The 61,772-nt window shown below is 43.6% G+C and overlaps 1 long non-coding RNA gene across 1 annotated transcript; it reads left to right on the top strand.

Annotated features, from left to right (window-relative positions):
* Positions 1-21,095: 21,095 nt before the first annotated feature.
* Positions 21,096-60,225, top strand: LOC126091872 (uncharacterized). Its single transcript, XR_007521274.1, has 3 exons — positions 21,096-21,303; positions 45,378-45,568; positions 60,119-60,225. It is a non-coding gene; the product is annotated as an uncharacterized LOC126091872 (long non-coding RNA).
* The last annotated feature ends 1,547 nt before the right edge of the window (positions 60,226-61,772 follow it).

The raw sequence follows: 61,772 nt of genomic DNA on the forward strand, positions 1-61,772 counted from the left end.
TAGTGCCATTTTATTTATTTCCTGTACGATTGTACAATTTCGGCCTTAGTCTATTTTCAAGAATCCAAAAAGGGAAGTTTCATACATTGGATACATTAGTGACACTTTTGATTTTGATGTAGTAACAAGTCATATCTGTAGATACACTAGGGGCATTAAAAGATCACCCGGACATTTAAAGGAACAAAAACACCTGCCAAATGCGAAATTTCCTAGACAACTTTCTTGCAGTTCTAAGGCGAAGCGTTACAGAAGCGTAAACGTAAAATTGACGCTACACTGATTAATAGATATGACTGTAATGCGAAACATCAAGCAACCATAAAGCAGTTTTTACTAGACTCTCATGGTTCCCAATACCACCTCATTAGAACAGTGTGATAAATGTGACGTATAAGATCTTTGTACCAACTATTCAAAAATGACGTGCTCCTACAATAACAGAACAAACATTTGCAAGTTGTTTTAAAGAAATTACATACAGTCATATTTACATGTATGATGAACGATAATTACATATACCTCAGAACAAAAGCATATGCAGGTTAAGTATCAAAATTTTGTAAAATAATTATAATCTTCCTAGTGTTAAATACGTTATATACTGTATAAGAGCTTTACAAGAACTGCTCGAAAGTAACGTGCTCCTAACATAGCGTCAACACCTCGAACTAATTTATGAGCATGATATGATGTCATAGGACGTATATGACATAATCTGTTACCAAAAAATCACCCTTAAAGTAAGTTATATTGCGCCTAGTATATCTACAGATATGACTTGTTCCTACATCAAAATCACAAGTGTCCCTAATGTATCCAATGTATCAAACTTCCGTTTTAGATACTTGAAAATGTCCTAAGGCCGAAATTGTACAATCGTGCAGGAAATAAAGAAAATGGCAGCTGAAGGCTTCAAGAAATCATTCAAAAAATTCATCGCAGCTGCGTACAATATCGCACTGAAAATTCCAATTGTTTGTTGTTACACGATTTGAATCGTCCAATACGAGAAAAAGAATTATTCAAATGAGTATCTTAAAATTCATTGAAAAGCATTGATCTCAATAAACGAATAAACAGGCTAAGCAACGAAGAGGTAAAAAAAAGGGGGGGCGGAATCGGCAGGAGAGAGCGGGAGGGGATGCGAGTGGGGTGCAACATGGAAGTTCTCCCCTGGGCGAAAGTTTTACTAGTTCGGCCACGGTCCGTGGCAGAAATTTTCCACTTACAAAATACCTAGGAGTTTGCATACGGAGCGACTTGAAATGGAACGACCAGATTAAAAATAATCGCGAATAATGCAGCTACCAGACAGATCCGTTGTAAGAATCCTTAGCAAATGTACTCCACCAGCAAAGGAAGTAGCTTACAAAATACTCGTTGGACCAATATTTGAATATTGCCCGTCAGTATGGGACTGATAGAGGAAATAGAGAGACGCAGAAAAAAACTTCCCAGCATCCGTTTCTGAGTGGCTAGGGACTCTAAGGAAAACATTAATAAATGAATAACCAGACGGACGTTTGAATCAAGGCCGTATCGAAGCAAGTACCGACGGAACATCATAGTAAAACCTTTGGACGTGATCTCATAGTGTTGTTTATGATTATGCTACCATTCGAAATTGAAAAGCGACGTAACGCTGGTTAATGTTAGCGTTGAAACTTTGCGCAAAGATCCCTGAAAACGAGTTAAAATTGATTGGCAATGCGGTCGGTGACGGTTATTAAGGTGTAGAGGCGGCCAAGTGCCAGTCTTCGTAACAAGTTTTTTCGACTTTTTACTCCTTTGCACTGCAAAACTAGCAGGGAATGTGCGTGGGTAGTTTATTTCGTCATCAATATTCCTTGCCTCGTCTCCTCCCCCCCCCCCCCCCCCCCCCTCCGGACATATATATCAATGAGAAGAAGCTAGACGTGATACTTGCATACGGTGACTGTCCAAAAAATGCTGTACAAAGAAATAAAGTACAACGGTATAGAGATCGATATTGTGATCATCGGTGTCTGATGGGTGAAGCACTAGCAGAAATTGCGAGACGAGCAACCTGAACGCCAGAGGGTGAGGAAGAAGATTGCACCTGATCACATTTTTCTGTTACGTTACTGGCCATGAGTAAGTCGAAACAACAGGAGTAGTAAAACACCTGTAAGTAACGTAACAGGGGACGACCACGTAAAATTAATTATACGAAGAGCACAAACTAGGCTGAAGTTTGCCGGGAAAAACCCAAGGAAATGTAACTCATCCACGGAAGAAGCCGCTTGCAAAATACTCGATTCATAAACACTGTTTGTCAAAAAATGGTTCAAATGGCTCTGAGCACTATGGGACTTAACTTCTGAGGTCATCAGTCCCCTAGAACTTAGAACTACTTAAACTTAACTAACCTAAGGACAACACACACATCCATGCCCGAGGCAGGATTCGAACCTGCGGCCGTAGCGGTCACCAGGTTCCACACTGTAGCGCCTAGAACCGCTCAGCCACTGCTGTGTGTCAGACTGCAACATTTATCAGGTAGTATTAGAGGAGGAGATACAGAAGATCCAAAGAGAAGTGACGCTCTTTCGTCACGTTTTCCTCAAGTAAGCGCAAGAAGGTTACGGAGTTGCTCAAATATGCTGTAAGTGAGGTGTTGTGCATCACAGAGAGATTTACTGCTAAAATTTCTAGAGAATGCAGCCCAAGAAGGGTCATATGTTATATGAGGGGAGCAGTCATAAAGTTTTTAAGTTTCACCTCGAAACAAAAGAGAAATTAGGTAATTAATTTTTTTATTTTATTTTATTTTATTTTATTTTTTACCGTTACGTATCTCCAGTCCTGCTACAGCTTGTCCGCAGTACGTTGACGATTTTACTTGTGCTGCCAGGAGCGGAGAAAATTCGCACTAGTTGCGAGATATTCTACATCTACATCCATACTCCGCAAGCCACCTGACGGTGTGTGGCGGAGGGTACTTTGAGTACCTCTATTCCAATCTCTTATTGTTCGTGGAAAGAAAGATTGTCGGTATGCCTCTGTGTGGGCTCTAATCTCTCTGATTTTATCCTCAGGGTCTCTTCGCGAGGTAGATGTATGAGGGAGCTATATACTGCTTGACTCCACGGTGAAGGTATGTTCTCGAAACTTCAACAAAGGCCTGTACCGAGTTACTGAGCGTCTCTCCTGCATAGTCTTCCACTGGAGTTTATCTATCATCTCCGTAACGCTTTCGCGATTACTAAATGATCCTGTAACGAAGCGCGCTGCTCACTGTTGGATCTTCTCTATCTCTTCTATCAACCCTATCTGGTACGGATCCCACACTGGTGAGCAATATTCAAGCAGTGGGCGAACAAGTGTACTGTAACCTACTTCCTTTGTTTTTGGATTGCATTTCCAACGAATCTCAGTCTGGCATCTGCTTTACCGACGATCAACTTTATGTGATCATTCCATTTTAAATCACTCCTAATGCGTACTCCCAGATAATTTATGGAATTAACTGCTTCCAGTTGCTGACCTGCTATACTGTAGCTCAATGATAAAGGATATTCATTTGTCTCAGAGCGCTGCCAACGTAAAGTTGCCCGAAGACTCGAAGTATTACTGTATACATTTTAGGGGTAATGGTGCCAGCACTGCGGGAAGCAGCCGACGCTGCCTTCCCCTCACCGCTGCTCTGCCATTGACAGTCATTTAAGGGGGCAAGGCACTCCTCCTGCTATTCCCAACAGCCACTGCGCACATTACCGTGGAGAAGCTGTACGCATTGGAAATCTTGTGACACAGTATCGAACCACGCCGCTAGAAGAGACAAAAGGAAGTGGTACATCCCTGTCGTCAAATCATCAATGGTACGATACTGTGGGGCAAGGATTTCGGTATTTGGACTTGCAGAGAAGCACCTGCAAACAAACGGAAAATTAATTACGTAACTTCATTTTTAGGTGACAATTAAAACTTTATGTGACTACCTCTCGTATTACTTGCTCCTACATGTACTGAAGTGATATCAGGTGTTCCCCAGGGAAGTGTCCTGGGACCTCTGCTGTTCCTGATCTATATAAATGACCTGGGTGACAATCTGAGCAGTTCTCTTAGATTGTTCGCAGATGATGCTGTAATTTACCGTCTAGTAAGGTCATCCGAAGACCAGTATCAGTTGCAAAGCGATTTAGAAAAGATTGCTGTATGGTGTGGCATGTGGCAGTTGACGCTAAATAACGAAAAGTGTGAGGTGATCCACATGAGTTCCAAAAGAAATCCGTTGGAATTCGATTACTCGATAAATAGTACAACTCTCAAGGCTGTCAATTCAACTAAGTACCTGGGTGTAAAATTTACGAACAACTTCAGCTGGAAAGACCACATAGATAATATTGTGGGGAAGACGAGCCAAAGGTTTCGTTTCATTGGCAGGACACTTAGAAGATGCAACAAGTCCACTAAAGAGACAGCTTACACTACACTCGTTCGTCCTCTGTTAGAATATTGCTGCGCGGTGTGGGATCCTTACCAGGTGGGATTGACGGAGGACATCGAAAGAGTGCAAAAAAGGGCATCTCGTTTTGTATTATCACGTAATAGGGGAGAGAGTGTGGCAGATACGATACGCCAGTTGGGATGGAAGTAATTAAAGCAAAGACGTTTTTCGTCGCGGCGAGATCTATTTACGAAATTTCAGTCACCAACTTTCTCTCCCGAATGCGAAAATATTTTGTTGAGCCCAACCTACATAGGTAGGAATGACCATCAAAATAAAATAAGAGAAACCAGAGCTCTAACAGAAAGGTTTAGGTGTTCGTTTTTCCCGCGCTCTGTTCGGGAGTGGAATGGTAGAGAGATAATATGATTGTGGTTCAATGAACCCTCTGCCAAGCACTTAAATGTGAATTGCAGAGTAATCATGTAGATGTAGATGTAACTGAGGCGGAACATGGGGACCAGCCCGGTATTCACCTAGCGGGGTGTGGAAAACCGCCTAAAAACCACATCCATGGTGGTAAAATCAGAGAATTTTGTGCTCATAATGGAGCTTACATACAGTTTTTGTGGGAAGAAAGTGGGGCCAGTGGGGGGACAGAGGGGTGGAATAAATAGTGGTACCATGAGTTCCCACTACTTGCTTGCGGAGTAGAGGTGTAGATTTAGGTAGGAACTTCTCCGACCACACGCGCCCCCTTCGCATCTGCTGTTACGTAGTGGAGACTCTTAGCAATTTCTAGGGAAAACTGTGTTTTACACATGTCAGGAAGTGGCGCGTACAGAGTTTTCCCTGGCCGTGCCTGGGACTGCGCTGTCGAGGCGGTCGTGTGGCGCGCAGGTGGAGCCGTCGCCATGGCGACCGGGCGGCGGCTGCAGCGCCCCAGCGCGAATCAATAATCGGCTCCAGAGGGAGGGCGTTAGAGGGGAGGGCGGGGGCGGGGGAGGCAGAGGCAGGTGACCGCGGTCGGGCCGGCGTGCATTAAACATTACCTGCAGGCTGCGGACTAATGGAGTGGCCGGCACGTGGGGAAGGGGAGATAGCGCCATGATTCACGCCGCTCAGCCGACACACCATACCGCCCCTCGCGAGCGCACGGCGCGAACAGGCGCAGGGCACCGCGAACGAACGGTCTGATGTCTTCCTACCCCGTTCGGCGCTGTACCATATAGCCGATGACAAACCAAGGTAGAGCATACGGAGTATCTACGCAAATACACTACTGGCCATTAAAATTGCTACACCACGAAGATGTGCTACAGACGCGAAACTTAACCGACAGGAAGAAGATGCTGTGATATGCAAATGATTAGCTTTTCAGAGCATTCACACAAGGTTGGCGCCGGTGGCGACACCTACAACGTCCTGACACGAGGAAAGTTTCCAACCGATTTCTCACACACAAACAGCAGTTGACCGGCGTTGCCTCGTCAAACGTTGTTGTGATGCCTCGTGTAAGGAGGAGAAATGCGTACCATCACGTTTCCGATTTTGATAAAGGTCGGATTGTAGCCTATAGCGATTGCGGTCAATCGTATCGCGACATTGCTGCTCGCATCGGTCGAGATCTAATTACTGTTAGCAGAATATGGAATCGGTGGGTTCAGGAGGGTAATACGGAACGCCGTGCTGGATCCCAACGGCCTCGTATCACTAGCAGTCGAGATGACAGGCATCTTATTCGCATGGCTGTAACGGATCGTGCAACCACGTCTCGACCACTGAGTCAGCAGATGGGGACGTTTGCAAGACAACAACCATCTGCACGAACAATTCGACGAAGTTTGAAGCAGCATGGACTACCAGCTCGGAGACCATGGCTGTCGGTTACCCTTGACGCTGCACCACAGACAGGAGCGCCTGGGACGGTGTACTCAACGACGAACCTGGGTGCGCGAATGGCAAAACGTCATTTTTTCGGATGAATCCAGGATCTGTTTACAGCGTCATGATGGTCGCATCCGTGTTTGGCGACATCGCGGTGAACGCACATTGGAAGCGTGTATTCGTCATCGTCATACTGGCGTATCACCCGACGTGATGGTATGGGTTGCCATTCGTTACACGTCTCGCTCACCCCTTGTTCGCATTGACGGCACTTTGAACAGTGGACACTCCTGAATGCACAGCCAAAGAAGGGAAGCGTTTCCTCACAACTGATGGGAACATGGTGTTTGGGAACACTGAACGGAGATTACGAGGGGTGTTTGAAAAGTCCGAGAGATGGCACCACCGGCGCGTATCGAGGTCACGTTCAGTTAGTAACATCTCTGGAAAAAACGCACATGAAGTTTCAGCCACATTGGTCTATTTCTTTGTGTTTGGCATTCGTGTGAATCAAGGAAGTCGAGTGATTGTGACGAAAAAGAATTTCGTGTGGTGATTAAACATTACTTTATGAAAGGCAAAACGCCCCATGAGACTAAAGAGCAGCTTGATAAACATTACAGTGAGTCTGCACCTTCGATTAGAACAGTTTATAAGTGGTTTCAAAATTTTCGGTGTGATGCTGAAAGTTCTGGACGCCTTGTGGAGGTTACGACTCCAGAAATCATTGACAAAATCCATGATATGGTGATGGATGACAGAAGAGTTAAGGTGCGTGAGGTTGCTAGTGCTGTGGGCATCTCGAATGAACGGGTACATAATATTTTGTGTAAACATTTGGACATGTGAAAGCTGTCCGCAAGATGGGTTCTGCGATTGCTCACGCTTAACCAAAAACGGAATCGTGTGAAATGTTGCAAGGATTGTTTGCAGCTGTTCAGGAAGAATCCGCAGTACTTTAAGCGTCGTTTCGTCATGAAACATGAATACATTACTATACTCCTGAGACCAAATAACAATCTAAACAATGAGTTAGCAAGGGAGAATCTGCACCAAAAAAGGCGAAGACTAATTCTTCGGCCGGAAAGATTATGGCAACTGTTATTTGGGATTCGCAAGGGATAATCCTCATCGACTATCTGGAAAAGGGTAAAACTATTGCAGGTGCATATTATTCGTCGTTATTGGATCGTTTGAAAACCGAGCTGCAAGAAAAAAACCGGCGATTGGACCGCAAAAAAGTCCTTTTCCATTACGACAATGCACCAGCACATACCTCAGCAGTCTTGGTCGCAAAATTAATGGAAATAGGATTCCAACTCGTTTCACATCCCCCCCCCCCCCCTATTATCCAGACTTGGCTCCCTCGGGCCACTACTTGTTCCCCCAATTTGAAGAAATGGCTAGCGGGACAAAGAGTGTATTCAAACGAGGAGGTGATTGCAGCAACTAATAGCTATTTTGCAGATTTGGACAATTCCTATTATTCGGAAGGGATCAACAAATTAGAAGAGCGTTGGACGAAGTGTATAAGTCTAAAAGGACTCTATGTCGAAATATAAAAAAGGTTTACCCCAAACACGTAAGTAGTTTTTATTTTTGCAAGGACTTTTCAAACGCCCCTCGTACGTTGAAAAATTGAGTTTTGTCGTCGGAAGAGTGGAGAATAATATGGTGCACTGGATTCCTGAATAAAGCCAACCTGCTTTCAGAAAAAAAAGTGTTACATTACTTATTGAATGCCCCACGTACGTTATCGCCACGTGATATTAAGGGGGGTAGGACCTCAAACGGGCGGACTTGGAGCAGGAGAGGCATCACAGGACGTTTTAATTTCCACTGTCTATACTTTTACAAACAAAATTCATAAAACTTTATCAACATCACCAGGAAGGATTCAGGATTCAAACCCATTGCAGTGGACGTTCGAAAACATAACAAAATAATTTTTTTTTTACATGCGAGATTTCACCATTTTTTCGCTTATTAATGGCTGCATTTCTTCATAAGTTAGAGAGATTCTTCGATGAATTTTGCACAGCATACATACCATATTCACAGGTGTATGAAACTCTAGAATTTAATTTATTTATGGAAAAACGAATGAACTGCTATATTTTAAACTTCATGTTTAGAAAAAACACAAATTTTTTAGTTAATTACCTCAATTTTTACCACAGTTTTTAATAGATTTGGAAAATTCTAGGGTTTCATACACCTTTAAGTATGGTTTGTATACTGTGTAAAATTCATCGAAGAAGCTCTCTTACTTATGAAGAAAAGTGTACCTATAGCAACAAATGCTGCCATTAGTAAGTGAAAAAAATGATGAAATTTCACACGTAAAAAAAAATTACTTTGTCATGTTTTAGAACTTCCACTGCTATGAGTGTGAATTCTGAATCCTGCCTGGTGATGCTGACAAAGTTTTATGAATTTATTTGTAAAAGTATAGACACTAGAAATTGAAATGTCTTGTGGTGCCTCTGCTGCTCCAAGTCGGCCCGTTTGACGTCCTACCCCCCTTAATCTTTGTTTTGGCGGTGTGGCTTGCGGATTATGGGATGTGTCCTTTTCTGCGGTAACTACAGCGTAGCCTATTTTAGATTAAAGATGTGACAACGGAAGGTCCCTGTGGCTTCAGGGGGACCCACTTCGTTACACGCTGCTTGGCACACAGCGCGTGCGTTTCCCGCCGGACCGCCCTCCCCAGCTGTGGGGGTGGGGTGGTACGGCCCACGCACGCGCTCCCGCAACCCCCGCCGCTTCCGGCAGCCCCAATCTCATCACGCGCCAATTTGCTGCTCTGCACAGCCCGGCGCAGCGCAGCACGCGTGCGGCGCCCCCCCCCCCCCCAGGCTGTGTGCTTATTGACTGCGGGGTGGCCCTCTCTCCCGGCCCTGCCTCACGCCGACCCCAACGGTCTGCCGCGATGATGATTATTTTATCGGCCCCTCACCTGGCCCCCGCCAGCATCGGAAAACCGCTGGCGTCCCTCTCTCTCTCTCTCTCTCTCTCTCTCTCTGCCTTAGCCAGTATGCTCGCCAGGCCCTAGATTTGCTCTCGGAAAGTTGCGAGGATAGGGTAGGCCTACGGCCTACTACCTATGGGAACACCGTGTCCATCTTATAACGAAATTCATTTATTGCATCTCTCAGCCTCGGGACACACAAACAGTACGACCTGTTTCGACTTCTTAGTAAATCATCTTCAGATGCTCGTTCATTAATATACAGGGCGATCAAAAAGTCAGTATAAATTTAAAAACTTGAATAAATCACGGAATAATGTAGATAGAGAGGTACAAATTGACACACGTGCTTGGAATGACACGGGGTTTTATTAGAACAAAAAAAAAAAAAAAAAAATACAAAAGTTCGAAAAATGTCCGACAGATGGCGCTTCATCTGATCAGAATAGCAATAATTAGCATAACAAAGTAAGACAAAGCAAAGATGATGTCCTTTACAGGAAATGCTCAATATGTCCACCATCATTCCTCAACAATAGGTGTAGTCGAGGAATAATGTTGTGAACAGCACTGTAAAGCATGTGCGGAGTTATGGTGAGACATTGGCGTCGGATGTTGTCTTTCAGCATCCCTAGAGATGCCGGTCGATCACGATACACTTGCGACTTCAGGTAACCCCGAAGCCAATAACTGCACGGACCGAGGTCTGGGGACCTGGGAGGCCAAGCATGGCGAAAGTGGCAGCTGGGCACACGACCATCACCAAACGACGCGTGCAAGAGATCTTTCACGCGTCTAACAATATGGGGTGGAGCGCCATCCTGCATAAACATCGTACGTTCCAGCAGGTGTTTATCAGCCAGGCTGGGGATGATGCGATTCTGTAACATATCGGCGTACCTCTCACCCTTCACGGCAACAGTTACAAAACCAGAATCATGCATTTCCTCGAAGAAAAAAGGCCCGATAGCGGTAGATGTGGTAAATCCAACCCATACCGTGACTTTCTCGTCGTGCAATGGAAGTTCCACGACAGTTCTAGGATTTTCGGTAGGCCAAATTCTGCAGTTGTGGGCGTTGGCAGACCCTCGGAGCGTGAAATGAGCTTCGTCGGTCCACAACACGTTACTCAACCAATCGTCATCTTCCGCCATCTTTTGAAACGCCCACACTGCAAATGCCCTCCGCTTCACTAAATCGCCAGGTAACAGTTCATGATGCCGATGGATTTTGTACGGATAGCATCGGAGGGTACGCCTCAGTGCCAACCAAACAGTAGTGTATGGAATGCCGGTGCGACGTGCGACTACACGAGTGCTAACTTCCCCGTGCATAGACGAATCCGCTTCAGTCTCAATTTCTTCCTGAACTGTCTCAGCAGCATTACGCCTTGTGCTCGGTCGGCCACTACAGGGTCTATCGTCTAAACAACCCGTGGCTTCGAACTTCGAAATCATTCTCGCCGAAGCTGCATTTGTCATCGGACCTTTACCTGTTTGAATCCCGTTCCTATGGCGATAGGATCGTAACACTGAACTGGCACATTCCCCATTCTGATAATACAGCTTCACTAAAAGCGCCTTTTCAGGTAACGTCAACATGCTGCGACTGCTGGCGCATCTGATTCTCTCTCTCATTACAGCTCCTTTTATACACTATTGTCATGAGTAGTCACTGACGTTTTGCTGTCCAGCGTCATCTGTCGGACATTTTGTGAACATTGTTTTCAAATTTATACTGACTTTTTGATCACTCGGTACTTTGCAACTAGACACTTTTTTGAAATACTCCTGTGTTACAGCTTTCTAACCTTTTCAGGCTCATCGTCAGATGGTGCACATCTAGGTCACGTGTTTATTTCCGTAGCGTAATGGTGGATACTAGTTTCGTGACATGAAGATAGATAAAAAGACTTTAATACATCGCCATGAGTAATTTACACGGTGAGTTGTATCGAAAAATGAATTATGTCGCATACTGCGACAGTATGAGCGGCTTTGTAAAAACCAACTAAAAGCTTCTGCTGTGGACGCCGATACTGTTTGTGTGACTCGAGGCCAATTTCGATATATGACAACCATTACATTGCGCTTAGGTAGAAATCCCACTTGGTATGTGTATGTTTGTGCATAGAGCGACCTAGGATCTGTGCACAATTTCCTGAAGCTAACACTCGTACTGATGAGAACTGTCTGATGATGATTAATTAACAAACAGAAACCGCTCTTAATACTATCTCAATTGCCTGTGGCTGAGAGATACAAGAAAGGATTTCTCTGGAGCGTATTCATGCAAAACCCGCAGTATTTGAGGAAGTGAAAACGCGTGGAATTCTAAGCGAAAATGTCGCTGCTCTTCATGAGCAGGCTCACCGTCAAATGAAAAAAAAGCTACAACAAGCCAATTTTTTGGATAGCTTTTGTTGCAGCCTAATGTTGAATTTTTTTTACCCTGATTATCGGTTTCTATCGACTATTGATACCTGATTGGCTGCAAGTGATCACTCGTTTGCAAGTGCCGTGCTCAACACGGGCTTATGTTGTCCTATCATATCTGGATAAAACTTGGAACCGCCTTTGTTGGTATCGTCGATGGCAGGGAACCGACTGTCTACAAGTTATTGTCTTGTGATGAACTTGTTACTGACTATCTTTCCATTGTGACGCAGTACTCACGAAGCCCATAAAGGACGGAAATGCGGTAGCTAAAAGCCAGGTTTCATATTCAAGAGATACAGCATTCAAATTATAATGACAAAACACTATAGAAAATTTCCGCTCGGCCCTCTTGATTTACTTTTTCGTCAGTTTCCCCTCAGTCTCTTGATGCGAACGCCAGTATAATTTCTCCAATAAGCCCCACCTGATTCCTTCTCTCATTCTTATGTAACTCAACCAGTATTCTGATGACCTCAATACCGGCGAGACGTTGAAGTCCAAAGATCGATTCACACCGGACGCCACGTCACGAAATGCAAAGCCTTCTCCCACGTAATATAAAAGTCGGCATTCTCACCGACTGTCTCCGTAACGAACTATTGCAGTAAGCGTAGATGCTTTAACGAGTATATAAGAAGGTGAAAACAGTGCGTCTCACGTAAATACCGATCGGAAAAATTGTATGTGAGCACTGGAAGACAGTGTCACAGATTGCTGAGAAAAATAGTGTGATTTAAATCAATCCATCTGCTAATGAAGATAAAATTCTTTGGAATTAGTATTTTAAATTATATTTGGCCTAACGTCTAATGTTCGCATCTAGAGTTGTAAACAAATTTTATTTGTCACCACTCTTCAGACTTGTTAAGTGTTGCCCCAAAAGATTTCCTCTCCTCTTTACGCCTCTGTAGCACTTGTACCACAGAAGTTCTTTCCTGATGTCTTAACACATGCTCTGTCATGCTATTCCTCGCTTTTAGCCATTGTTTCTCACATATTATTCCCCCCGTCGATTCCGCAGGGAACCTCGTACTTTCGTATATTATCAGTTCACACTATTTTCATCATCATTCTATAAAATAACATCACATCTAAGACGCTTCGATTCTTTTCGTTTCCAGTTTCCCCTGAGGTCATGATTCACCACATCCATAGAGTATTGTGCTCCAGGTGTAGGTCCTCAGAAATATTTTTTTTCGAATTAATGATTTCACTTGATATCAATGGAATTCTTTTGGCCGGCCGCGGTGGTCGAGCGGTTCTAGGCGCTTCAGTCCGGAACCGCGCGACTGCTACGGTCGCAGGTTCGAATCCTGCCTCGGGCATGGATGTGTGGGATGTCCTTAGGTTAGTTAGGTTTAAGTAGTTCTAAGTTCTAGGGGACTGATGACCTCAGATGTTAAGTCCCATAGTGCTCTGAACCATTTGAATTCTTTTGGCGAAGAGTGCAGTCTCTGCGTGTGCTTCTCTGTTTTCTTTTATGTCAGCCTTAGTCCGTTTCGCATTATGTTGCTTCCAATAGGTGCGGATTCAAGAAAAGAAAAACCACTGTAGCAAGCACCGACGTAAGCAAATTATTATGATTATATTAAAATGTTTTATATATTTTATTGTGATTATTATTAACATCGTAGGCATCTGCAATACGTTAGTTGTGCGGGTGACGGCAAATTAAATTGCGTGGGTGGGGCGTAGGGTGGGGGTGGGGGGGAGGACAGTGAGAATATCTGACTCCATCTAGAACTGAACCCGGGATGCACACTTGGGTTCCCCGGTAGCAGATAAAATTATTTCATCTGCTACATGGTTTGCAATCTTTATATTAAGTTTGTCGCTACTTTTATTTCTGCTGTACCTTTAATACTTTTGCCTCCCGTCGATTCATTCTCGGTCCATATTATTACCACACATAATTTTTGCTTATTAGGCCTTTTTATTAGTGTATCACGATCAGCTGATTTCGACCTCATACGATCTATAAGTACCGACTTAAAAATTCAGTATTACATCAGTATCTGTACACAAATGTATCAGATACTTCCGTATGTTATGAAATTTACATGTAAACAGTGCATTTCTGCAATCAGTAACTTGACAGACACACACACACACACACACACACACACACATTATATATATATATATATGTCCGCAGCTCGTGGTCTCGCGGTAGCGTTCTCGCTTCCCGAGCACGGGGTCCCGGGTTCGATTCCCGGCGGGGTCAGGGATTTTTCCTGCCTCGAGATGACTGGGTGTTGTTGTGTCGTCTTCATCATCATTATTCATCCCCATTACGGTCGGAGGAAGGCAATGGCAAACCATCTCCACTAGGACCTTGCCTAGTAAGGCGGCGCGGGTCTCCTGCATCGCTCCCCTACGCTCTGTAAAGGAGTATGGGACTCTTCATCATCATCATCATCATATATATATATATCTCGACGAGTCACAATTCAGATCAGGCAACTGACCGTGATAGACTAATTAAGGAAACATAACGTCATTTAATAATTTGATACAGGCGGCGTGTCTCAGTTCTAATTCATAATCAGTCGATATTCTTTGCTCATCTTATTTCATCTACATCCATACACATACTGCGCAAGCCATAGGGGAGGGTACTATGTACCACTGCTATTATAGTCGTTTCCTGCCCTGTTCCACTCGCAAATATAACGTCTCTCACCTTATCTTCGTGCCTCTTACTCGAAATGTACTACGTGCGGCAGTAGAGTCGATCTGCAGTCGGCCACAAATGCCGGTTCTCTAAATTTTCTCGGTAGTGTGTCGCAAAAAAGAGACTCGTCTTCCCTCCACGGATTCCCATTTGAGTTCCCGAAGCATCTCCGTAATAACTGCGTTCTGACAGTCCCGAACGGTAACAAATTGTGGTAGGACACCTCTAAAGTGCTTCGATGTCGTTCTTTAATCCGACCTGCTGGGTACCCCAAACACTGGAGCTGTATTCAAGAATGGGTCGTATTAGCGTTCTACACGCCGTCTCCTTTACAATATTTTCATCTAGGAACTCTTCCATTTGGTCCGTGTTTGCGTAGAAAAACAGTAATATCAGAGACTGAGTACACCTTGTTATTCGTTTATTTCTTTATTCTCCCAAACTAGTTTCGGCGACAAATATCACCATCATCAGTGGGTTTTATACGATAAATAAGATTAAAAAAAAAACACTGATGATGGTGATATTTGTCGCCGAAACTAGTTTCGGAGAATAAAGAAATAAATGAATAACAAGGTGTTTTGCATCAAGGCGGAATCAATTTCTGATATTACTGTCTCCTTTGCAGATGAGCTACACTTTCCCAAAATTCTTCCAATAAAACCTAGTCGAGCTTTCGCCTCCCTCACTACCAAACTGTCGTGCTCATTCCATTTCATATCTTAATGCAACACAACACCTAGATATTTAGTGTGACTGTGTCGAGCAGCACACCTCTAATGCTGTATTCGAACATTACAGCGTTGCTTTTCGTATTCTTCTGCATTAACTTACATTTTTCTGGATTCAGAGTAATCTGCCATTCATCAAACCAACTAGAAATTCTGTGTGAGCCGCCTTTTATCCTTATTTTTAAGTTATAACTACGGCCTTCTCGATTTATACGTGAACATTCTGAGCAGTGATACACTGGTCGTCGAGGGCCGTAAGTGTCAACACGCAACCCGTAAGCGGCGACGTTGGGAGATGGGACGGACTGAGGAATTCCTAACGAGCCTGGTGTGGGACTTAACCAGAAATCTCAGAGGAAGTGCGAGGTACCACCTCATCTGCGTTGTTACCTGCTCAGCGGCTCGACCTGGTATTCCCAGGGATGGCCCGCAGGCTTACGCGACCGCGTCTAGGCACCGCTTCCTGCTTTACTGCCTGGACCTCCGAAGTGTGTCTGCCCAGTCGCCGACACTTCGCCGGTGCTTCTGGGTACTTTGGCGGCCGCCTTCTCTCTGAAGCCTTCCGGCCGCATTCTTGAGCCGCGATATGACTATTAGCTGTCCTGGAAGTGTTACACGTACCACCCGCCGCTCGAGTGAGCACTGCGGCACGAGGATAAGAACTCGAAACTGTGTCCAGTTCTCACGCTCCTGAACTTTGATGAAATGCCAGCTTCTCCTTCGCTCAAAGCCCTTACACTGGCTCCGATCTTCCGACGCCATCCACGTCCTCTTGTAGCGACTTCAGACTTCGACGATACTTCATTCCTCCATCATTCCCGTAATACATTGGCTTGTGTATTAAGTGAGTGATAGTACTACTCACTAAACCTTTCTTAAAAATTTTATACAGTCTCGATCATCATCATTCATTTTGCAGGATTACCGTTTTTGGCTAGTTTTAGTCACCACCAGAACTATTCAGTTCCGCACCCTGTGCATCCAGATACTTAGTACAGTAACAATACGGAACTTCAAATGCGTACATTTTAGGTTGGGCTTTACTATGGCTTATTAATTTTAATCGAAACTATAACTTTACCTTTAGCAGACACAATTTATTTTATTTGCATTACACCTTTTTAGAAATTTAAACCTTCATCATCAGGTAAATTTATGATAGTTAATAAGACATGTATGGGTTGTGTGTTCGACCTTGGAGTAACCTGTGGCGCTGTCTCGTAGTTAAAGACGAAAACAAAACTCTGCTTCAGTACAAGTCTCAAAGTTCTGTAGAGATCTTCTGTTGTAAAGATGAACAGAAATATAAATGTAAATATTTACAGTGAGCGTAGTCGCAAAACTTGAGACTTGTACTAAGTAAGATACTGTACTGTTTTGGTCTTATGCTACTAGACTGCACTACAGGTTACCTCCAGAGTCGTACGCACAACCTATACACGTCTTATTAATTGATACAAACTCACCTGTTGATGGTTTAAACCTCTGAAACGCGCAGTGGGAATAAATTGTAACTGGTGACAGTAAACGCGTAGTTTCAGCTGATAGAACGAGGAATGTGCGCAAAGTATCTTCATACACTCATACACATTGACCTGCCGAACTGACCACATCTGATGTTGGCTGTACCAAGCCAGATTTGATAATTCTGCAAACTTGCCAACCTTCTAGAGCCTGTGTAACAATTAAAAGGTATAGAACAGGTATAAGTTGCTTAATAAAGCACTGACTATTTCCAGAGCGGCAGTACTATTAAAGTATGGATCTCCTTTCTTCCGATCTTCTCAGCACTGCCGCGGTTCTTACTCGTATCACTCACGTTAGCTTAGAAAATTTACAACTTTTCCAAGTCTGCCCCCCGATTTCTGACGCGTAAGTACCCGTGCTCCAAATAAAGCTCTTGTGGAAATGTTCTCTGGTAGGCTCATTCGGATGTCCTGATTTAGTTTAAAAAAAAAAAAAAAAAAAAAAAAAAAAGGCAGAGACTGAGTGAGTGGAATCAGTGATGCATCGTATTAATAGGTTATAAATGCATTTATCCGAACCCCACATCGTTCTTTAATTAAAAAAGGAATCTTAGTTTGGTTAATTAAACCATATGATACTGCCGTAGTTTCCGCCAACATCGTAATGAGCACAAAGCTTTTCGAGTTTCAGATGACTGAACTTGTTCGAAAATTCACTGGGGTACTCATCACGATGATCCTGTTGTTTTGTTCATGCGAAAGTGGTTGAGTTTTCACTTTCCCAATGGCCAGACTTCTTCCGCAACTGCTGACTGCAGGATGCTTGTAATGAAACATTTCAGTCGCCAACGAAGTTGTAATTTTACTCACGCAACCTGCTTCTTTTCAGCTATGAAATATTCTCAAGCGCGTTAACTGTTTACGCCAATAACACAACGATCACTCTACTGACTTCTTGACATGTACATTCTCGGAACCACATTGTGATGCGAAAATCCTCTCTTTTTAGAATGCAGGACCCGCTCCGCATTTGTGTACTGTCGACGGCGCGTACTTTGCGAATCGACGCTGTAGCTCAGACAGCGGGTTTCGTATTCTGGACAGTCGGTGTTCAAATACGCGAGCGGAAATCCTGATTTAGTGGTTTTCGTAAACCACTAAGTTGGTTCCTGCAATTAGGCAACGACGAAAGTCCTACAGCTTTGCCAGTTCAGTTTGTGCTGCATTCACAATGACCTCCATATCGACGGGATGTTATCCCCACCCCAGAACTATGCATATATGAACGAGGTTGATCCGGTGTTCGTAAGACTTTCAAACAGCTTTTGATCCAGCACCGCATCGCCACCGTATAAGGAAAATACGTAGGAATATCTAAAAAGGCTTGCGTATCCATTGGATACAATATTAATGAGTTACGACTAGAGTTCGTCTTCAAAAGAGGTTTGATACAAAAGACTTCCACTATCTTTCCACGAATACAGCTCAAGATTACAAGGCCCCTGGAGCACGAGACATCTGGCGTGTACAAAGAAGGGCAATGTGATTAATTACAGTATAACTGGAGAGAGAATGCAACAGCCTTGTTGAAAAATCTTAACTGGCAGACGCTTGAAAAGAACAAAAAAAAAAAAAAAAGACGGGTCACCTCGCTTAAAAATTAAAGATCTTCTTGCAAAGACAGACAGTACGAATAATATTCAAGCCCCTATGTATGTGTCGAGTTGGCACATGAGCATAGATAGACATTCTTCCCACGCGCCGTCAGCAAACAAAACAGGAAGATGGTTTAACACACGGTACAATAAAAATTATCACTCTGGCTTGAAAGCCTTAACTTTAAAATGCAGTCGTGGGGCCAACAGTATATTTCATGTCGATATCGTACATTGCTTAATTATTGTTCCTTGAATTTCGGAAAGCGTTGGATGCAGTTCCACGCTGCCGTCTAATAAATAAAAGACGAGCGTCCAGAAGATCGGACTAGCTTTGTGACTGAAGAGTTTCTAATAAATAAACTACAGCAACAGATTAGCAACGGGAAGAAATCTTCAGATGTAAGAGTAGTTTCAGGCGTGTGCCAAAAGGGTCTTAGAGAGCCATTACCGTTCACAGTAAATACCCAGTGGGAAACGCCAGAGGCTCCATGATGCAGTTCGTGGGTGTTGTATATAAAGGCATCAGAACGCTAGGAAATTTCAGCGAATTGGAGGAAAACCTAGAGAAAATCGACGCTTGGTTCAAGTGTTGGCAATTGATTCTCAACATAAAGAGATGTAACGTATTGAGCTTAAATAGGCAGAAATGACAGTTATTGTAAGATTACACAATTGCAGCACAATTCTTGGAAACCTACATATCCATTAAATATGTGGAGCGATGTAGAGTGTAACGTCTACACAAATAACAGGTGCAGGAAAGGCAGGTGCCACACTGAGATTTATTGGAAGAATCCTCAGCAAGTGTAATCTGCCAGCGAAATAAGTAGCTTATAAAACCCTCATTCGACCGTCGGTGCAGTACTGCTCCGTAGTTCGGAATTCTTACGACATAGGATTGATAGAGGAAACAAAGACGACCCAATGATCTGCGCATTTCGTCATATGTTCGTTTACTAAGCGCGTAACCGCCAAGGAGATGCTCATCCAGTTCCAATGGCAGACGCTAAGAGAGAGGCTTTATACGTGATTGTGTGGTTTACTGCTGAAATTCTGAGAGCGCACTTTCCCAGAAGTCAACAGATCTCGCGAACAGACTGTTGTTGTGGTCTTCAGTCCTGAGACTGGTTTGATGCAGCTCTCCATGTTACTCTATCCTGTGCAAGCTTCTTCATCTCCCAGTACCTACCGCTACCTACATCCTTCTGAATCTGCTTAGTGTATTCATCTCTTGGTCTCCCTCTACGATTTTTACCCTCCACGCTGCCCTCCAATACTAAATTGGTCATCCCTTGACACCTCAGAACATGTCCTACCCACCGATCCCTTCTTCTAGTCAAGTTGTGCCACAAATTCCTCCCCAATTCTGTTCTATACCTCCTCATTAGTTATGTGATCTACCCATCTAATCTTCAGCATTCTTCTGTAGCACCACATTTCGAAAGCTTCTATTCTCTTCCTGTCCAAACTATTTATTGTCCATGTTTCACTTCCATACATGGCTACACTCCACACAGATACTTTCAGAAACGACTTCCTGACACCTAAATCAATACTCGATGTTAACAAATTTCTCTTCTTCAGAAACGCTTTCCTTGACATTTTATATCCTCCCTACTTCGACCATCATCAGTTATTTTGCTCCCCAAATAGCAAAACTCCTTTACTACTTTAAGTGTCTCATTTCCTGATCTAATTCCCTCAGCATCACCCGATTTAATTCGACTACATTCCGTTATCCTCGTTTTCCTTTTGTTGATGTCCATCTTATATCCTCCTTTCGAGACACTATCCATTCCGTTCAACTGCTCTTCCAAGTCCTTTGCTGTCTCTGACAGAATTACAATGTCATCGGCGGACCTCAAAGTTTTTATTTCTTTTCCATGGATTTTAATACCTACTCCGAATATTTCTTTTGTTTCCTTTACTGCTTGCTCAATATACAGATTGAATAACATCGGGGAGAGGCTACAACCCTGTCTCACTCCCTTCCCAACCACTGCTTCCCTTCCGTGTCCCTCGACTCTTATAAACTGCCATCTGGTTTTGTACAAATTGTAAATAGCCTTTCGCTCCGTGTATCTGACCGCTCGTAAAATTAGAGGGATCCGAGCTCACACGGAGAATCGCAAATATTCATTCTTCCGCTCACCATTTACTGGTGGCAGGAAAGGGGGCTAGTCACAGGGCAACAAAAACCACACACGTTAAGGTGGCTTGTGGGAGTAAAGATCCATCTGGTTTTGTACAAATTGTAAATAGCCTTTCGCTCCCTGTATTTGACCGCTCGTAAAATTAGAGGGATCCGAGCTCACACGGAGAATTGCAAATATTCATTCTTCCGCTCACCATTTACTAGTGGCAGGAAAGGGGGCTAGTCACAGGGCGACAAAAACCACACACGTTACGGTGGCTTGTGGGAGTAAAGATTTACGAGATCGTCGTGCTGCTGCCTAGTTTCTTACGTGCTTTATTGGGATTAGGTGAGTAATACGCGCGCTCTTAAGCGTACGGCAGGGAAGCGGCCGTTGCTGTTGTCTTCGCCGCCATCGGGAAAGGCAGTTCCCCATTCCGCTCCGCGCTCCGCCGGGAAGCGAATTCGCTGCACCAGTTGTCCGAGGTGGGGCGAGCGCGTGAGGGAGGAGGGGGCGTTGATCCACCGGGAGGGGGGGAGCCGGGCGGCGTGGTGGGGCGGCAGCAGCAGCAGCAGCCGCTGGCGGAGGGGAGGACGGGGTCCTAACCGGGAGAGCCACTCAGAAGCGCGCCGCCAGTCGACTGGGAAGGAAGCGTGCGTGTGCTGGGCGTCAGATGGAGTCAGCTCCGGAGAGGCGAAGGGCAAGCTCCAGCCAGCGGTCCGCGAGCGCGACAGCCGGTCGGCGAGTGCCGCGCACACAGTGATCTGCGGTTCTTCCTCCCGCAGCTTCGCAGAGTGTGTGTTCGCCGTTCCTCACATTTGTGTACAGTGACACGGGGTGTTGTACTTCGTTCTGTGAACTCTCGGTTGTGGACAGTGGTCATCTGCGTCGCGGGCGAGAGAGCTGCGTGCGTTCAGTGCACTGATGATGTAAGTAAATGTTTTCCTTGCTTACACTTAGCAACTTTTGCAATCGATTTTCGCGACGTGGCGTTACGGAATCGGTCGGTTCTTGCAACACCGCCTGCTGAGCATTATTGTTACCAAAGCAAGAATAGTTGTACTGATGATGTCAGATTCAATATTCTCCGTTTCAGCACAGAGAAGTAAAGGTGTCTATATGTCTATAAGAGGCTTTTTTTCATTTGATCTGTCGCCCGAGACAGGGCCTAACCAGCGTCTCGATCATTGCTAAGAAAGTGCTATATTTTCATATTTCACTGTCAACCGTCTTCGTTCCACAATCAACTCTTTCTCAATTTGTTTCTTAATTTCTCGTTGACTTCAAAAGTATTAGCGTGATCACATCACATGACCCGTGCTGTTGCGTGCGTCGTGGGGATTTCGAAAGTTTAGGACAGCACGGATGCGGTGACAACTTGTCCGAACGGCGCTTTTGTCTATAGTTCGTTTGGTTGACGGATTTATTTTTTGTTTCCTAGTATTTGTTACTTTATCGTTTTGTGCCCCCACATGTGACTTTTAAAACTGGTGTAGGTAGGGCACATGGTAACAGCTACACTATTGAACGTATTCATGACGGACGATAGTTATTTCCGTTTGTAACTGACCGACTTTTTAAGGGTAACGTCTCACAAAAGGTCATGCGTCTTGAAGTGCGTAAGGTGGTGAACCCGCCAGAATGTTTGTAGCTTTGTGCCGGGCCAGGGTTTATACTCAATCCGCATCTGACATACCAGTAGGCTTATGTCAATCTGTCAGCAAAGCGATGTGTTCTCAGAGATGACCGCGGCAGCGTGCTTGGGTAAAAAGTCTTCAGGATTTCAAGCTGAATGCCGGGAACAAAGAGGAAAGTAAGAGCTACAGCGCAGACTGAAACATTCATTTAGGGGATGCTGTGATGTTAAAATCTTATTTTGAATCGATGTTCCCTTATAGAGTCGCTGATCCCAGCGGCCGTACGAATGTATAGATTCACTTGTCGTCGTTGCCATCCCTAGGAACATCTTGTTAGCTGTCTAGTTACAGGTTGCGAAATCAATTCTCATTCTGTAACCGAGTGAGCACTGGTTCGAAACTTCCTCGCGGATTAAAAATACGAGTCGCACCGGGACTCGAAACCTGGGAGCTTGGAAGTTAGGAGACAGGTACTGGCGGGAGTAAAATTATGAGGAAGAGTCGTGAGTAGTACGTGGATACCTCAGCCGCCAAAACAGTTGTCCTAGAAGAACAAAGAATCTAGGTTTGAGTCCCGGTCCGGCACTCAGTTTTAATCTGCTGGGAAGTTTCTAATGACAGTTCGATTCTTCAGTACAAATCTGCTGCCTTGTTTGTATTTTTGTACTATTTTAGCACTGGCGGATTACATGTAGCCAGTGGTTGCGCAGAAAGGAATTTGTGATTATAACGTCGCTGTCATTTGCGTCATTTAAGCAGTGTTTATTCGAGATAACCGAACTTTTGTTTTGAAAGAGCAGGGTGCATACTTGTAAAAATGTCTTAGGGGAAAACATAAACGTGCAACGTTTAATGTAGCTTGTCTTGATCCCAACCTACTTATGCTCCAATATCTAATAACTCAGGCATTAGAAAGTGGCGTAGTGTGGCTACTTTTAGCTCTTGACCAGATGATACGGTGAGTTCCGTTTGCACGCAGAACCAGCCAGTACCAGCGGAATGTTGTCCGCTGCGCCGTATTCTTGTCTGGGACCAATGAGCAGCTCTGCCCACTGTCTCTAGTTACGTTGTCTTGCGTAGCGTAGCCGTCGCCCAGGCGTTTTGCGCCTTTTAAATAGACGCTGCGCGGTCGTCGCGCGCCGTTGTGCTCTTATAAAACTCCCACTGATGGGACAGAAACGTGTTTATTTTATCCATTTTGGTTGGAGAACACCGCAGCTGTTTTCGTAAATTGCACTGTGGGAAATACTGCTATGTAAAGCAGGGCTTTTCAGAAATCGCAAATGTAAAACTTTCAAGAAGTCAACGCTACTAGCATCTGACGATGGGCTCAGGCCCGAAACTAGCCATAGTATAATAAAATCATTTCAAGAAAACTTGCGGCTCGTTGCAATATTTCCTACAGTGTAAAAAACGTGACTACTTCCGAACAAGTATTGTTTTCCGCTACATCTTTTCTCCAAAAATAATCGTTCATCTTGATCTATATGATTTTGCAGGTTTCTACAACATTAGTATCACTGTCGGGCTTTTCCTTTCCCTCTTTCCTTCTTCATGTTCTGCGATATTTATACGTAAAAACACCGATCACACTAGTAATTTTATCTGTGCCAAAAGTACAGTATTTTTTTTAACAAAAAAGTTGCTCAGTCTTTCTTTTAAGCGGCGATTGCAAAAACCTGAAGCTGCAATTTCATTTGCTGTTAATTTTATGTTTTTACATTTTGTATAGCACAATGTAAATGAAGATCGGCTGCATCTTTGCAGCTGATTGAAAACGTGTCGGTTAGAACCACGTACCAGTACTTTCCTTAACTTTTTTCTCATCTTCGTTACTTGTAAGATACGGACGCCGGGGTATAGAAAGAGTTTCGTAACATGACATTTGAGGCATTCACGACATATTATCTGCTTACGTTGTTTTACGGTTTTACTGTCAGATGTTCTGTATAGTAACTGCGCAGTGTTTCTGCAAGGAAGTCGATCGTCGTCTTCAGATGCCGCTTCGACTGTAGAGCTGGGTCGCCGGTACAGCTTACGTGATATCCACCGTAGAAATTTTTTTTATAATCTCAGATTTGTGACGGTTAGAAGATTTGAGATAGGAATTGTTACAGTTTAGATCTTGCCTCTCGTATAGCCAATAGTTGTCGCTTGTAATCCCTAACTCATTAGTCGTTTGATAGGATGCAGGAGGTGATACTAGTATGATCCAAATCAGTGTGATGCATTTCGCCAGAACTTCAGTATAATAGCGAATTAATAGATCGGTCTGCTGCAAGCACCAAACAATGGCGTTTAGGTTTCTTCTACATCGGGCTTGTTGGGTTGGTTCGACTGGACGACGTGAAATCGCCAGTGGTCTTACTGAAAAAGCGATACGCCAGAGATGACACACCAAACCTGTGTAGCATGTAGTGTTGTATGTAAACCAGACGATCGAATGTCCTTTCATTTGACAACACGTAATCTCTCCTGCTACGAAATGTTAATGTGCGACGTCGTTCTTTTATATTCACTTCTTAGCGGGTCAATACAAATAGAATGGTGTCGAAGCAAAAGCTGAACTTGATACAATGGCCAGGCAAACTAGTATTAAAACAGAATGTGGTAATTTACGACAGGTAGATATTCTGAGGTTCTCTTAAATATGACGTGGATTTCATATGCCATTTAATTCCCAGTGTAAGAATACTGTACGCCCATTCAGAATGCTTCATGCCTTTGCCCTAAGAACGAGGCCATGTACAACGAATGCAGATAATTTTTGGACCTTTGAAATTACCCACATGTGGGGCCTCTTGGCTCAGTTTTGAGTTTCCAAAGTACCTGTCATCGGTGCGATTGGCGTCTTTGCGTAATTCTGGGAATACGTTGTTTCTCTCCTGGATAGTATATGACTGATTCAGAAACGTTCTTTAAGAGTACTCATCTTCAGATTTTGACTTCGTCATCCGCACATGGTTCGTGCATCGCAACTGACTACTTTACATATTGGGTTTGGCTATCGACGTCTTGAGCCGCGTAGCTCTTAGCTTTCGCTTGCCTCCGTGGAGGGACGGAAAGTGGTGAACCCGAAGCCTCTCTGTCAATATTTTCGTTGCCTCCATTCACTCCTGACAGCGTATCCACTCGTTTAAAGGACTCTTCTCCCCCATACGAAACGATTCGCCCGTGCACCGCGTAACTCTGCTGGCATTTGACGGCATGTTTCACGCAGCTCTATCCAGGTTCAGTGTTTTCTATATTGTTTCCTTTGTAAAATCGGAATATACACTTCTGATGTGGTGTTGACAAAGTAATATTATGGATTTGTGTACAGGCGTGTAAATGTGTTGAACAGAACGTTACAGCGGGATCTATTGATTTTAAGTATTCCCGTAAGCGACTGGAAGAATGTACGAACAGTAAAATTGTGGCAAACGCACGTCGATGTGTGACCAGGAACGCATGTTGAAATGTAACCGGCTCCCGCTGCATTACCCGTGGAAGGCAAACATGATCGCTCTCCTCGTCAGAAAATTACCGCGCCAATTTATGCAGGCGTTGAGAAGCAAGGAAATGAGCAGCACTCAAAATTTCTATCCGGTCAACCTGTTTAATGGCTTCCACAGCGTTCACAAGCACCGTGAGGTCCGACGTGCGCAGGCGGTTTCTTTGCACCTTGTGCTGCAATTGTTAAAGACACAGGGCTCGCGTTTGGGAAGACGGCAGTTCATATCCCCAGTCCGCCCATCCTCATTCAAGGCTTTCGCCCATTAAGGCAAATTCCGGGATAAAACCTTCGAAAAGGATTAGGTCGATTCCCTTTCCCCACCTCTGTCCAATTCGATCTTGTGCTCCTTGTCGCCATCGGGGCATTTATCTCTACCCTTCCTTCCTTCGTTGATTTCCTTTCATAGCCTTGGGTCCCTCATCTCTAACGATACTCAAGTCTACAGAACTCACACTACGATTTAACGTGATTTGTGTTACATACACGATTCAAAGTATGAGAAGGCGTAATGACAGGGTCCACCACAGGATAGAGATAGTGTGAAGGTTAAACGTCTGAGATGCAGAGGATTGGAAGATGTGAAACCTCATGAAAGTGTAATAAATCAGGTTCTTGTTTTGCAGCCCGAAATATTCGATTGGCGAACGTCAGAGCTCGTCCAGTTAGCACGGAGGCGCTCCTGTTCACTACACTTAAAAAATGGTTCAAATGGCTCTGAGCACTATGCGACTCAACTTCTTAGGTCATCAGTCCCCTAGAACTTAGAACTACTTAAACCTAACTAACCTAAGGACATCACACACATCCATGCCCGAGGCAGTATTCAAACCTGCGACCGTAGCGGTGGCTCGGCTCCAGACTGTAGCGCCTAGAACCTCTCGGCCATCCCGGCCGGCTCAATACACTTAACAATGGTATAGTAAATCCTTCACCAAAGTATTTTTCAGTTTCCAAACACACGAAACAATGGCTTCCGTTTAAGATTGGATTACTAAAATACTATAGTAACCGATCAGTTATTCACTTTCTTTCTCTGATTTATTTGTAGCAGCTATTGATTTTTCGCTTCGTAGTAATTGGAGTCGTTCGTCCGGTTGATCGTACTAGATGTAATGCCAATGCGCACATGGACCGTGCTTGCGGTCCCGCTATGGTTACAGGTGGAGTTAGATCTACATGATGTGCGCTCCTTTTTTGCGCCGTAACCTCGAATGAATGGGAACTGTATTTGATTCAGTACATTCCGTCAGTGGAAAATACTTGAAAGCATATGCAGAAGACATCACTGATTTCGATTTCTAGCCATACACTGCCCCCCTCCTTCCCCCCAAATGCCACACCAGCAGCTACAGTAAAAAACAATGGACAGAGTGTTCTAGATTAATCTAGTTTAAGACTGTTTATTTTTAAGTAACATTTCTCTATATGTATGTATGTATGTATGTATGTATGTATGTATGTATGTATGTATAAACGCCTGAAGATGAACAGAACATGTTCGAAACGCGTTGCATTATATTACATTAAGCATAAAATAAAAGGTGACTGGTAGCAGAAACTTGAAATAATAATAAATATGCAGTTCTATTTATTTTAGAGCGTGAAATAACAAAGTATGATCACATAATAGCATGTAGACATTACTTCATTATGAAGTCATACACCAGAAATCGGCAAAATTTACGAACACGTTTTTTTGGCATATTAACATTGCGATGAAGGTCCGTAGTTGACAGCTCAGTGCTTCATGATGAAGCTTAGAAATGCACACTGGCGAAGCAAAGACGCTAATGAAAAGCCAAGCAGACGGTATTCGAAAACCCCGGCATGAATATATCGGTGAGCTGAAATAAAACACCTTTGAGTTGACCCAGAGGGACTACGCATCCTACGAAACTGCAATAATTTGACGAACGAAACTTCGTCATGTCCTCTTCCGGCGGGGAATTTCAATCTGACATTCTTCTGAGGAACACAGAGCGTTTGCGTAATGTCGAATGTTGTCATACGGAAAGTTTGATGCCATTCCCGAGTGGAGTATCAGGAAGCAGCGTGAGTTATCCTTTTTATAACCACCTGTTGTACGTTGGAATTACATCTGCATTGGACGTTCTACGCCCCAAGGGAACTGGAAAGCCGAAGAAGCATTACTAGCCACAAATCTAACTTTTCAATAGTCACAGTGGGAAGGAGGGGTTCTCATGCAGGAAAGAGGACTAGAGGAATCTGTTTAAAATTTTGAGGAATTTAGCACTGATACCGTACGCTTCGATTAAAACAGTAGCATCTCCTTACTCTATCCAAAGCGTTGTGGGGAGCGTTACGGTCTACCGGAATACCATTAAGCACTGAGAGGAATGAAGAGAATCTATACACACACACACACACACACACACACACACACACACACACACACACACACACACACACACAAAGTCGCCAGAATCTAGGTAATAATTCATTTCGTGTCACATGTCAGAAGTTGGAAGATTTCTGCGTTCGTGACAGATAAGCCTAGGCTCGGTCTTGCTGCGATACCAGTCTATAGCGCTGCCAAATAGTTTTTCATCGCCATTAAATACCGACAAAATCTAGAATTTTTGCAACGATCCGTTACTCCTCGACTCGAGTGATCCGATCGTACGTAGACCGACGCACCACCTTAATGGCCCCTCTGTTCCATGCGCCAGTTACTGCATCACTACACAACTAAAATAGATCGTACTTCGACGTGTAAATGCCCTCCATAACTGATACACTACATTTTCCCAGAGTTTTGGTAAGAAATCAGTCTTCTTTTTGAATTACTTTGTACGATTACAGTCTTATAAATAGTTTATGAATATTGAGAATGTTACTCTTGAGTAGGTTTCCTTTTGATTGTATATTATGAAGTATAGCTACGTAACAGCCCCGTGTTCATGCGGACAACAAGCGTATTCAAATAACACATGTAAGTGGTCAGGGGGCCACTCGGATTTCAGCATGATCCGTATGATATCCAGTGCTGTTATGTCCCGTCTTCTTTTTTATTCAAATCCAACAAAGGACGTTCTGATCCATCTACTATCCATCAGCTTACAGTCGCAATTACACCTTTCACTCCAGGATGTTCCCTGTCCCATCTGGGGCCGGCCGCTGTGGCCGAGCGGTTCTAGGCGCTTCAGTCTGGAACTGCGCGACCGCTACGGTCGCAGGTTCGAATCCGGCCTCGGACATGGATGTGTGTTATGTCCTTAGGTTAGTTAGGTTTAAGTAGTTTCTAGGGGACTGATGACCTCAGATGTTAAGTCCCATAGTGCTCAGAGCCATTTGAACCATTTTGTATTCTTTCCTTCTTAGTGTGTTGGCGATACATTCACGTTGATTTCCCTGCTTTCAAACTAGCTGTGCTACGCCATTACATTCGCCGTTGGATCTGCTCCAGAGACTAATTTTACTAGGAATTCCTTTTTCGTTTTCCCGCCTTATGATCGGAGACCTCCTCCTACGACAGCAGCGAGTAGTAGCAGAATTTCCTTGAGTCACTCCTCTTTTCCTTTCCTTCTTTAGAATCGCACTCATGAGGACGGCGGTTAGAAAGTCCGGCCATCCAAATTGTTTGAGGGTGGTTACTTTTAAAAGAAGCGGCCAATTCCTTTCCCCAGCCCTTCACGTCTCTTAGGGCAGTATTACCCTGTAAAGTATTGGATTAGTGCATAAGTTCATAGCGTTTTTTCGTAATTTTAATAAGCGCAACAGATATGCATAACAGAGACTTTAATCATTAATAATATATTCTCCTTCATTACGTACAACAGACTACCAACGGTGGGGTAACTTTTCCATTTCGCGACTGTAGAAATCATGTGGTTTAGAGGCGAAGAACTCGTAGAGCCATGTTCGGAGCGCACTTTCGACCGGAAAGGAATTTACTTGAAGTCTTTTTAATAGAGAGCGGAAAACGTGAAAATCGGAGGGTGCAAATCAGGTAGTTAATATGGTGCTTTCCTCAAACTAGCAGAATGCGGGCAGGTGTTATCGTGGAGTTGTATCACTTGAAGCATCCTTCTTGGTCGTTTTTCTTGTATTGCGTCTTCAGGACGTCACAGCTGTTGACAATAAATGTCAACAGCGATGGTTACACCTTGGGGAAGCAGTTCGTAGTAGACCACACCGTCGCTATTCCACCAGACGCATAGTCGTATCTTTAGTCAATGCACGCAGGTCGCGAGTTCGAGTCTCGGTCCGGCACACAGTTTTAATCTGCCATGAAGTTTCATATCAGCGCACACTCCGCTGCAGAGTGAAAATCTCATTCTGGGTTATTAAAGAAGACTTGAAGCTCTATTCTTACAAATGTGCTTTTGTGCATGAGTTAATCCTGGAGACGCTTGGTTCAGCATGTCAGCGTAAATGAACTCACAGGAAATGCGCCCCTATGCATCAGAATATTTCCCGGGTCAGCTTTATTTTACACAACCTATACAAGGTGTTTCTCCTATGGGTCGTCAGGCGCATTTTCTCTCATGTTTCGACAGATATTTACAATTTCGTTTCTGTAATGTGTAGCTGAAGTCAGCACATACAAATACTGATCGTGGCGTCTTTCATACGGCTCCCAGCGTCGATGCAAGGCGTCTGTTTGTTCCCCGTCAGAAACCAAAATATTTTTCAATCGGAATTTTACGTGCCGACTGAACAGAGCGATCCCGTATTAGTTTAGTGCGTTATTAATTTTATCAGTATGTATTTACAAGAAGAGTAAAAGACCAAGAGTAAGCAGTACTCCAGCAGCTACTGAGCAGCGCTTCTGCCTGGCGGTAGCATTCAGTGCGGGCTGCCGCTGCTGCAGTAGAGGTTATTCTTTGTCTTCCGTTGTCCCTGTTAATAGATATCTGTAAAGCGAATGTCGCACTAGACTAATTTAGGATTGTTCTGTCGAATGGACACGTAAAATTTCCACTTTAAAAATACTTTTGTTTGTAACGGGAAACAGACCAACGCTTTCTGTCGGCGCTCGGCTTGCTTGAAAGACGTGTGGAACAAGATTTGTTTGGGGTGACTCCAGCTAAGCGTTGGACAAACGAAATTGTAATTAGCGGTCGAAAATCCAGAGAAAATGCACCCGTCGACTCGTAGGCTAGACATTCTGTATTAAGCTAATGTGATCGTCGTGCGGAACGGTTTCGGCGTACGAGACAGATCTGTGAGGGGCTCTCGGATTGAAGGCGTCGGCGCGCCGGGATGTGGGCAGCGGAGACGCCGGCGTCCCCGCAGCCGTTGCGCGGAGGAAGTCCTCCCCAGGAGGCCACGCTTCGCTGGCCGCCCGCCCTCGCAGGGCCCACCTGCGTCTCCCCAGGAACTGCTCCCACGCCGCGCTGCCCTTCGCGTCTTGTCCAGGCCGGTATTCTGTCCTTTACTAAATAAGATCGCCCGCCCGGCAGAATCTACAGGGTGATTCAAAAAGGAAGAAGAGATTTCAATTATTTACACTACTGGCCATTAAAATTGCTACCCCAAGAAGAAATGCAGATGATAAACGGGTATTCATTGGACAAATATATTGTACTAGAACTGACATATGATTACATTTTCACGCAATTTGGATGCATAGACCCAGAACAATCACCTCTGGCCGTCTTGATACGCCTGGGCATTGATTCAAACAGAGCTTGGATGGCGTGTACAGGTACAGCTGCTCATGCAGCTTCAACACGATACCACAGTTCATCAAGAGAAGTGACTGGCGTATTGTGACGATCCAGTTGCTCGGCTACCATCTGACCAGACGTTTTCAATTGGTGAGAGATCTGGAGAATGTGCTGGCCAGGGCAGCAGTCGAACATTTTCTGTATGCAGAAAGGCCCGTACAGGACCTGCAACATGCGGTCGTGCATTATCCTGCTGAAATGTAGGGTTTCGCAGACATCGAATGAGGGGTAGAGCCACGGGTCGTAACACATCTGATATGTAACGTCCACTGTTCAAGGTGCCGTCAATGCGAACAAGAGGTGACCGAGACGTGTAACCAATGGCACCCCATACCATCACGTCGGGTGATACGCCAGTATGGCGATGACGAATACACGCTTCCAATGTGCGTTCACCGCGATGTCGCCAAACACGGATGCGACCATCATGATGATGTAAACAGAACCTGGATTCATCCGTAAAAATGACGTTTTCCCATTCGTGCACCCAGGTTCGTCGTTGAGTACACCATCGCAGGCACTCCTGTCTGTGATGCAGCGCCAAGGGTAACCGCAGCCATGGTCTCCGACCTGATAGTCCATGCTGGTGCAGACGTCGTCGAACTGTTGGTGCAGATGGTTGTTGTCGTGCAAACGTCCCCATCTGTTGACTCAGGGATCGAGACGTGGCTGCACTATCCGTTACAGCCATGCGGATAAGATGCCTGTCATCTCGACTGCTAGTGATACGAGGCCGTTGCGGTCCAGCACGGCGTTCCGTATTAGAACCCACCGATTCCATATTCTGCTAACAGTCATTGGATCTCGACCAACGCGAGCAGCAATGTCGCGATACGATAAACTACAATCGCGATAGGGTACAATCCGATCTTTATCAAAATCGGAAACGTTTCTCCTCCTTACACGAGGCATCACAACAACGTTTGACTAGGCAACGCCGGTCAACTGCTGTTTGTGTATGAGAAATCGGTTGGAAACTTTCCTCATGTCAGCACGTTGTAGGTGTCGCCACCGGCACCAGCCTTGTGTGAATACTCTGAAAAGCTAATCATTTGCATATCACATCATCATCTTCTTCCTGTCGGTTAAATTTCGCATCTGTAGCACGTCATCTTCGTGGTGTAGCAATTTTAATGGCCAGTAGTGTAATTACGGACCGCACTCGATCTCTGTGTGTAGCTGCACTTTAATTGTAACCACCTGGTAGCAGGAAAGAAGAATGGAAGACGAAGATTTTTGGTAACGGTTCCGGGAGAGCACAGTGCATTTATAAAGGGAATCGCATACAACACGCAAATGCGATCGGTTGTTCCAGCGTTTGCAGTCATCAAATGGGCTTGATACCAGGAATGGAATGCATTCAGAGAAGCCCTGCGGGAGTCTTAGAAGATCGGTATAGCTCACACCAAAGTGTAATAGAAACGATCGTGGGTCCTAAATTCGAATATTTAGTCGAAAGGCGGAAGATGAAAGATATAGACATATGCATAGAGACAGTGGTAGTATGTCGTAGAATACAATGGAACAGGACAAAAATATAGTCTACACTGATCAAAAGTGTTCTCCGTCTACGCTTAAAGAGGCCCCTTAGGACTATCACTGCCAAGGTGGGAAAGAAATCTGGTGTGTACACTGCATGCATACCGGGAGGAGTGCTTCCGGATGTCATGAAGAGCACATACCTCATGTTGGTACTAACGATCTGCGACCTGCAGGTTGCAGATTTCTCGAGATGGGCCATTCGGTGGTGGGGTTTCGGGTTCCGCTTGATAGGTCAGGGGTGCCCACTACACGGAGCAGGCCGTCTACACGCGTAGCGGGTGCTGTGTGAAAAGGACTGGACGGTTTCTTAGGTTAGCCTCGGGAAAATGCAGAAACGGCTTCACCCTCAAAGAACACGGGAAGAGAATCATACGGATCATCGGTATTATAGTTGTAAATTTTCGTAGTTGTGTTGGCAAAGAACCAGAGCTCCAAGCACCAATAGAAAGCACTGAAGCCGAAGGGTGGCGAAAGCCAGAGATACGATCAGCCGAAATTTTTATTAGAGAGCGGAACGGTGTTCAAAGGATAGATTAATTAAATACATTTGATGGCGGCGTATTTGTTGCGGGTAGAAGTAGTTTATCTGGTAGCGAAGTTTACGTATATAGTTCCTGTGAGTTAGAATGGGTAGAGGTTACATCTGACAACCGGAATAAATTAATAATTGGTTTCTTTTACCCATCTCCCGACTAAGATGATTCAGTTGCTGAATAGTTCAAAGAAATCTTGAATAACATGCCAAATAGGTAGTCTACCCCTCCCATAGAATTATAGTTGGTGATGACTTCTATCTAACCTCGACATGTTAGCGAAAATAACGTATTCAGAGCCGGTGTCAGATATAATAGAAACTGTGCTAAATGCTTTCTCCAAAAATTATTTAGAGCAGCTAGTTCAGGAGCCCAATCAAAATATAAAAGGTTCCGAAACATGCCTGCCCTCTTCGTTACAAATAATCATGAGGAATACAGGGATTAGTGACCACAAGGTCGTTGTAGCGAGACTAACTACGGCAACATCCAAATGGACAAAAGTAAACGGAAAATATATCTATTAAAAAAAAACAAAAAAAAACACATTTCGCTTGACGCCTTCCTAAGAGACAGTCTCAGCTCCATTCCGACTATGTAAATGTAGACTAGATGTGGCTTAAATTCAAAGAAATAGTATCTGAGACAATTGAGAGATTTATAACGTAAAAATTAAAACATCTCAGAACCTCGCTGCAGGAGCATGCTAAATTTAGAAGAACACAAAATCTCCAAGATTGCTGCGGTTTTACTGAAGCTCAAAACTTCAGTGCGAGATGATTTTAGTCGTTTCCACAACGAAACTCTGTCTCGGAATCTGACATAAAATCCAAAGAGATTGATGTCGTTTATAAAGCACGACAGTGGCGAGACATAATCAATACCGTCACTGCGCGACACCAATGGTAATATTACCGATGACAGTGCCACTAAAGTGGAGTTATTAAACACAGTTTTCTGAAATCTTTACCAAAGAAGACGAAGTAAATATTCAGGAATTCGAATGAACAACAACTGCCAACGTATCATAGAAGCACAAATCCTCGATGTAGCGAAGCAGCTTAAAGCACTTAAAAGTCAAGTCTTCCGGTCAGATAGCATACCAACTACTTTCCTTTCAGTTTATGCTGCCACAATAGCCCATACTTAGCGATCATATATAACCTCACGCTCGACGAAAGATCCGTACCGAAAGACTGGAAAGTTGCGCAGGTCTCACAGTTGCTCAAGAAAGGAATCATGAGTAACAAGCAAAATTACAGACCCATATCACTGACGTCAATTTGTGCAGCAGGATTTTGGAACATGTGCTTTGTTCGAACATTATGAACTACCTCTATTTACACGTAACACGGGCTCAGAAAAATCGTCCTCGTGAAACACAACTAGCTCTTTATTCGCACGAAGTGATGATTGCTGAGTGCTATCGACGGGGGATCTCAAATTGATTCGATATTTCTAGACTTCTAAAATACTTCTAACGCAGTTGCGTGCCTATGTAATATCGCCTCAGTCTGCGACTGGATTTGTTATCTCCTGTCAGAAACGTAACACTATGTAGTAATCGACGGAAAATCATCGACCAAGACAGAAGTGGTATTCGGCGTTCCCCAAGGAAGTGTTATAAACTCTCTGCTGTTTCTAATGTACATAAACGATTTAGGAGCACTCCTCTAACATTGTCTGCAGATGATGCTGTCATTTACCGTGTAGGAAAGTCGTCAGATTATCGAAACCAATTGCAAAATGACTTTTACACGGTATCTGTATGGTGCGAAAAGTGGCAGTTGTTTCTCAGTAACGAAAATTGTGAAGTCATCCACCTGAGTACGAAAATAAACGCGTTAAGTTTCGATTACACCATAAATCACGAAAATTTAAAGGCTGTCAGTTCAAGTAAATACTGAGGAATCACAATTAGAACCACTTAAATTGGAGCGATCACATAGATGATGTTGCGGGGAAAGCAAACTAAAGACTGCGTTTCATTTGTAGAACTCACAGAAGATGCAACAGGCCGACTAAAGAGTGTCCACACAGCGCTTGTTCGTCCTTTTCTAGAGTGCTGCTATGGGGTATGGGACCCTCACGAGACAGGATTGACGAAGGACGTCTAAAATGTCCAAAGATGGGCAGCTCGCTTTTTATTATCGCGAAATAGGGGAAAGACACGGGTATGATAAGCAAGATGCGGTAGTAATCATTAAAGTAATGGGGTTTTTCGTTGCGGCGAGAACTTTTCACGAAACTTCAATCACTAACTTTCTCTTCTTAATTTGAAAATATTTTACTGTCACTAACTTACATAAAGAGAAGTTATCGTCGTAATAAAATAAGATGAATCAGAGTTCGCACAAGAATATTTAAGTGTTCACTTTGCCTACACATTCTTACAGATTGGAACGGTAGAAAAGTAGTCTGAAGGTGGTTCGAAGAACCCTCCGCCAGGCACTTAAGTGGAACTGCAAGAGTAGTCATCTAGATGTAGATGCAGAATGTAATATATAGTTGTAGTTCTGCTGTACTAACACCATTTGAGGAAGCAAACGCTTCCAGTAGTGACCTGCCTGTCGAAGTTACTGGAAACTTTTAAGTCCCTCCGCTAAAAACTGACATGCTCAGCTGTCTTAGTCGTTTTTTGGAGAGTTAGGTTGCAAATTTGTACCAGTACCGCTATGGCATTCGTGGATGCCCGCCTCGCGAGCTGACGCCACAATTTTTGATTTTACGGTTTAGACATGTCTTAATAAGCTCAGAGACAAATTATTTAATATGCAGAAGTCAAGTGGTGTTTTGAGGATAGGAAGGCTATTCGTATGAACCATTCAGGGCTCCAATTGCGTATCCCAAAACTTAAAAAAAAAAAAAACAGGTTGTGCATTTGTAAAAAATTTGGAAATGTTTTCCAATTTCTTAAAATGTTGTTATATGTACAAGCAGCAAGCACAATCATGCTTACAAAAACAAGACACGAGTGCATAGGGTGCAATATTTCAAAGAGAATGACATCGAAAGGGAGAGCATGAATCCAAAACAATTATGTAAGCAATGCTTCCGCGAATGTAAGCATCTTAAAGCGCACTCTGACAGCTCTTGCAGAAATTGACGAACCTGAACGAAGTGTGGATGTGATTTTCATTGCTGGGTAACTAATGGAGAAGGATCCCCATCGGGTACACTTGGCATGTCCAGCATGACGCAAGGGAGCGTGGTTGTCAAAACAGGACTCGCATCAATTTCTTTATATAATTTCTGTACAGCCTGCTACATACGATGGAAGTATTCATGAAAAATGGCAGCAGTGCAACCAGTGTGTGATTTTTCCGTTAATCTTTTTTTCCTGATGGAAACATCAATCGAATGGACATACCATAAAGAAGTATATAAAATTATTATTTCAGTCACAGGAGCTGGGTAAGTCTGATGAACATCGGCAGTTTCAACCTCTAGGAGCATCTTCAAATCTTTGCGAGTCTGATACAACGCAAATGAGTCACATACACGCTACTCCGCCGTGTCCTGTTCCAGTAGAGGCTGGCGTACTCGCTGTGGAATCTTTGCGACGACTTGGTTGTAACCAACTCTCAAAGGCCGGCCGCGGTGGTCTAGCGGTTCTGGCGCTGCAGTCCGGAACCGCGGGACTCCTACGGTCGCAGGTTCGAATCCTGCCTCGGGCATGGGTGTGTGTGATGTCCTTAGGTTAGTTAGGTTTAAGTAGTTCTAAGTTCTAGGGGACTTATGACCTAAGATGTTGAGTCCCATAGTGCTCAGAGCCATTTGAACCATTTGAGCCAACTCTCAAAGATTAGATAGTGTCCCCTAGAAAATAAAACCTGTAATGTTGATAATTTTATTTCAGCTGAAATAATCAACTTATTACCAGTTTCTGCGTCGTTATCTCTTCAACAATATCTGCCTTTATGAAAGAAACAGAAGGTACATCCGGTTGTGATTCTTCCGTTCTTTTAAAATATAACAGTTTCCTTATTTAACGGTACTAGTTAGCTCAGGAAAAGACTAGTACAAATAGGCAGCAAGAGCAATCATGTTTATAAATATCTGATACGAATGCATAGGATTCAGTATTTCGAACTGAATGATGCCGGAAGGGCGAGCCTGAATCCAAAACCATGATCCGCAATTTTGCAAAAATAGGGAAATAAAGTTTTATTGAGGCAGAAATTCGATGCCGCATCGTAGTTCTCCCGTTGTTCGATTTTTTCATCGGCATCAGCACTCTGCATTAAGGCACTGGACCCACATTCAGGAGGACGCCGGTTCAAATCCCGATCCAACCAGTTTTTTTTCTCCAAGTTCGTCTGGTTTCACTGCATCGTTTAGGATAGTGTTCCTGAAGAGGACATGGAGGATTTGCTTTCCCAATCGGAGCGTGTGATCCGTTTACAATGACTTCGTCTCGACCTATACACGCTAATATCCTTATCTTAGAGCCCTCTCCGGATTATTTTTCCATTTACGCCATGTCCAGCATTTTCATGTGAAACATTGTTGTAGTCCTTCACAAGAGATCTCGAATGCTGTGAAAGCTGAATACCTCAATAAAACGAGACCAGCTGTTTCTGCAACTCCGGTATCTAAAAAGCGAGACGTACACAACAGTTTAACGCCCCTCTCTCTGCGCCTTTTTTGTGACGTACTATGCCTTGCCTTGCCTAAACGCTATTTAGATGTCTTGGCCTGTTCGTGAGGTACTAGGGTTCACTTTACCGCAACAATGCAATGAAGATTGTATTACTTTGTGGCACAACTGCTAACGTTATGGATAAATTTTTTCCGGTTTTCTGGCCGCGTCAGGTCCTTTGTCCCTGGTAGGATTTGACAAAAATCAAGATTTGCTAAACTTGGTGCAACAAATAAATATGTATATCATTATACTTGAGGTTAGACACCGTGTTTGTCCCATACTTAGACTTAATGCGATTCTGTCATCAACGAAGCAGTCGAGATCAGAATATGCAATAACTTTCTATCTCTAACGTATGAATTTGAAAGTCGCCCCTTACTGCTGTTGTGACGTCGTTTCTTTTGGAGGAGTTAACGACGTGCTGTCTGCGCGCACGAGATATGAGGGATGTCATCAGTTTTTCGTTTCTCTTACTCAACTAAAGCACCAACTTCCGATGCTGGTTGCAAATAATATCCAGATATGTGATTTCCTAATGAGAATATCGTTTCCCTCACGTAAAGAATTGTCAGCAACGCTTTTCTCTTGCATGGTATTTATTATCTTCAATGTTTCACTAGCCAGTATGTGTTTTACTTGCACCACAGGTTGTAATGAGTATGCCAGCTCAAAATGTAATTTTTAACGTACTTTAATCCTTTTGTGAATTAAGTAATACCGTTAAAGTTCTGTATTTTACAAATATGTTAGATATTTTATATTGAAATTTTCCTGGGGCTGAACGCAAAATTCGACAAAGAGTCTAACAAAAATACTTAAACAAGACTTTTATCGGGACCGCTTTTGGGCGTTTATTGTCTCTTAAAAGAAATTATAAAATATTTTTTCCTAAAACACATTTTACAAAATCTTTGAGGGTGCAGTGATGTACTTTTACGACATCTTTAATAAAAGTTTGAGTGCTTTTATAAAAGATTTGTCAGATGAAATGTGACGTAATGACAGTGAAAGACATACCGACCCGTTGTATAAATGTAAAATACAAAAGATTCGTTGATCGGGATTAAAGGCTTACATTCTATAGGATTTGTGAACACCTCTTAACAATGTAATAAGGCGTTAGTGCTGTACGTAATAGGGTGCTTTATGCTGAGAGGCTGTTGGGATAGATGTTGAGATATTTACTTTTCACCGCATTCGATGTCATTAGCACCTCTCTATTGTAACAATTTGAAGAGTCCTTAACTTGTGAATGACGTCACTGTGACGTAACACGGTTGTCTGTTTGATATGTGAGAAGTAAGCGGAGAAAGAAAATTGATATCTACATTTCACATAAACATTTACTTTTCTTTCAACCATATACGGTTCAGCACATTATTTACCATCTGTAAAGGTTCATTAACTTATTTTACTGTCTTACATAAAACAAGCTGTGAAGCGCTTACGAAATATTCACTTTTATGGTTTACCATAGTTTTTGTCACTGTTTGTAAATTTACATGTCGCGTTAATGTATCAGGGAGCACATTAACCATTTTGTGGTGTTTTATTATAAATATTATGAACTTCAAGAAGAATATAATAATTCCAATCCCAAAGAAAGCAGGTGTTGACAGATGTGAAAATTACCGAACTATCAGTTTAATAAGTCACAGCTGCAAAATACTAACGCGAATGTTGATTGGAATACTCTTTCAAATTCTGAAGGTGTCAGGGGTAAAATACCGAGAGCGAAAGGCTATTTACAATTTGTACAGAAACCAGATGGCAGTTATAAGAGTCGAGGGACATGAAAGGGAAGCAGTGGTTGGGAAGGGAGTGAGACAGGGTTGTAGCCTCTCCCCGATGTTATTCAATCTGTATATTGAGCAAGCAGTAAAGGAAACAAAAGAAAAATTCGGAGTAGGTATTAAAATCCATGGAGAAGAAATAAAAACTTTACGGTTAGCCGATGACATTGTAATTCTGTCAGAGACAGGAAAGGACTTGGAAGAGCATTTGAACTGAATGGACAGTGTCTTGAAGGGAGGATATAAGATGAACATCAACAAAAGCAAAACGAGGATAATGGAATGCAGTCGAATTATGTCGGGTGATGCTGAGGGAATTAGATCAGGAAATGAGACACTTAAAGTAGTAAAGGAATTTTGCTATTTGGGGAGCAAAATAACTTATGATTGTCGAAGTAGAGAGGATATAAAGTGTAGACTGGCAATGGCAAGGAAAGCGTTTCTGAAGAAGCAAAATTTGTTAACATCAAGTATAGATTTAAATGTCAGGATTAGACAAGAAGAGAATAGAAGCTTTCGAAATGTGGTGCTACAGAAGAATGCTGAAGATTAGATGGGTAGATCACATAACTATTGAGGAGGTGTTGAATAGAATTGGGGAGAAGAGGAACTTGTGGCACAACTTGACTAGAAGAAGGGATCGGTTGGTAGGACATGTTATGAGACATCGAGGGATCACCAATTTAATATTGGAGGGCAGCGTGGAGGGTAAAAATCGTGGAGGCAGACAGATACGAAAAAAGCCGCCTATACTGTCGCAGTAAGTAAAAACTAAATTTACATCCATATGGACAGATAAACTATAGTCATGGCGATACATTAAAGTGTGACCCATCTTTCTGCCCTAGAACCAGCACCCAGCATTATGCTACTACCAATAATGATGAAACTTCCCGGGTCCTCCCGAAATCATCTGAAGATGAACCTGAAAGGGTTCGAAAACCGGTTCATGTAATAAAGCATTATTATTGGAAAAAAGTGACTGGTTGCAGTTGTGTATAACTTATTTACATTCAAATGCAAAATTATATCGCGAAACACTGGAACAAAGTAGCGTATGTATGTAACAGATCTCCTGCTTCCACAATATCTCTGCATATGCATATAGCCACTGTGGAAGCACGCAGTGAATTTTTCCTTCACTGCATAAGCAGATAGAACAGGATGTTGTGGTGATCTCCAGTCTGAAGACTGTTTTGATGCAGTTCCGAACACTAATCTCTTTTTTAAGATAATTCTTAGCTTTCATGTTAACGATTAACTTACTGCTGCGGGGTGGGTTAGGGTGGGGTGGGTGGCGGGGTTGCCTTCCGCCACAAGTTTCTATCGCAGTAAGTAACCACCACAGCATTACCCTAATCTTATGTGAGGGCACAGAAAACATCAAGTAGGAAGACAATGAATGTTGTCCGGTCCAGCCTTCAGCAGCGAAGGCAACATTTGCAGTGTCATTTCGTAGCGCAGTGTGGATGATTCAGTTTCGGGAAAAAGGAAATAACTCCGGATCCGAGTCGCAGTGTCTTCCTGTCCGTTCTGACGCAGTGTGCGGTTGCACGTCACACTCAAGCCAGGCTTCAGCTGAACCTGTGTGGGAGGAGATGAAGCCTTTGACTTGGGCTGAATTTCTTGAGAGAGGTAGTCGCATTTCAGGCAGGGTTTCCTATTTCCCATAAACAGCATTTCGATTATGATTGCTGTGTATTATACTCTGCTGATGCAGTTTGATCATACGTTCATGTAGACTTAACAGCGGGGAGATGCTCTGTGGGGCAGAGATGCTACGAATGGGACCGATTCCCTAAATCTCCTTTTCTCTTGCTGGTAGTGACTCCTGTCAATACTTGAACTATAAGGCTCATCTCTTAAAGTTTTTTGGCGTTTGGCTCCTTCTTAATAACCAAGATGCATTTGTGAACAAACAGGAACGGTAAACGGTACTGAAAATTCTAGTTAATAGCATCATTCCGTCCTTGCCAGTAGTTAATCTAGAGTGATTTTCGCTGGACATGACAGGGGACGGCAGCAGTAGTTTTATTGTGCAGACCGCTCCTTCCTTCCGCTGCAGCGAGCCTTGCGCCTGCACTGTCTTCGCTATAGTTCGCGACCACTGTCGAAATGAGACGACTGTTAATTTGCTCGCCTGTACCTGTCGAGTTGGTGCAGTGGTCTACCTACTGTGACCACTGTCTGTGGAGTATTTAAGGCTTAAGCATCCACACATCAAAGATTTTATAGGGCAGTCAGTTCCGCGCGTATGTAACTGTATCGCAGTGCCGTTATTCCTGTTGAACGTACAGTGTCTTACGAAGACGCCAGACCACTGTGCGCTTCCTACACACGGTCTATATATTATTTTAAAAAATCTGATCGTCAAATTCATTTTTAGTTAACGAAATAACAGATGTTTTTGTTCTTCTTAAGTTACAGTCATGCAGGACTGTCTAGCCGTGCGGTCTGAGGCGCCTTGCCACGGTTCGCGCGGCTCTCCCCGTCGGAGGTTCGAGTCCTCCCTCGGGCATGGGTGTGTGTGTGTGTGTTGTCCGTAGCGTTAGTTAATTTCAGTTAGATTAAGTAGTGTGTAAGCCTAGGGACCGATGACCGATCACCTCACCGGCCTCGGTGGCCGTGCGGTTCTAGACGCTGCAGTCCGGAACCGCGAGACTGCTACGGTCGCAGGTTCGAATCCTGCCTCGGGCATGGTTGTGTGTGATGTCCTTAGGTTAGTTAGGTTTAAGTAGTTCTAAGTTCTAGGGGACTGATGACCTAAGATGTTAAGGCCCATAGTGCTCAGAGCTATGTGAACCGATCACCTCAGCAGTTTGGTCCCAGAAGCTCTTACCACAAATATCCTACAACAGTCTAAATGCTATTGCCGCCTTCACCATTTATTTTATTTCCTTCTGGATACACTACTGCAATTTCGGCTCTTTCACCACTTTCAAGTGAGTCATTATTGCCTTTTGTAATTACTTATATTGCATTCCGCAGTCAGTGTTACGAACGTCATATTCATTGGGTCATACTGGGATCACCATGTTAATGCCATTCACATGGTACGAAAAACAATTCTTAGGCCGTTTCGTAAGTCCTCTCTTTGTAAAAGTAATGTCGAGATCTTATATCTGATCAGAGAAGTAGGACCTGCTAGTGCAGTAAGCTGTTCAATTTGCTTTCGTTGTTTCCCTGTGTTGCCAAAGTTATCATTACGCAATCCCAAGCGTGGTGCCGTGTCTGTGTATGACGAAGAAAATGGACGAAGTACTTTGGAAATCCTGTCGAAACTGTTTTCCTTTGTTCTCCTCGGACGTCTCTCCTTATCACTTTGCGGCGGCGTAACTCACAGCAGGTACGGTCTCTCATTAGACTAGATAAGCGTAGAGTTTACAGGCTGGAAATTGGTCTCCGTGTTTAAGCATTCATTTCTTCCCAGAACTGCTTTACTAGCGGACGTCCAAGTTATGTTCACCAACTTCGCTTGGTGTAAACTTCCAGGTATCCACCGCTTGCTTTTGCAAATCATCTTTCGGCGCTTCAAAATAATTGTCCCGCCCTGTTCAGTTCGTTAACTACGGTATCTAAAGTAAAGTAGAACCCATCTCAACTGATTTGTAAGTACGAGATGCATTTGTTGTTTTCAACAGTATCTGTGCTCCATAGATCGAGAACATTCTGCAATTCAGAGAAACACCTTGGTTTCATAGCCAACGTCCTCTGAAAAGGTGGTTTTGTAGGCGTTACTCGTAGTAGTCAAATTGGCGTACTTTATCGGGCGACCAAGCGGGATTGTATACACGATGTACCTGTGATTGGCGTATATACAGGATGCAACGACGACTAGTACAGAAGGAATACGGTGCCTCGGCACAGGTCCAGAAACTTTATTTCCTTGTCAAAATTCATTTTCCGCATCTTTTCACAGTACATTTATTATGGGAAACAGAGAGCAACAGAACGCACCAAGATGCCACATGAGGCTTCCTTAAATGCAGTTTTCAAAATTCCCACCGCTAGTATTGATACCGCCATCGCATTGAACAGCGAATCACTGTCGTATCTCTGGAGTATTGCGTCTGATTACACAGCCTTCCACAATACGAACACGAAGAGTCTGTAATGATCTTATAAACATTTGATGCTAAGCGTAAGGAAGGCAAAGCAGTGAATTACTTGTCAACATAACCTACGGTCAAATGGAACACAAAACACTGGCGGTGAATCCAGCAACTAAAACGTAACAAGACGTAACCATGAGGTTATTTGAACATTTTACATAAGAAAGAGTTTAATGACCACCTATGTTCTAACTGACGGGTACTTAGAATATTCTGTTGCTGAAAGACACCAAAAACACCTTGTTGACCGAGCGTAAAGGCAACGACTTCGTACATATCCCAAACAACTCTCAGTCCCTCTTATGAACAAGTTCAAATGGTTCAAATGGCTCTGAGCACTATGGGACTCAACTGCTGTGGTCATCAGTCCCCTAGAACTTAGAACTACTTAAACCTACCTAACCTAAGGACATCACACACATCCATGCCCGAGGCAGGATTCGAACCTGCGACCGTAGCAGCAGCGCGGCTCCGGACTGGAGCGCCTAGAACCGCACGGCCACCGTGGCCAGCGTTATGAACAAGTGTTCATACTTTCAGAAAGAGTGCATTTTTCTTATTTCGATGAGTACTATCTCCTCTCGAAACAATACACACTTTTAACACTTATATAATAATAACGTCCAAAAAGTTTCGAGACTGGTTTTATTCGTGGCATATACCCGGTGTCAGCGTAGTAACTACAGTGGCAGGTTGAACTAACAGTGTTGAGCACTGGACATGCGAATGTGGTTTGCCAACGTAGCCGGCCGGTGTGGCCGAGCGGTTCTAGGCGCTTCAGTCTGGAACCGCGCGACCGCTACGGTCGCAGGTTCGAATCCTGCCTCGGGCATGAATGTGTGTGATGTCCTTAGGTTAGTTAGGTTTAAGTAGTTCTAAGTTCTAGGGGGCTGATGACCTCAGATGTTGAGTCCCATAGTGCTCAGAGCCATTTTTTTTTGTCAACGTAGTCACACATCGCAACAGAGCTGCATCTCTAAATCAATTGCTTAAGACAGTCTCCAGAATGTTTGGAAAAAGAGAAAAGTGTGTGCAAAGTTTGTCCCACACACCTTTCTCCTAAACAACGACGACGACGACTCGATTGAAATGCAAAACGCGGACAATTTTTTTTTTAAGTCATCACAGAATCACAGATGACGAGTCTCAGTGTTGTCATTACGAATCTGCCACAAAACGAAAAGTGCAGAAACTGTGAAGGGTCAACCCTTTGGCGACAACCGGCATTCAAGACATTGTGACGCACGAGTTGAAGAACGTTCCAAAGAAGGACTGACGCACGAGTTGAACATTCCAAAGAAGGACTTTCCAGACAGTTTCACATGGTTGTATGAACGTTTTGTGCCACGTAATTAAAACTTTTCTGTTTTTCTTTTTTTTTTTTTTAATTAATCCACTCTCGAATATTTTTGGACTGACAGGGTTATATGACTATCATTGCCATCTCACTTGAAATATTTTGTTACCAAGATTTGTATTTTGGAGGATGGACGCAAGAAGGCTCAATTTGATTTTGAAATTGTTTAACACCATGTGGAACTGTGTGTTGCAGGTGTGCGCCATGCTGAGGGAGAGACGACTGGCGGGCGTGGTTGATGTTCGCCCACACTGCTGGGAACTCTAGACAATCCGTCCATCGTCGAGTCTAGCCTAGAGCTGCTACAGCTATGCAAGATATGGCAACAATGCAGCAACACACTGCAACGTCACCTGCTCCGGCCACAACAGTGGGTGTTACCCAAGGTAAGTCCACGACGGTTTCCAGTTGTTTATCGGCAGATAGTAAAACAAGGGCAGGTAGTCCAGGTTATGTAAAGTGCAGGCTCAGGGGAAAGCTTTAAGAGTGCGTTTTCTACACTACTTGAGTTTTGAGTTTTTTTTTCATTTCCTCCTAGGAGAAATTATTTAGTTCGATGGTAAAGTATTATTGCTGGACATGCGCGTTTGTAAAAGTATTATTTCCTAGATCTAGACATTTCCATTCGGTTATTCATGCCCTTCCTGGGTGCGCCCCGACGTGGAAATCACATCAGCCGAATGGGCTGAGCGAGGTGACACAGTGGCTAACGCAGTGGACTCGGACTAAAGTAAGCAATGGTTCATCTCCCTCAGGTCATCTAGATTTAGATTTTCCTTGTTTTCCCTAATTACATTTCGACAAATGTTGGGAAGGTTAATTTGAAAATGACATGATCGATTTCGTTTCTCACCTTCCTCCAATCTGAGTTTACACTCTGTTTTTAATGACGTTGTCGTGGACGGGACGTAGAACCTATCTTCCTTCTTCCGGCAAACCGAATGGCTACAAGGAAACGATGACTCTGAGATACTTTGGAGTTTTGGTTATCGCGGGTGAGAGATGACGCGTGGAAGTCCGCCGTTGGGCAGAAGCTAACGATTATAGGGGAGGTCCAGCCGACGCAGTTGTGCAAGCGGGAGAGATCAGTAGTGCTGGAATAACCCGTGAGTGTCGTACCCAGAGGGGAAGAGCATTAGGGCCCGCGACTCTGCGTCTCAGTACTGCGAGAATTCTTCGCTGCATTGTACGATGTAGTGAATCTCGTGTTTGTGTGTTTACCAAACGGTGTGGTGACAATCGGTAGAAAATGTAGGCCACTTAAATTTACATGTTTACGAGGGTAGTCAAAAGTATAAGTGGAAGTTGGTAAAGCCGGCCGTAGTGGCCGATCTGTTCTAGGCGCTTCAGTCTGGAACCGCGCCGCTGCTACGGTCGCAGGTTCGAATCCTACCTCGGGCATGGATGTGTGTGATCTCCTTAGGTAGTAGTTCTAAGTCTAGGGGACTGATGACCTCAGATGTTAAGTCCCATAGTGCTCAGAGCCATTTGAACCAATTTTTTTTTTTTTAAGTTGGTATGCAGACGTTGCGCAGTTACTATTGGAAACCAGTCTTGGGACCGAAGACTTTGAGTATCTTGTGGGGGACTTTTGGTTTTCTTCACTGACCGATATGGGTGATTTGATGTGTGCCATTTCCAAATAGTTATATTTCCTGGAAGGTTTCTAGGAAATTCCGATGCAGCTGAGGAAATAGCATAAAAGACGTTAGCGTGGCCACTTCTAGGCTGCTGTTCCAGCGGTTGGAGTCCTTACCTTACTAGAAGAAATCTAACGAATTTGAACTTGCTCCTAATATTGTGACACATCGGTATAGACCATATAAAAGTTTAACCGAGATACTTGGCTATCTTAAATGGGAATCTTTCTAAGAAGGGTGATACTGTACTGGGGATATACCTTTGGATAACTTTCGAGAACCGGTGTTGGAGGAAGACTTCACAATTCTGTAACATAGTTCGGCATTTTTTGAACAGATCTTGTGTATATACGAGATTTGTTCAGAAAATTCCGGAACTTCGTACACAAAAATTTTCTACTCTTACCTTTTACTTATTGTGCATGGTCTCCTTCGAAATACTCTTCTCCACAATTGATACATCGCTTCCAACGCCGTTTAAACTTCGGAAAGCAGCCTTGGTACGCCTCTTACTGGACCCCGCGAAGCGCAGCCTGCAAATTTTCTTATATCTCGCCTATCGTTGCAAATTTTTCTCCTTGCAACGGGGTTTCCAACTTTGGAATTAAAAAAGTCCACAGGGGCCAGGTCTGGATGATACGGAGGATGAGGCAGCACAGTGATTTCGTTTTTTGTGCAACAGTCACGCACCGACAGGGATGAATGTGTGGATGCGTTATCGTGATGCAAGAGCCATGAATTGTCTCGCCACTTTTCAGACCATTTCCTTCTCACATTTTCTCAATGAGGCGCCGCAACGTGTCCCAATAGTACCCTCGTTAACAATTTGTCCTTGTGGCACGAATTCATGATGAACTAATCCTTCAAAGTCAAAAGAAAACTGTCAATATGGCTTTGGCGTTTGACCTGACACGACGAGCTTGTTTTGGCTTTGGAGAACCTTTCCCGTCGCACTGTGAAGACTGAATCTTGGTCTCAGCATCATAACCGTAGACCCACGTCTCATCACCAATTATGGTTCTCTTAAGAAACATCTCGTTTTCATTTGCGCGATCCAAAAGCTCTTCACAGATTGCGAGGCGGGGGTGTTTCTGGTTTTGACTCATGAACCGTGGGGCGAACTTGGCGAAAATACGATGCATTCCAAGATGCTGTGTCAGGACTTCATGACATGATCCAACTGCAATCTCTCGAACAGTCAATCTTCGATTGGCACGCACAATTCCGTTGAAGTTCCTGACATGAGCGTTGTCGGTAGACGTCCTGAACGAGGGTCATCTTTAACTCCGGTCTGGCCATTTTTACACTCTGTGAACCATTCGTTACACAGAGTGCGGGTTAAGCACTCGTCACCGTGGACTTCCTGCATCATTTGGCGTATCTCTGTAAAGGTTTTCGTAGGTTTCACGCAAAATTTAATGTAGACGCGTTGCTCGTCTAACTCTGCCATCTCGAAATTCGGAAGCTGTGCAACACAACGTTCCACCCAATAAAAGAAGTTCAAATGCGTGTGAGTTCCAAAGGGGCCAAACTGCCGAGGTCATCGGTCGCTAGACTTACACGCTACTTAAAGCAACTTTAACTTATGCCAAGAACAACACACACACACACACACACACACACACATGCCCGAGGGAGGACTCGAACCTCCGGCGGGAGGGGTCGCGCAGTCCGTGACATGGCGCCTCAAACCGCACGGCCACTCCGCGCAGCTCTACCCAATAGAGCACTGAACAATAAATAACAGACATACAACAGTGAACCTTCCGGCAGTTACACATTGAACATACGGTGGTATGTCTTAGGAGCTGTGAACACTACATCTTCGATACTGTGAGTCAAATTTCTTCTACTGCTAGCTCTTTGCTTTCCATATTTTGAGTGGTTATAGTATGGATTAAAATAAGAAAAAATGATTCTAAAGTGCATACCATAAGACCTATGAGTACTTGTTCTTCTTCGTTACGGTGAAACGCAGATCCTCTACTGGACAAGTGCTCATAGCTCTTAAGGTAAGCGTTTTAGCGTCCATATTTACTGGACTTTTATGCTTCGAATGATCGTACCTGTCGTATCCATAAATATTGTTCATTCCTCTAGAAATGCCCTGAGTATGTTGATGTAGACATGGAACTCATCCGTAGTTTCGATGGCAAGTGTGGTACTCATCTGGTGTTTTGTGGCAGTGATACTGAAGGAAGAGTAATTCTTCTACATTCTCTCGTGCGTTTTCGGAACTCTTAGGAGTTTCATGTGCCAGAGAAGTGCAGTAGGATTTTTACTTGTTTTGTTAGGACGTGGGGAGTTCATATTGTCTACGCTATTCATATCTGATGACGAAGAAGATGTGCTTGTGACAAAAATTACAAGATGGTCTAGGACTTCTCGAGGTCTTAATTCTAAACCTGGACGGGAATCTCGAGATTTCGGTGCGTAGATAAAGGAATTTAACTGTAAACCCAGTCAAGAGTCCCAGTCCGGCTTGACTTTCCATTCGTCGCTTTAGGTAGTACATCTGTACCTATTACAGTTAAGTTGAATTTAAGGAACAAACTGCGCTATTCAGTTTTAATACAGCGGGCGTTGCCAGAAAGGGTCAGCATGTTCCATTATTTTTTTTAATTTATATACATCTACACCAAACCACCTTACGGTTTGTGGCGCAGGGTAATTTGTATACCACTCTCACTTGCGGCTTTTCCTGTTCCATTCCGGAATGGTAAGCCTCCGTGGAAGCTCGAATCTCTTTAATCTCGCCTCCGTGCTCGTTTCGCGAAAGATATGTGTGAGGAAGCAATATATTGGTTGGCTCTTCCAGGAACGTACGCGCTCGGAATTTCAACAGTAAAGCATGCCGTGGTGCAGAACGCTTCTCTTGAAACGTGTGGCACTTGAGTTGGCGGAGAGCATCTGCTAGGCGGACTGTATCGCTCTTGCTCATAGAACCAAGGATCGTAGACAAGCAGAGACAGTTCTCACAGAGCTAGCCGTTATGGGCGCCTATTTTAGGAAGTGGCGACTTAAACCCAGTAAAGTAAAACTGAAGTATGTACATTCCATCTGACAGACAGACAAGCTACCGGGGAGCTCATAGTGAAACTTAGTGGAAACTCTCTTTGTCATAAAAAGTGCGCTAAGTACCTTGGTGTCACCCTTGACCGCACACATTCATTGTTGTTGTTGTTGTTGTGGTCTTCAGTCCTGAGACTGGTTTGATGCAGCTCTCCATGCTACTCTATCCTGTGCAAGCTTCTTCATCTCCCAGTACCTACTGCAACCTACATCCTTCTGAATCTGCTTAGTGTATTGATCTCTTGGTCTCCCTCTACGATTTTTACCCTCCACGCTGCCCTCCAATGCTAAATTTGTGATCCCTCGATGCCTCAGAACATGTCCTACCAACCGATCCCTTCTTCTAGTCAAGTTGTGCCACAAACTTCTCTTCTCCCCAATCCTATTCAATACCTCCTCATTAGTTACGTGATCTACCCACCTTATCTTCAGCATTCTTCTGTAGCACCACATTTCGAAAGCTTCTATTCTCTTCTTGTCCAAACTAGTTATCGTCCATGTCTCACTTCCATACATGGCTACACTCCATACAAATACTTTCAGAAACGACTTCCTGACACTTAAATCTATATTCGATGTTAACAAATTTCTCTTCTTGAGAAACGCTTTCCTTGCCATTGCCAGTCTACATTTTATATCCTCTCTACTTCGACCATCATCGGTTATTTTACTCCCTAAATAGCAAAACTCCTTTACTACTTTAAGTGTCTCATTTCCTAATCTAATTCCTTCAGCATCACCCGACTTAATTTGACTACATTCCATTATCCTCGTTTTGCTTTTGTTGATGTTCATCTTATATCCTCCTTTCAATATACTGTCCATTCCGATCAACTGCTCTTCCAAGTCCTTTGCTGTCTCTGACAGAATTACAATGTCATCGGCGAACCTCAAAGTTTTTACTTCTTCTCCATGAATTTTAATACCTACTCCGAATTTTTCTTTTGTTTCCTTTACTGCTTGCTCAATATACAGATTGAATAACATCGGGGAGAGGCTACAACCCTGTCTCACTCCTTTCCCAACCACTGCTTCCCTTTCATGCCCCTCGACTCTTATAACTGCCATCTGGTTTCTGTACAAATTGTAAATAGTCTTTCGCTCCCTGTATTTTACCCCTGCCACCTTCAGAATTTGAAAGAGAGTATTCCAGTCAACATTGTCAAAAGCTTTCTCTAAGTCTACAAATGCTAGAAACGTAGGTTTGCCTTTTCTTAATCTTTCTTCCAAGATAAGTCGTAAGGTCAGTATTGCCTCACGTGTTCCAACATTTCTACGGAATCCAAACTGATCTTCCCCGAGGTCGGCTTCTACCAGTTTTTCGATTCGTCTGTAAAGAATTCGCGTTAGTATTTTGCAGCTGTGACTTATTAAACTGATAGTTCGGTAACTTTCACATCTGTCAACACCTGCTTTCTTTGGGATTGGAATTATTATATTCTTCTTAAAGTCTGAGGGTATTTCGCCTGTCTCATACATCGTGCTCACCAGATGGTAGAGTTTTGTCATGACTGGCTCTCCTGAGACCATCAGTAGTTCTAATGGAATGTTGTCTACTCCCGGGGCCTTGTTTTGACTCAGGTCTTTCAGTGCACTGTCGAACTCTTCACGCAGTATCTTATCTCCCATTTCATCTTCATCTACATCCTCTTCCATTTCCATAATATTGTCCTCAAGTGCATCGCCCTTGTATAAACCCTCTATATACTCCTTCCACCTTTCTGCTTTCCCTTCTTTGCTTAGAACTGGGTTGCCATCTGAGCTCTTGATATTCATACAAGTGGTTCTCTTCTCTCCAAAGGTCTCTTTAATTTTCCTGTAGGCAGTATCTATCTTACCCCTAGTGAGATAAGCCTCTACATCCTTACATTTGTCCTCTAGCCATCCCTGCTTAGCCATTTTGCACTTCCTGTCGATTTCATTTTTGAGACGTTTATATTCCTTTTTGCCTGCTTCATTTACTGCATTTTTATATTTTCTCCTTTCATCAATTAAATTCAATATTTCTTCTGTTACCCAAGGATTTCTATTAGCCCGTGTCTTTTTACCTACTTGATCGTCTGCTGCCTTCACCACTTCATCCCTCAGAGCTACCCATTCTTCTTCTACTGTATTTCTTTCCCCCATTCCTGTCAATTGTTCCCTAATGCTCTCCCTGAAACTCTCTACAACCTCTGGTTCTTTCAGTTTATCCAGGTCCCATCTCTTTAAATTCCCACCTTTTTGCAGTTTCTTCAGTTTCAATCTGCAGTTCATAACCAATAGATTGTGGTCAGAATCTACATCTGCCCCAGGAAATGTCTTACAATTTAATACCTGGTTCCTAAATCTCTGTCTTACCATTATATAATCTATCTGAAACCTGTCAGTATCTCCAGGCTTCTTCCATGTATACAGCCTCCTTTCATGATTCTTGAACCAAGTGTTAGCTATGATTAAGTTATGCTCTGTGCAAAATTCTACAAGGCGGCTTCCTCTTTCATTCCTTCCCCCCAATCCATATTCGCCTACTATGTTTCCTTCTCTCCCTTTTCCTACTGACGAATTCCAGTCACCCATGACTATTAAATTTTCGTCTCCCTTCACTACCTGAATAATTTCTTTTATCTCGTCATACATTTCATCCATTTCTTCATCATCTGCAGAGGTAGTTGGCATATAAACTTGTACTACTGTAGTAGGCATGGGCTTTGTGTCTATCTTGGCCACAATAATGCGTTCACTATGCTGTTTGTAGTAGCTAACCCGCACTCCTATTTTTTTATTCATTATTAAACCTACTCCTGCATTACCCCTATTTGATTTTGTATTTATAACCCTGTAATCACCTGACCAAAGGTCTTGTTCCTCCTGCCACCGAACTTCACTAATTCCCACTATATCTAACTTTAACCTATCCATCTCCCTTTTTAAATTTTCTAACCTACCTGCCCGATTAAGTGATCTGACATTCCACGCTCCGATCCGTAGAACGCCAGTTTTCTTTCTCCTGATAACGACGTCCTCTTGAGTAGTCCCCGCCCGGAGATCCGAATGGGGGACTATTTTACCTCCGGAATATTTTACCCAAGAGGACGCCATCATCATTTAATCATACAGTAGAGCTGCATGTCCTCGGGAAAAATTACGGCTGTAGTTTCCCCTTGCTTTCACATTCATATAGAAAATATATTGAAAATACTGCTGCCAAGATAAAAACCCGTAACAATATTATTCAAAAATAGTGTGGAACGACATGGGTTCAAATGGCTCTGAGCACTACGGGAATTAAAATAGGGTCATCAGTCCCCTAGAACTTGGAACTACTTAAACCTAACTACCATAAGGGCATCACACACATCCATGCCCGAGGCAGGATTCGAACCTGCGACTGTAGCGGTCGCGTGGTTCCAGACTGTAGCGCCTAGAACCGCTCGGCCACTTCGGCCGGTGCGACTGTGGGGCTCTGAGACAGACAGTCAAGGACTTTAGAGATGAATGCTCCTTGCATTGCTACCAGGGGAGTTGGAGCGACCTCATGAAAGCTGATGATACGGCTCTTATATGGATTAGGAACCTATATATTGACATTTAGTTAGTTTTATACGTAGGTTTGTATTTTCATAATCCTGTTACATACATATTATTACTAATGTAATATACCTGTAATTTTAAATTGCATGTGAGCCATGCGAATAAGTAATAAATGAAAGATATCCGTCGTCACGTTTTCGCGCTTACTAAATGAACGTGTAATGAAACATGTTGGCTCTGCTTTATTTCCTCTATCAAATCCAATCTGGTCCGGATCCCAGACTGACCAGCAGTATTCAAATATCGGTCGAACGAGAATTTTGTAATCTACCTCCTTTATGCGTGGACTATATTTCCTGAGGATTCTTCTAATGACTCTCTCTAGCCTTGTCTTACCTCCGATTACTTTTATGTGATCATTCCACTTTAAATTTCCCCGTACGCATACTCCTAGATATGTTATGGATGTGATTGTTTTCGGTGATACTTCTGAAATCGTGTAATCGTACAATAATTGGTCTTTGCGTGTCTTCCTGCATTTGGCTACAGTTCTCTAGTGCTTCTCTGTATACGAAAGCATGATCCGCGGAAAGCCTCATGTAACTACCGCTACGTCATTTCTATATACCGTGAAAAGTAAAGTTGTGGTTATTTACGTGGTAGCCTTGCATCGTTCGAGAATCTGATGGAGTAACAGCTTCCATTGGTAATAACTGTTTGCCGTTCTTGTATTCTAGACACATAATCCATAAACATAGGTTACTAGTGCTCTAAGACTAGATTGATCTGAATTTCGGGCAGTGGAATTTTACAGAGAAAATCTGGTGTTTACGAAGGGTTAGACAGTAATTGTTTCGCTGCATAAGCAACCACATCTCACGGATAATAGCGGGGCGTGCTTGCAGTTACGCAATGGGAGAATCTGCTTTTTTTCGACACAACAATGCCCAAAAGCCACGGACAGTGGCAAGGTGGAATATGAACTGCCAGTACTGTGTGGAGCTACTAGCTTCGAAGGATTTATAAGGTTAACACCCAAATCGTCACAGTTGCCACTGAACACCCTGTTAATCTGATAGTTCAGCTTAGCGACAGAATCCGTTCAAAATGTACATCTTTCCTAACAAGACTCTGTTTTGTTAGCCTTATTTATCAAATGCTGCAATTGGACATATCGAGAGCCTTTGTTTCTCCTGTGTGAGTCAACACCATTCGTTCTCGCACGTTGAATTGTTTTGGAGTAAATAAATCAGTTCATAATCTGCTTTCAGAACTAACTACAAGCAACGATGAGATTTACAGCACGGGGCAGAAATAAAATTCTTTCCTTTCGGTGTTGTACTTCAGTGGTTATGATTACATTATCTTATGGATAACCTCAATTTAAATATTAAAAACAATCCATATTACGATACCAGTTTCAGTTTTCCAATGTGGAAAATGTAGAAATGTCTCCTGTAGTTTTTTTTAAAAAGGTAATCAAAATAAAGGGAGACAAGAATATGAAACACGTTCTCGAAGGCCTTTCCCACAGCAGGGGAAGTCTCAAATTATGTCTGCAGGACAACGTACGTCCTCACGAAAGAGGATCATATCAGCAATAAAATAAATGACCCTCCCTCTTGAACGAAGCAATTTTTAAAAGTGATTGGTAACACAGCGAGAATGAACCTCATGGGAAAATTTTTAGATTTGTTTGGTTGGTTTTTTTATTACCTCCTTTAAAGTGCGGTAATTACGCATGCAATTGCAGTAGTTACAGGTGTTTCTCTCGTACCCTCTAAATCGAGGTTTTGTATTTCCTCCTGCATTTCTACTTCGGTTATTGGATGTTCAGCCCGTACACGTGTGTGTTGAGTATTTTGGTCAGTTTTGTGGCGTTCCATGGATATAATGAAGCATGCGTTTGTTCCTATTATATGAAGCACCGTGCATTACTTTCCTGCGAAACAAGGCTTGCAATTTATTCAGGAAGCACCTTAGATTTCAACTTTCTTGGCTTTTCTTCGTTTGTGTCATTTGAGGGTCACAGATACGTGTTGTTTTTTTTTAGAAAGGAAAACAGGATAGAGGCTTGTGGAATGGAGCCCCGCAGAGATCTGTGGTACAGTGAAGATGCGCTACAGGCGGATGTGGAAGCGTCTGTCTTACCACAGCCAGGAAGCGGTCAGAATTATATGGCTGAGCAATACCATCTGCCCGCAGCTCCTTATCGCGCCGTCTCTTGCATCACGTATCAGTCCCAAGATGCCTGTGGTCCCTCGCGTCTTCTCATCTCCCTGGAATTACCAAAAGAAATAAGGAATTTTAATTTAAAAATTAAAAGATAAGCTATATATACCGATAAACTTGGATGTATCTTACACTCATCACTAATATTTCTTGAAAGTATACGTTGACACACTTATTTCTCCCGATCGTTATGTATCGAAATCTGATTTGAAGATTTCTGATTGCGAGGCATAGCGCTAACGAAATATGCTTTAGACTGTCCAATTCTCACAATAACGCGCTGTTCAAAATTTAGACAATAGAGAGGAAAATCTCAGGCTGGTTACTGGACTGTAACAGCTGTGATGCTAAAGTAACCTCCAAGCGAGAGAAGGAGAAATAAAATGCTGAGTTGATACCTCCAGAACGGCACTTGACACCTGCCGATGTTAAATCCGAAGTTTATAGATGGACGACCAACGACTATTAGCAATTTTAAGTTTCCAGAATCAACGAAATGCCCGTTTCGAATGTTAGGCCATACAGGTATGGATTTGATATCTCTCAAACAACCAAAAACTCTTTAGTGCAGCGTGGCTCGCCGGTACTTAATATAAGTGAAGTTACTCTCCGAATGATACTGCGTCCTTTGAACGCCGCTGTGTGTTTTAATGCAGTATTTGTCGGCTTTCATTTTTTTTCCGCGATCTTGAACTTTCCTTTTTTACTCTCAGATAACAGCGGACCGCGATAGGAGGCAAGGGAACTTCCAAAGAGATACATTGATGGAGGGAATCTGTAACCGCATAATCAACGGACAGCACCTGAAAATTGCGATAGGCTTTGAAGATGGACCTTTGTTTAATTTTTTTCTTGAAACTATCGTCGTCGCAGGCAGATATTTGTTAAAATGATGTCTGAGTAACCGAGCGGTGAATCAGACTTCAAATTTTTACAGCGAGTATTGTTAAACGAAATGAGAAAGTTAATATTTTCTACAACTGCTGGATCTGAGAAAAACCCTTTCTTTCTTAATTCAAGAACCAATGCCGGTACGTCGATGATGGAACAATTAAACTCCTTGTGGCCTTGGAGATGCGAAAATAATTTTTTTTTTTTACGTTCAGTTGTACAGTGGTTCCCCCTGTCGACAGCAAGTGGCAAGAGCGCCCAAGTTCTCCTGTGTGGTATTCCGCTGCGCCGACAGAGCGCAGCACTTTGCAAACACAGCCACTGGTGACAGGATCGCAACTCTTCCGTGTGTACCACTAACACTGACGAACTAGCTAACTCCGCAGCTGAATTCCGGGCAGAAGATTGCTCTGGAACAATGATAGATAACATATTAAACTTTGAAATGCGTGGAAAACTCAAACTGTGGGAGGTTGAAGTTTGTGACCTGCAGTAATCTTTTGCGCAGATTACCCACGAGACTTGAAAGATGTCGCCGCGCTGTGCGGGAGAATAATCGCGTTTTCCCACGACCACATAATGGCAGTGACTTTTTCCTCTCTGGCGACGTATTACTGCTTACATAAGACAGTGAATCTTGGTTCCCGGGAACGTGCTCCAAGGACTTCTCCCTTCGAAATTTTGACCGTTTCTGCAGCTTTAGGCTCGTCATTGTGTGGCGATGGAAGCGTCCTTCATTTGGAGGGACAAGTAATCTTAAGACCACATGCAGCTCCGCCAAGGCTGTTGCTCTGAAGAATATGTTTCTATATTGTATGCTGTCATCGGCATAAAGTGGGAGGCCCTAGGAAAATGCACGATTTGCTTACTTCGAGCCTGGAGACGATTAGACAGCAAGGGCGATAATTTGGATTTCAAACAAATTTTGCTTTCGCGCCCACACTGCTCAGCTTGAGTACTACAGAGACAATGAACATAATAGAAATTTGCTGGACAATAGAAAGTTTTTGTTGTTCCAGCGAAAAGAAAGCAACGCGAGCACAACGACGAAGTCTGGATGAAATATTTCAACGTGTCTACATCATTTACATCAATAACACATCACTTATAATCTGTCGAGTACATACACCAGCATTCCTTGCTGGTCTTAGTAGGTAACATTTTAACCCAGCACAGGGATCCACCGCCAAGAAGAAAGAGGATTACGCGAAACGTGAAGATACAAGGCACTTAAAAATATTTTCGTGCTAACGTACCCTCCATAACATAATCACCGTCGATGTCGGTATGTTGTGAGATTTCAGATGAGGATTTTGGAGAACAGACGAACTGCACTCAGAGTTGGTCGCACACGAGCGGATTTTAGCGATGGGCCTCGTGCACTCTTTCTCACGCGATTTTAAAGAAACTATTCGGTAGTAACAATTGGTTTTTAAGTCAGTTATAGCTTTATATGTCAGCTTCACGATAAAGCGCCTATCATTTCGGTAATGATCATAGTTGTTGTGTTATATTACATGTAAGTATCACACTGCCTGAAATTCTAAAAGTTTTCAATGAAAATTTGCGACCGCAAGCGCTAGCGATAAAGCTAGAATGAAGTAGTCATAACACCCCTCATAACTCACTGACGGTTTGAGATACCGAAAGAGAATTTGGGAAATGGTAGCACGCAAAGGAGATAGTATTTTGCTGTATGGTAAATAAGCAGAAGTTTCTTATCTAGCGCAATATGCGAGTAACTGCAGACTTTTTCAATAAAATGATGTTTTTAACAGACGTCGACAGCTGGTGAAATGTGAATTAGTGTGGCTTTGCAACAAGATAAGTGAAGATGTCACACTTTTATATTTATTTTTTAATCTGATCTGTTACTCGTTTAGTAAATCATTGGCTTAGTATACTATCGCAACTGCATGTTAGGATGTTAGCGGCGTGACATTGTGTAAACTGTGCTTTTGTTTCAAATGGTTCAAATGGCTCTGAGCACTATGGGACTTAACATCTGAGGTCATCAGTCCCCTGGAACTTAGAACTGCTTAAACCTAACCAGCCTAAGGACATCACACACATCCATGGCCGAGGCAGGATTCGAACATGCGACCGTGACGCTCGCGCGGCTCCAGACTGAAGCGCCTAGAACCACTCGGTGCTTTGGTTTACCAAAAGAAGCAAGTTTAACATGGGAACCAGAGAAATGTATGTGATATTCGAAATTCGCTACTGATGAATGAGTGCCTTTAGGTGGCAGCAAGTTTTAGTTGCTCCAAGTATAATAAACGAGGTGGGCCAGTGACCATTTCCAAAAACTTATTCAAGTGTACCGCGAAATACCTGGTATGAAACAAGAATGCAAAAAAACAAGCGTAAATAGAGAAGGTTGGAACACATACAGGCAGTATTCTAACTATGGACCAAAGAGTTGTAAAAACCAACAACATTGCCAAAAAAAGTGCAAGTAGACAATGTGTCCTGATGTGAGCGAAAATCAGATATAATATATCGTAAGTAACATTAACGTCTTTTGTAATGAACTTTTCTTAGATGCAGAAAGTAAGCCAGATTGTAAATATATTTCATTACAGACCATTGACGATACTTACATTACCAGCTGGAAGAGGTATCTACCGAAAACCGAATTTATTACCCAGTGTTAACATATTGACAGAATGTAGCAATAGGTCCCCCTCCCCTCAACGGTTTAGGATTTTGATCATTTTCTTTATGTATCAGACACTTCTCCGACCGAGAGCATGGTACTCAGGAACCAAGAAACTTCACCTTGTGAATGGTGTGAACTGTGATGCAGGTGCATTACTTTTCGTGCTTTAGCTAAGTTTTCTTCAGTAGCTGCATAAAATAGCTCGACCCGACCCGATAAGATAACAATTCCGCGCCTGAGGATCCTCTGAAATAGACTGGTTATGGAGAGCGTACTGAAAAATCTTGTGCAGTTGCTGGCAACATTAACTACATACTTTCAGCTCTCTGTGGTTTCTCACGATACTGATAAACAGCTACAGCTAAAATGAGAGGTAAAACTTTCACTACAGTCTGGAACCGCACGACCGCTACGGTCGCAGGTTCGAATCCTGCCTCGGGCATGGATGTGTGTGATGTCCTTAGGTTAGTTAGGTTTAAGTAGTTCTAAGTTCTAGGGGACTTATGACCACAGCAGTTGAGTCCCATAGTGCTCAGAGCCATTTGAACTTTGAGAGGTTAAAATTGTTGGACGAGGAATCGAACCTTGAACAATTATAGCTGCGAAATTCTCTTACCTGCTAAGGTACTCAGACACTACCCAACTTCAATTCTGCCAACCATCTCCTCCTCCTTCGCAAACTTCAGCATGCATCCTGGGCATACATCCCGGTTCACATACCAGTGCGCTATACAGTTTTAATCTGTCTGGAAGTTTCAAAGCAGCCACGTTCTGATGCAAAGCACCTTAGTACGTGTACCGTCAGAAGTGTAATATGCCTAGTAAAATGTTCTGATTTATTCACGTAGGACCACACTTACCTGGAAAGTTATTTTTATCGTCTTCCGAGTGAAATACAATTGCCATCACATAGTATTGTTTCACAGATGCCAGTTCGGATCCGGTCTCTGCCGACGACAAATGCAGCCCCGCCGTGCAGCAAGAGACGTCTCGCACGGACGTGGAAATGTCCGGCGAGCGCCCTGTGGCAGCGGAGACCGCCAAGCCTGTGGAAGATGAGGACGTCTTGCCAAAGGAGGATTCCGTCGCCAAGAGGTAAGGGAGCGCAGCAGCGGAACTATTAAAACCTTTTATTTTTGTGTTTTTCCCTTCAGAGTAATCCATACCGGAAGACTCCCACCTTTCCCTTCATTGTTGGAACGCTTCCAGCAGTGCAGTAGCTTTGGATCACGTCTGTGATTATCGGCTACAGGAGAGGCAGCAGGGGCTTAGAGGGACAGTGGGATAGGTGAGACACGAAACTTGTGCAGTGTCGAATTGCGTTGAACAGCCCACGATTAGTTTTATTGTGGATTGAGGCCCCTTTCTGTGCACAGTTCTAAATACTAATGATAATAGCGTGTGACGAGGGCCTCCCGTCGGGTAGACCGCTCGCCTGGTGCAAGTCTTTCGATTTGACGCCACTTCGGCGACTTGGGCGTCGATGGGGATGAAATGATGATGATTAGGACAACAGCCAGTCCCTGAGCGGAGAAAATCTCCGACCCAGCCGGGAATCGAACCCGGGCCCTTAGAACTGACAGTCTGTCGCGCTGACCACTCAGCTACCGGGGGCGGACTTCTAAATACTGTAGTAGGCCTACAGTTCTTTATTTCCCCACGGACACGGAATGCGAAATAGACACTAGTTTCCGCGCCACGCTATTATTCTTCTCGTTTCACGATAGTTTTTTCCAGGAACCTGTCATCGCCGTTTCTATTTCCAATCATCTTCTTACTGATGGCCGCACGATTCTCCTGCTCTGCGGTTGTCAGCGTGCTGGCAGTGGTTCTCAGCCCTATTCTGTAGTAATATGCATCTGATAACCGAATCCTAACACGTCAGCTAACATTAAGAGCTTCTTAAAAGTGTAATTTTCCTGCTCAGTAATAAAAATACTGACAGAGACAGTAAAAGATGTGCTTGATTGTAATTGACGCTGGTGAATTCGGCTGTGAGATAAGTTGGTCGCTTACCTCAGGAGCGGAGAGTTAGGCAGCATGGCCACTAATCCCCCTGCGGGTCCGGGGATTAGAATAGGCCCGAGGTATTCCTGCCTGTCGTAAGAGGCGACTAAAAGGAGTCCATCCCCCTCACGGGGGTAGTTAGCGCCTGCGTCCGGAGACGGACGGTTTCACGACCTATAATCGTGGTCTTTTTGGTTTTAAACTTCTCGTTTCTTCCTTCCTTTTGTTGGTCCCTTTCTTTGCTCTTCTCCACCTCACTGTCCTCCTTACTCTTTCCCTTGACTTCTCCTTGCCTTCTCATTGCCTTTTTCTCCTTGCCTTCTCATTGCCTTTTTCTCCTTGCCTTCTCATTGCCTTTTTCTCCTTGCCTTCTCATTGCCTTTTTCTCCTTGCCTTTTTCTCCTTGCCTTCTCATTGCCTTTTTCTCCTTGCCTTCTCATTGCCTTTTTCTCCTTGCCTTTTCATTGCCTTTTTCTCCTTGCCTTCTCATTGCCTTCTCTGGTCTCCGCCTCGGCGTTTGAGACAGTCTGTCCTCTTTCTCCCTCTCTCTCTTCTTTTTCCTCTTCTTCCTTC

This window comes from Schistocerca cancellata, chromosome 7 (assembly GCF_023864275.1).
Source record: "Schistocerca cancellata isolate TAMUIC-IGC-003103 chromosome 7, iqSchCanc2.1, whole genome shotgun sequence".
Lineage (NCBI taxonomy): Eukaryota > Metazoa > Arthropoda > Insecta > Orthoptera > Acrididae > Schistocerca > Schistocerca cancellata.